General features: G+C 29.9%; 2 protein-coding genes across 2 annotated transcripts; both read left to right on the forward strand.

Moving 5' to 3' along the window:
• The first annotated feature begins 23,594 nt into the window (after positions 1–23,594).
• Positions 23,595–28,395, forward strand: LOC112749036 (phosphatidylinositol:ceramide inositolphosphotransferase 1). The gene is made up of 12 exons (XM_025797304.2): positions 23,595–24,397; positions 24,497–24,586; positions 25,417–25,503; positions 25,754–25,822; positions 26,481–26,561; positions 26,877–26,948; positions 27,041–27,101; positions 27,184–27,286; positions 27,446–27,541; positions 27,626–27,672; positions 27,770–27,894; positions 27,997–28,395. The coding sequence occupies exons 1-12, from the start codon at positions 24,365–24,367 to the stop codon at positions 28,078–28,080; spliced, it is 948 nt and encodes a 315-aa protein (XP_025653089.1). The 5' UTR covers positions 23,595–24,364; the 3' UTR covers positions 28,081–28,395.
• Positions 28,396–60,107: 31,712 nt separating this feature from the next.
• LOC112749041 (serine/threonine-protein kinase BSK6) lies at positions 60,108–67,737 on the forward strand. Its single transcript, XM_025797314.3, has 9 exons — positions 60,108–60,374; positions 60,444–60,652; positions 60,727–60,862; positions 60,942–61,181; positions 61,270–61,355; positions 61,442–61,630; positions 65,053–65,220; positions 66,203–66,316; positions 67,390–67,737. Exons 1-9 carry the CDS (start codon positions 60,293–60,295, stop codon positions 67,630–67,632), a joined length of 1,467 nt encoding a protein of 488 aa, XP_025653099.1. The 5' UTR covers positions 60,108–60,292; the 3' UTR covers positions 67,633–67,737.
• Positions 67,738–72,089: the final 4,352 nt, after the last annotated feature.

Raw genomic sequence — 72,089 nt, forward strand, 5'->3', positions numbered from 1 at the left:
GTATTATTATTATTATTATTATTATTTTGATTTGCCACTAATTATTATATGCTTTAATTAAATCAGAAAAATAATAACCCTATTCTCACATGATTCATTGCTTAAAAACTAAAATTTTGATTTTTTTTTCTTTTCGACCCGAAATTTTTGATATTTAAAAAGGGTGTTATGCTACGAGCAAATGGAATTTATAGCCCATGTAAATATTTTTTGCCAAAAAATATGCAATTTAAATGGGCTAACGAATTGGTGTAGATTTAAATGGCCTAAATTGTGATTTAAGCTAAGCAAACTCCAATCCAAAAAAAAAAATTTAAGCAAAATTGCCTCACAGATCGCCAACGGTATACGCAGTTATGTAGTCAAGTTGATGAGCTTGAAAGGCAGCACGCAATTATCGCCAGGGCACATGTTCGTTTGAGTCAATCCTCACAAAATGAAATAAAAAATAAATAAATGAAAGAGTAATGGTTCAAAAATGATAAGCAATTCTTTTATAGCTATCCGTCTCGTAAACTATTAGGGTTAGTTAGGTTAGATAGTTTAGTGATTTAGTCTTTTTCCTCCTCATACGTCTTAACTCTCACGTACTCAAATTTTATAAAACAGGAATACTTCGCTGAATTGTCTTTGCATATTTTTAAATACGACTGTTTGTCGATATTTATTTCACATGCGTGTTTATGGTATCTAATTTTGTTTTAATAAAAAATAAAAATTTATTTTTTAAATATATTTAAATATATTTAAATATTATTATATGTTAGTGTATCAAATTTTATTTTTAATATATATTTTTAAAATAAATTTAAAAATAATGTATATTATTATTTATTAAAAAAATAATTTATATTTTAATATTAATCAAATATCAAAATATCATTATAATTTATCTAAAAAATATTTTATATTTTATATATATGTATGTCTTCGTATCTTATAAAATTTTAAAATTCGTGTGTCGACATATTTCGTATCGTGTTGTGTCTCATATCCATGTTAGTATTGTCTGCGCATCATAGCTCAAGCCCATTGTAAATTATTCAAAAATATTACGGAACTAATAAATATTATTATTTTAAGTTAATATTTTATTAATAATAATTTACAATTATATTTATAATGATTTACATATATAAAATATATAATTTATACTTATATTTATTAAAATTTACACACATAAATTAAAATATTTTATATATATTTATCAAAATTTACACACATAAATTAATAAAATTTAGTTATTAAAAATAATTTAATATTTAAATTGAGTCACTATTAGTAAAAATTGTTAAAATTTACTTGGCCCGAAGATTTTCTGTTAATTATTGGTAAAACTAAATATCTTTTAAACATTTGTTAAATTTATTCTGTGATGTTAATGGGTTGATTAATGATGAATTCATCTAATAAACTTTAGACTTAGGAAAAAAGAATTCACCATCTATTAAATGAGATTAATGACTACTTAAGGAAAGTGCCCTTTCATACATGATTACATGAATAAATATGAGTAGATTAAACTTGTAAATTACATAAGACTACTTTATTGTTGTAGATCTTGCAAGTAAGTCATAGCGTAGGTTAGGGAAAGAATGGGACCTTTATAGCGTGGTGTGTGTAGTAGTTTGCTGGCAGTACATTGAAATAACAGGTTGGATGAGGTCGTGGCTTACGACATTATTTATTTATTTACGTAGTTAATGAGACAGACATGCCCCTCCCCTCTTCTTTCCTCCTGCAACGTCCTAAGTCCTAACATTCCTAAGATTATCTTCACTGACGAAGATGCTAGAGGAATCATCCCGGGCCAAGATGGCCCAGTTGTTATTACCATGGTATTGGTAAATACCAACTTGCATTAGACCTTCATAGATCAAGGAAGTTTGGTGAACATCCTTTTCAAGCGGCTTTCGAGAAGCTCGGTCTTGAGTCCAAGGATGTAAAAGCCTATCCGAACACCTTATTCGAGTTAACACATCCAATCCAACTGCTGGGGAATATCAACCTCTACATCACCTTCAGAAAAGGACTGACGAGCACAATTTTGAAGGTGAATTATGTGTTTGTAAACACACCAACAACATACAATGTGTTGACAAGCTGGAGCACTCTAAATCGACTTTTCGATGTGGTTTCGACCCCAATCTATGCATGACATTTTTAACCAAGAATGGGCTGGCCACAATGAAAAGAGATCAAGTGTTAGGAAGAAGATGCTACAACGAAAGCTTGAACCTTAGGGGATAGAAAGCCGGGGGATAGATTTTCGTCCTTGAGCTTGGAAAACCCAAGGAGAAAGAACAACTCCAACTACAATCCGAGGGAAAGCTCGAAGAAGTTCAAATCGGAGATCATCTAGGCAAGACCACCAGTATCGGGACAAAATTACAGGAATACTGTAAAAAAGAGCTCGTTCAGTTGCTATGGGACAATGCTATTCTCTTTGCATGGAAAGCTTTTGGCATGCTAGGTATCAAACCCGAACTCATGACTCAGTTGACAGTATTTCTAGGATCTAGACTGATCCAATAAAGAAGAACAAAGCTAAATAAAGAACGAGCCAAGGTCATGAAAAAATAAGTACAAGCCTTACTAGAAGTAAGGTTCATCAGGGATGTCAAATACTTACTATGGTTGACAAACATTATTCTAGTAAAAAAGAAAAAAACGGCAAATGGAAGATATGCATAGACTACACGAAGAATATAAGCAAATCCAGAAAAGTACTTGGCGATCATCAATATGAAAAGTCTGACTTCCTTCAAGGAAGTTCAATAGCTAAACGGAAGACTCGTCATACTATCTAAGTGCCTCGCAAGATCAGCACTAAAATCACTATCCCTCTTCTCCATCTTAAGAAACAAGTCTGATTTACATGGATAGAAGAATGTGAAAAGGCCTTCCAACAATTGAAGAAATACCTAGCATAACCTTTGATCCTCTCGAAGCCTAAGGAAAGAGAAGAACTCATTCTCTACTTAGTTGTGGCAGAGAAGGCAGTAGCCTCATCCCTAATTAGGGAAGATGTAAAAGAGCAACATCCCGTGTACATTAAGAGCAAAGTGCTCTAGGAATCCAAGCTCAACTATTAGAAGATAGAGAAGTTTGCATACGCCTGAGTTCTATCCTCCAAGAGACTACGACTTTATTTCCAACCTCACACGATACAAGTTTGTAACAACCAACCAACGAAGAGCATCATGCAAAAAACTAACATCACAGAAAGAATGCTACAATGAACCATAAAGCTGCCTGAGTTTGATCTAAGGTACGAATATGCAGGTGAGCTTAATAAGGATAACCTAACCACTTGACACATTTATGTTGACAAGTCTTCAAATAAGGTTGGAAGTAAAGCGATAGAGGAACAAGGCTAGGGTTGTCCCTCAAATTCAATTCCAAAGCTTCCAACATTCATAATGACTCGCAAGTTATTACCTCATAGATCAATGACAGATATCAGGCTAAATATCTTTGCATGAAAAGGTATATGGAGGTAACTTCAAAGCTTCTATCCAAGTTTCAGCAAGTCAAAGTCCGACATATATCCCTAGTGGAGAATAATAGAGTGGATGCCTTATCAATACTGGCAAATACCAAGCCTGGAAGCCATAATAGGAGCCTGATACAGGAGATATTACAGGAACCTTCCATATTAGAAAGAAAAGCTTACTCAAAAATTCTTTCCATATCAAGGTAAGACTTGGGATGGATGACACTATACATCAACTTTTTCAAATTTCACATAGTCCCTATGACCAAAGGAGGTCAGGAGACTTGTCTGAGAAGCACAACACTACACAATGGTCAAACAAACTCTTTACTGACGAGGTATATCCACTTCCTTACTTAAATATGTCCCGACTTACTAAACAGGTGAAAGTCCTAGAAGAAGTTCATAGTAGAATATGCGAAAATCACCTAGGTGCCCATTCTTTAACAAAGAAGATTCTAAGAACGGGATTTTACAGGCCAAATATGGGAAAAGATGCTACTATTTACATACAAAAATGTTTAACATGCCAGAAGCATACAAACTTCCACGTGGCACTCGTAGAAGAGATGATCAACATCACCTCCCCGTGGTCATTCTCAAAGGTGAGGATAGACCTATTCAGACCTTTCCCACAAGTGCTCGGGCAAGTAAAGTAACTGATAGTTGGGATCGATTACTTCACAAAGTGGATAGAAGCCGAACTACTAGGATCTATTACAGTTAGAAAAAGTCGAAGATTCTTATGGCTGAGCATTGTAACATTCCTTGAAGTTCTTCATTTGATCACCATGGATAAAGGAACCCAATTCATTGACTCATATTTTCAAAATCTAGTCTCCGAGTTAAAGATCAAGCAATGGTTTACCTCGATCGAGAACCTATAGGCAAATGTACAGCCCAAGGTAACCAACAAGGTTATCTTTAATAGGCCTATGCGACGATTCGACTTGGTAAATAAGGCATGGGCAGAACAGCTCCCGCATGCACTTTGGACATATCGGACAACATTCCAGTCTACCATAGGGGAGTTACCTTACCGACTTTCATATGAAGAAGAGGCCATGATCCCAGTCGAAGTTGGTGAAGAAAGTCCAAAGGTAGTTTTCTACAATGAAGTAGGAAACACAAAGAACCTCTAAGAAGAACTGGACTTATTCCCCGAAGTTAGAAAAAAGACTCGGATCTAAGAATAGGTGCTCAAGAGGCGAATGGCAGTCAGATACAAGGAAGGCAAACTCGCCGCTAACTAGAAGAGTCCTTATAGAGTTACTCAAGTCTTGTGAAAAGGCTACTATAAGATTGCGACCTTAGAAGGTCACGATTTATCAATCTCTTCACATGGAAGTAATATTCTATAACTAAACAGTAAACCTCACTCTCTGATGCACTCTTTTTTCCGACTTCGAGATTTTTTCCCATTGGATTTTATTGAAGGGAGTTTTAACAAGACATCAATGTGAGGGCTAGGAGTTATGACTTGTAAGAATCTTAGTAGCTACTAGTCTACTCATTGTAACTATTCAAAGTGTCAATAAAATACTATTTTTACAAATTTATTGTCATATGATTTTATTGATATTTGCAAAAGTTACTCTGTAAGAAAAGCAAAAGAACGCCCCCCAATCGGCTCAAGCTCGAAAAAATGCAAAAACAAAAAATTTGACCTAGATGGTCAGATGATACAAAATGGCAAAGATACATGATTGCATGAATGACTTGAACAAAATGAGGATTATTAAAGCAGTCTATAATAAAAACTTGACAAGATTTCGAATTGGCAAGTACAAAATTAGTTAGAAACAAGTAGCTAGAAAATTTTTTTTCGAAAAAGTCAAGAAAGTAAACCAAATGAATGCATACAAATTAATAAACTTAAGAAAATAAACAAAGTAATTAAAATTCCATAATGAGGACAACAATTTAAAAGCCCAAAAACTAGGCATCTACAAAATTATTACAAAATAAAATTATTCAGAATAGTCAAAGGTAGAAAACTATAATCTATTACAAATCTATAAATAAAAGACAGAAATTTTAAAAGCCAACAGGAAAACTTCGGAGGTCGACTGGGCAGCAGGATCTGGGGTTGCTTAAGGAGTAGGTTTACGAGTTTACTCGGAGGTCAGATCAGAAGTACCCTCAGCATCCCGCATCTAGACCTCAATCAAATGTTGAATGAGAAGACCAATCTCTTCCACATCAAAAGAAGTTGAAGGATTAACAATTTGACCATCCATGACCACCTTCCCCGAATATAGAAGGTTAATGTTGAATTCAAAAAGCAGAACTTGAATTTGAGCCTTGAGGTTAACAACCACCTCGCCCACAGCCTCAAGGGTGTCCAAGTTAATGTGGCTCTCCCCGCCTGAGTCTTGCAGGCATCTACCTTCCTTACCTCTTTGACCTTGTGGAGACACAGTACTACTTTTTTTTAACCGCCACAGCTTCGTCTTTTGACTCACTACAACATTCTGCTCCTTCTTTGCCGTGTCTTGCTCATCCTAGGCCTTATTAGTCAAACCTCTCATCTTCTCTTTGTATTTATTGACAAACTCTACAACGACCTCCATTTGAGCCACCTTTGTGGTGAGCTCGTTATTGGCGGTCTCATAGAAGGCCATCTTAACCTGCTGCAACTCTAGCTTTTTGTTGCTCGAGCTTTTTTTTAGAATAGCTAGACGCTTACTTACTAGGCAGCATATGGCTACCGAATCAACTCTATTTAGGTGGAACAAAATACATTCTTCAACAAAGCGTCCCTTTCCAAGGTCACCACACTACTATAAAAAAAAAGAGGCATTCATCAATAAACTCATCCACATGACAGTAACCTTGATATATGTCGTCACACCCAGAAGGAGGGTCAAAATGTTGTCTTTTCCGTCTAGAAGACATTCCACCAATAGTGGAAGAGGCGGATTAGGAGGACGACGGGTAGTAATTCAGGAGGCTTGGGGTTGGATGATCTCCCTTCCAAAACTCTCGAAAGTTGGACTTGGTTCTGACGAGGCCCAAAAGGGGAGGATCCAGCAGCAGCAGCAGTAGTGGCAAAGGAAGAAATCATTTTTTCTGCAAAAACAAAATAACAAGTTATTTTCAACAATTATGCAAATTGGAAGAAAAAACTTTTCTACAAAATGTACAAACTCACGACTTACCGAGTTCAGTCCGCATACTAAAGAGCTTAGTTAAGTGAAAAAGATAATAGAAAAGGAAAATGGAGGCATAAACTCTCAAGAACCCAAAAACTATCACGTAAGCTTTGATGAATGCCCACGAGTTTGGATGAAATTGAGAGGGATAACTTTACAGTCTATTAGGATTTGGGACTCAAGAGCAAAGAAATGAAGTTGCATTCTTACTTTACAAAAAAACACTCATATAAATACAAAAAATGAAGAGATCGGGGAGAAGAAACATGTTAATAGCAAACCCTCTCCTCTTTATACGGAGATATAACCTCATAAATTGGTCGCATCGTTTGGCCTTTTAAGAAGAGGGTCGTTCTCTAAAAGCCTATTCAGTGAAGCCTCATTGGATATTGGTATAACATCAAGGACTTGAGGGTCCACTCACTCAAGATCAGAAAACTCCTCGGCAGGGAATACATGGACACCTATCCTTGTCAATTATCCCAGGAACTTATAAAATGAAAAAGAAGGGATAACTCATATTTACAAAACTATGAACGGATACTATTCTCTACATCTATGATCTATAACTAAATTGGAGTAACTCTAGGAACCTAACCGCCTCAACAATATTGACGCTCAGAAAAAAGTGGTGTTATCCCTGGAAGGGCCAGTAGCATCAACAATAGTGACGCTCAGAAACAGTAACAACACTAAAGAGGGATACAACATTTTCAGAGTTAACATTCTCATATAACATTTTTAAAATTAAACTACAAATATAAAAAGGACGACATGACAGCAAATAAGTTACCAACAATGATGGTTCCACTATCGCCGCCACATTATCCCAGATACCACATACAAAATATCATAGGCAATATTCATTTTCTCATCAAGATGATAACTACAATGGCAGTAAAAGCATATGTTCCAGTGAGGATGAAAACTAACCTCGAATGTACGAGAGATTGAAAGAGAAAACCACAAACGACAATGAAGTCCTGAAAGAACAAAGGCCACAGCAACAGAGCGGAGGTTCTAGCTGCAGAGTAAAATATGTAGAGAAAGATAAAAAATTTCGAAGAAGAAGAAAAATAAAGTGAGAAGAAGCATATTTATAGGCTAGTAATGAACAAGGACATAAAGGTAAATTAACGTCTTTTTTTAAATTACTTTTAATGCAGGCACGATAATCGATAGAAATTGAAAAAACGTGGGAACCAATAAAGTGATATGCATCCTTTCTAACTGCCTACATGCTACTAATTGATCGACTATTTATCGGAGCTCTGACTTGAGGACCAAAACTCGGGTAGGAACACTGTTTATACCTGAGCCTACAAAATATAAGTCTAGTCCATACTTCTCCTAGCAGATAAGCTACATTTAAAATTCAGCCACGCAAAGTCAGCCCAATAGTGACAAATCCAATTCATGTGGTCTAATTCGCATGGGTCAGATCGATTTTAAACACAAGTATCTATCTGATTCAACGTGGGAAGCAAGTTAGACATTCTCCCGTTACTTTGGTTATCACCTCTAAGTGATAATCACTCTAAACATGCGGATAACTTCCTACTCTATAAAAGAGTAACCATCTATGATCTTTAGAAGTTATCTCTAAAAAATAATTAAATCCTACACTGTTACTCTATAAATACTCTAACACACAAATATTTTTTTTTTCAATATAATCTCACTAAAACCTACTAAAACTTTTGCTAACATAGACATTAAAATCCCTTGCAGGATAGACGAATACGTCAAAATATCTTCTATCTGACAAGTAAGTTGAAATTTCACCTAAAAGTATTTAGACCTCACATTTAAACTTAAACTTATCCAAAATTTCACGTCATACCTTAAAACAACAACTATATTATGTTTAACATAAAATCTATTACAACTGTATAAAATATATATTAAAATATAAAATACACATTAAAAATAAATTAAATATATATTATCATATATAAATACATAATAATTAATTTAATAACTTTAACATGTACTAATGGTTTTTGTTTACAATCAAATTATATTTGTCATTCTATAAACTTATGCTTTTCTTTATTTTCTCTTCTATTCATTTTCTTTCTCTCCATCTTCTCTATGCAACCAAACCAAACAAACTAACAAAGCCGAACTGATAGAAAATATCTCTGCATTAAGTTACTCACCGATTAAACGATTTTGAAAGAATTTAAATCCGTAGCGAATAAAAAACCACAAATTTAACTCCCAAAACTTTTAAATTGCTAAGAGTATAAGAAACCCTATCATTAGTATTTCTCTGTTTTATTCTACGTTCTCGCGTCTTCTTCCACGTTTTCCCTCTTCTCTTCATTTTTCACCTTCATGCGCGACCGTTTAATATTGCGGTTATTAAGCCCTGCAGCCCTGTGCACGTTCTTCACTCTGCCACTTTTTCGAAATTTAAGAAGTACAAGGAAACAAAAAAAAAAAAAAAGTGTGACTGATTTAAGTTTATTCTATTTCTCATGTTTTGGTCATTATGCGCACCTAACTCCCTAATTCTATTTTCCTAATTTTCAGGTAAGATTCCTTTTTCAACTTGCTCAGTTTAGTTGGACTCAATCTTGTGCCTCCATTTGTCCAGGTCCTTAGGCAAATTCCCAACATCCAAAATATTTGGTTCTTTTTGTGTAATCCCAAGTGTTTGTTATTTTATCATCAAAGCCTCATAGATGAATAGATGATGAGAGATATTTACACATTTAACGCATTTAATTAATGTTTTTAAATTATATATGAAATTTAATTTTAATATATTAACAATATAAAATATTATCACAGTAGTATAATTAATTAATTATATCCATTTTTTAATAATAATTCATGTGAATATAAAATTAATTATTTTTTCTGATATAATGTTATATAATTAGATATATAATTTATACTGATAATGTATAAAAATTAAATTTATATATAATTATTTATTTTCATTTATAATATGTAAATTATATATAAAATACATAATAAATAATTATTGGTACTCTCCAGAAACCAATATTTACTAGTTTATTAAAAAAGTTAGTTGTTCATTTAAACACTTGGTTAAATTTATCTTCTTGTATTGAATATAATGGTAAATAATGATTTTTTCCATTTAAATTAAAAAAGGGTTTCTCTAAATAGAAAATTTGAAGACATTAATAAACTTATGAACATGGATTTTAATATAATATTATTTATATTTCAATTATGTGATAGTAATAAATTTAAGATTTTCTTCTCAATAATTAAAGATAGTGTGATTATAAATAAATACTTAGACACGAAACTCCTTTTTTTATATAAGGAAAAAGTTAGATACAAACCACCTAGCAATGGAAATTGAAAAGTAATGAACTATGAAGTACAGATAAGATTAGAAAATTGGGGGTAGTTAAAAGATCCTAACGTATGCTTACTCATAAATGTTGTTAATTCTTTATTATTTTTTATTTATAGTAGTATTTCACAATCATAATCCGACATATCAAAGAGGGATTCATGGCAGATCAAAATTTACATTAAAAATTTTGTTATTGGTTAATAAATTATTATATATATTAAATAAGCTTTAAATTTCTAATATTTAGCAGATTAAATAAATTTATGTCGATTAATTTATTTTTTTTCGATTTTTACAGTATTTTTCAACTTGACAGATTAATGACTAATCTGTTGTAGTACTGAATTTTATTTAAAGATTTATTGTTGACCAATAAATTACTGTATATACAAAATAAAATTCAAACTCCTAATTTAAACGGACTAATAAATTAATTATTAGACCAACTCAATTTGATTAATTTTTTATTATTTTAATGACATCATTCGGCAGCAAACAAAAAGAAAAAAGTGGCAGGCCCAAGTTGGATGATTTAGAGCCACCTATGTTGGCTCTTGTGCTTTGGCTAACTCACAAGTCTCCCTAAATCATATCATCATCACATAATTTCAAAAACAATGAAAATTAGATCGTAGAATTTGGGGTATTTTTTAAAATTGTTAATTGGAATTTCCGCAAGCTAGAAGATTCTATTTGTATTGACTATTGAGGATTTGGTCTCATTCTTTCGTTTTCGTACTATTAACAGCCTCCGCAGGGTAGCAACCGCCAAGCGGCGATCTTTCCCTTTTTCACTATTATTTCCCCTTTTTTTTAATAAAAAAAACAAAATTGTATAGCAAATAAGCAACGCTAACAAGGAAAAGACAATAATAGAAAAGATAATGTGAACTTATATGTAAGACACTTAATAATTAAGTCGTTTATTTGGTCAAATAATTAGAATTCTTGACTTTTATCAAACTACAATATATATTTTCTATTAATGATTTTAATACATTTACAATATTGACCAATCTTACCAATTTTTTATTTCTTTTGAGGATAAATAATCCCCCCTTTGGTAGGTGACTGATGTTTGTTTAAATAAATAACATAATAATGTAATATTTTATGGTTTAAATTTATTTAGCATTCTAATGCAATAAAGAATAAAAATATAATTATTTTGATATAAATTGAAAACAAAATGATTTCAAAATGAAAATTTTTCTATTTTAAAATTAGACAAAATAAATTTTGTTATTCATGCCAATATTTTTGGAATTTAATTTTAATATAATGATTTAAATCGAGAATTCACATAATAAGACTTATCTGATTTTTTAAATTTTTTAAATGTTCTAATCTTTAGTTGTGAATAAATTCTATTTTTTAAGATATTTATTCCAATTCACTATTTTATTGAAAATGTACAAGAATTTGTCAAAGAAAAGCTAAAAATAAAAAGCGTAAAGATATTATTGACATAATATCTACAATTGGATTAAAAAAATATAGGCTTCAAGTAATTTTACTAACAGAAAACTACTTAAATAAAGAACAGAATGAATATGAATACAAATCAAACTAAAAATATTAAGTATAACAAACATTTTGTTCTTTAAAATTTGTATAATCTTTTTCTATTGGAAATATATTTATTGTATATTTTTATATATATAAAATATATATTCTAATATATTAATAAAATATATAATATTAGAATTATTAAAATAAAAATATTACTTTTTATGAATATAATATTTTATATATTAAATTATGAAAATAGTGAATAAAATAAATAAATATATTAAATAGGATACTATATTATATATTAATTAAAATTAAAAAATAAAAAATATCAAATACAATTTCCAAAATTTTTATTTTATTTGAGCTTATCTAATTCAAAATCATTCTAGTATGAAAAAATAAAGAAGAAATAAGACTTTCATACAATATCTTAATTAAATTCTATATAATGATAAAAAAAAAATTAATTTTATTTTTTTATATATCTATATAGATATTAAACTTCCAGCAACAATAATTATTTTAAAATTAGAGGCAATCTACCTAATTAAATAAATTCTGTAAATTATTTACCTGAATACACAAAAAAAAATCTCTTACGTACATGTGCAATTTTAATTTTATGTAAACTGTGGGAGCTAACCACGGTTTTTAGTTTGTATGTAAACCGTTGGAGGCTACAAATGTTTTATGGTTGGAAAAGGTTGGACATAATCCGTGGCTACCTACCACGGATTATGAAAGAAAAAGCTAAGGCATAAACCGTGGTTGCTTCCCACGGTTTATGAAGAGGAGGACTTAAACGAAAACCCCCACAGGTTCCCATGGTTTACATGCAAAGTATAAATTATATGATCAAATTTTTTAAAAACCAAAATTTTTTATTTTTTATTTAAATTAAAAAAATAAAATAAAGTCCATCAATATCTAGTAAACAATAGATCTGTAAATTTATTATTTTTTAATTTTTAAACTAAAAAAAGTAATTTTTTTCTAATACTAAAAAAATAAAAAATTCTAACAATATACAAAAAATAAAAAATTTGAAAAATTTAAAATTTTTAAATTAATTTATTCTTAATTTATGAACAAGTGCAGCTAAAAAAATCAATTGTCCGGGTGTAGCATTATCCGGTAAATAAAAAAAATTTAAAAAAATATTATTAAAAAAATTAAAAATTTTAAAAAACTAAATTTCTTATTTTTGAATTTTTAAATTATATGATTAAATTTTTTTATTTAAATTAGAAAAATAAAATAAAGTCCACCAATATCTAGTAAACAACAGATTTATAAATTTATTATTTTTTTAATTTTTAAACTAAAAAATAATAATTTTTTTCTAATATTAAAAAAATAAAAAATTCTAACAATATCCAAAAAAATAAAAAAAATTGAAAAATTTTAAATTTTTAAATTTTTTAAATCAATTTATTCTTAATTTTGAACAGGTGCAGCTAAAAAAAAGTCAACAGTTTGGGTGTAGCATACTAGCATTATCTGGTGAATAATAAAATAAAAAATATTATTAAAAAAATTAAAAATGTTAAAAAACTAAATTTTTTATTTTTAAATTTTTAATTATATGTTTAAATTTTTTTATTTAAATTAAAAATATAAAATCTAGTCTATCAATATCTAGTAAATAATAGATCTACACCCGGATAATTAATTTTTTTAGCTGCACTTGTTCACAAATTAAGAATAAATTAATTTAAAAATTTTAAATTTTAAATTTTTTTAATTTTTTGTATATTGTTAGAATTTTTTATTTTTTTAATATTAGAAAAAAATATTTTTTTAGTTTAAAAAGTAAAAAAATAATAAATTTATAGATCTATTCTCTACTAGATATAGCTGGACTTTATTTTATTTTTTTAATTTAAATAAAAAATTTGATCATATAATTTAAGAATAAAAAATAAAAAATTTTGGTTTTTAAAAAATTTGGTCATATAATTTATACTTTGCATGTAAACCGTGGTAATCTATGAAAGTTTTCGTTCAAGTCTTCTTCTTCATAAACCGTGGGAAGCGACCACGGTTTATGCCTTAGCTTTTTCCTTCATAATCCGTGGTAGGTAGCTACGGATTATGCCCAACCTTTTCCAACCATAAAACTTTGTAGCCTCCAACGGTTTACATACAAACTAGAAACTGTGGTTAGCTCCCACGGTTTATATAAAATTAAAATTGCATATGTACGTAAGATGTTTCTCTTTTGTGTATTTAGGTAAATAATTTACAGAATTTATTTAATTAGGTAAATTACCCTAAAATTAGACTCAGTTGAACATCTAATTGGTTTAATTTGAATTATCTATAAAATATTTTATATATATTCTATAAAAAAGATAGACAATCAAATTTATTTCTTGATTCAATAGAAACCCAACGAAATAAATAGGTCCAAAATAATAAGAGATATGTAAAAAACAGGTTCGATTGTGTTTATTCCTAATTTTAAATGGGATGGAATAACACATAGATCTATTATATGTAAATATATTATCTATTTAAATATGTTCAAATGACCTCTTAATCAAAATGTGCTAGTATATTCTCACTTCTCATCATGAGAATATAAATTATCCTATTTTAGTCTGTTTTGATATGAAATAAACTTAAAATCATTAAATTGGCTCAATCATCATATCCTTAATTCTAAGTTCATAATCCTTGTCCATTCTAATTTTAGACAGAACATATCTATTAATTTTTTTTATTTCAGTTAGTAAGATAAAAAGAGTTGAATCTTGAGCTTCACATATTATTGTACAGTACAATTTTTTTCGATAGTACGAACTAGAGTATTAATTTCAATTTATTTTTTATTTTTATTTTATATTTAGTTGATTGATCAACTTACTTTATTTTGTTATTAAATATTTTTAATTTAATTTCAAAAATCTTTTAATCTAACTAAAACTAAGAAAAAGATATATTAAAATATGAGAACAAATTCTACCACTTCTGATTTTGAGATTTCAGTCCTCGAAAAAAATCTAAATTTATTGACCAAATAATAGATCTAGTATTGGATGTAACTTTTTCTCTAGAAAAAATGCAAAATATTTACAGCGCTCTGTTAGTAAAGAGTAGTCGAACATTGATAGTCAAAAAAATAAGAGAAAAAACACTAAACGGTCTCTGATAATTATCTCAAAAGACAACGAGATCCTCAACAAAAAAAATACCCTTTACGTACGGCCCTTGAAATTTACTTTTATGAGACTAATTAGCCTCTCTATCAATATTTTTTAGGGGGTAAGCAGTCTCATAAAAATAAGAATCAAAGGCCGAAAATAATTTTTTTTTGGAACCCTGTAGTCCTTCGAAAAAATTATCAAAGATTGATTGGGTATTCACTCAAAAATTAACGTGACTTGGGAAGTACATCAATTATTAGGCAATAATCGAGTTAAAGCTTAATTTACCTATTATGGTACCAACGCAAATATGACTTTCACTAGATAAACGTAACGCTTTAGCTAGTACACAAAAGTATATATTATGATTCTTTTGTTATTGATAATTACGTGCATCAAAAGATGAATATGAAGAAGTAATCCATTATCCCGATAATAATGACCGAAATTAGCATTTGCAGTTATCTGTAGTAGTAATTAAGTAATTCCCTTTGATTTTACCAGCTTTAATCTACGATTTAAAAATTGCTGGACCAGATTGCAATAATTATTTTATCTAAAAAATCATCTTTTTTTTTAACAATGTCTTTGTCATTTGATTCAATAGTGTTCTATTAGATAGGAATATATTTGATAAATTTTGATAAGTCTGGGATAGAGTATTAGAACAAAAAAATCCATTAAATAATGAACTATTAGCTCTAAGTCATCTCTGACGATGAATCGACAATTCAAAATGCTTTTCTTGCGTATTTTGATAAACCAGCGTTTATATATAAATGTCAGAAGATTTGTTTGAAAAGTAAGAAACCACTTTAACATCTTTTTATCTGCGAAGAATTCTCAATGTAAAAACATAAAACTTGGTACTCAACTAATATTAAGAACTTTTTATATAGATGGAGTATTTATAGGAGGTACTGCAAAACACGTGCGAGTTCTGTTTAATGAAAAAATAATATTCAATCAAGTTTTGGTTTATTCCACGCATAGACGTTATGGTTATCTTTTTTTTTAATATCTTATATAAACTTTTATGTAACTATTAAAAGTAATGACATTTTACGTAATGTTAAAATTTCACCAAAATTTTTTTATTAGTTCAAAATAATCAATACATAAAATTAGAGCAAGTGATTGTCGATATTTGCAGAGATACACTTTAAATTTAAAAAAAAAACATTGAAAACATATTTATTCTAACTCACAAGGACAAGTGCATTATAGTACTGATGTACATCATGCATATGAATTTAATGGGTTTAACATATATCCTATCAAAGACAAATTATTTATGGATATTATCAGAAAAATTGTGTAAGTGGAGTGACTTATTTTCAGTGTAATACATTTTATACTGTCATTTAATCACATGCATTTTTTTTGGATGATCATTTATACGTTAAATATAGAAAGTAGTTATTTTTACTAATATGACATTATGTAAAATGTATATTTTACATTGATTCTACATTAAAATTAAATTCACACTTTTAATCTTAAAGATCTAAGTAAAAATGTTCACTCTTTATTATTTCTCTCTTTCTTAATTATGTTGTAGGTGTCTATACTCAAATATAGTTCAAATTTAAGTTCAAATTAGCTCAAACCTAATGAAAATTATCCACGCATTGTGCAGAATTTTCATAATTTTTTTATTTTTGAAACTAAAATTTTTTAACCCTAATACAAATTTTTGCTAAAAGACTGAAATAAGAATTATGAGAAGAAGAAGAAGAATAAGAGGAGGAGGAGGAGGATGATGATGATGATGATGATGATGATGATGGGGAGGAGGAGGAGGAGGAGGAGGAAAATAGCACCTAAAATTTTATTCATGACACAGAAAGTTTATTAATTTTGATATAGAAATTTTTTAACTGTGACACATGAATTTCTTAACCGTGTTATTTTTAACTAAATGATGTACTTTTCTTATTATTGAACTAGTTGAGTGGTATTGAACTCATATATAAGAGGTATAGTTGTACCTATGTCACTTGCAACAGATTGATATATCTTTTAGTTCTAAAACGCATTTAAATATATTTTGTTGGCCAAGTGAGTTTAGATTTTAAACTTGTGATTCTTTAAAGATTTTTTATGTCATTTACTAAAAATTTCTGTGTTATTTTTAATTAAATAATGTATTTTTATTATCACTAAATTGATTGTGGGGTATTGAAGTAATATATAAAAAATTTAACTATTCATGTGTCATTTGTAGTAGTTTGATGTCTTTTGAATTTAAAAAATATTTAAATATATTTTGTTGGTTGAATGAGTTGATTTTAGATTTGTAGTCATTTAAAGATTTCTTGTGTTTACACTAAAAATTCATGTATCATTCATAAATTTTGTTTTTGTGTCATTTACAATAAAATAATGTGTTTTTGTTATTATTAAATTAATTATGTCATAATTAATTAAAAAGAAAATGAAAAAAAATGATGGTAATGACTATACTAATGAAAGAAGAGGAGGAAAAAAAATTAAATAAAAAAAAAGAGGTGGAAGAAAAAATAGTGATAATAGTATGCTTTTTATTTTTATTATGGAGAATGGATTGGGGTAGGATGGTGATATGGAGAGCTGTGAGCTTTACCACGTTGTGAGATCAGGTAAGGATAAATCGGATGGTCCGAATTGCTTATGCCAAATCGGACGGTCCGCATTGTGCGAACAGATCGGAGGGTTCGAGTTGTAACTCCCCCCGCCACGTGTCGCGTCGACGTTCCTTCCCACAACGGTGCCCCTAACCCTAGCTTCCCTTTACTGCATGTATTCTCACCATTCGAAATGAGCTTCATTTCCATCCTACCAGCAACCATTCTCCCATACTCTCTTTCATCCAGATCTTTTTCTTCTTCCTAAAGTTGCTGAAAAAAATTATAATATCAAAAAAATAAAAATTTAAAGATGTTGATCATCCTGAACTTCATATTATAAGATATCTCAGCCATTCTGATTATATAAGTGTTTTTATTAATTTTTTTAGCATTTTAAAAAATATAATTAATATTATCAAAAATTTAATTATAGTTGTTGGTGTTGTTAGTAGCCCAAGTTAAGAACATATTAGTGATATTATTATTATTATTATTATTATTATTATTATTATTATTATTATTATTTAAAAATTATAATAGTTGTTGTTGCTGGTACTAATTACTAGCTCAACGTTCCGATGAGAATGTTATTACTATTATTATTATGATGATTATTAATATTATTGTTATTATTATTAATTCAGAAATAAAATTGTTGTTGTTAATTTAGTTATATTATAATTGTTCTTGTTAGGTCAATTTAGGAAACATATCTCAGTGATGATATTATTATTATTATTATTATTATTATTATTATTATTAATTTAGAATTATAATTATTATTATTAAACATTTAATTATAGGTTGTTAGTAGTTAAAATTTAGGGTCAGTGGCGGTATTATTATTATTATTATTATTATTATTATTATTATTATTATAACTGATATTATGATTGTTTGAAATATAAGAATATATAATTAAATAATAGTTAGAAAAAATATATATAATATAGTTAGAGAAAATTTAATTCAATGGTAATGTTTGAATTAGACTAATATGATAGATTAATGAAAGGAATATGTTTATAATTTTTTGTAATAACTTTTAGTAAAAAATATATGTTTAAAAAATACATTTTTGGATTAATATGGTTGATTTTGATCAATAATTAAGTTTTATAAAATATAATAATATAATGTATTTGGTTTTTGATAATAATTATTTGTTTATTGTTACGTTTTTAATTGACTTAAGTATGCTAATGTATTTAGTAGTAATTATTTGTTAATAATATTGGTTATTCTAGTTTTTCTTATTATATGCCAGTAGTAAATTAGTAATTGTTGGTAGTTTGATTAATAATTTTTATTTTTGTAGAGTTTATGGATGTTGATGTGTGATCACCCTGTCCCTCCAGATCGGTACAATGATAAGGTGGAGGAGCATTTACGTTTTATTAGTTTTTATCATGCATCTCAGATTGGAATAGTACAGTGTCAGAAAGCACTAGTAAATGCTTTAGTCGAAAGGTGGCATCTAGACACACATTGGTGAATGTGCTGTGACATTGGAAGATGTGGCCATGATTCTTGTTCTTTCGACGGACGGTCTTCCAGTCACAGGGATGACTATCAGCAGTTTTGAAGTCTTAGAGGCGGAGTGTTTGCACTAATTTGGAGTTGCACCGAGAAAGTCAGAATGTAAAGGAAGCGGTATAAAGCTTACGTGGCTACGAAATCTAAAAGAACGATTACAGTTGACTGATGAAGAAAGTATATAGAGGTACGTGAAGTGCCACATTATGTTGTTGATAGCTACGATATTGTTGGGAGACAAGTCTGGGGCATCTGTGCATTGGAAGTTTCTGCCTTTACTTCGTGATTTTGGCAGTATCGTACAGTTCAGTTGGGGTTCGGCTTGCCTCGCACATCTGTACAGGACGTTATGCAGGGCATCTCATTTTGACTGTAAAGAGATCGATGGTTCACTAACACTGTTGCTCGTTTGGGCTTGGATCCGTCTTCTATTTCTAGCGCCGGTTCCTAGGGAACCTCGTAGTTTTCTGCTTGCAAACAGGTAACATTATCTTACATTTATTCCGTATCTTCATATTTAGAATCCAGTCCTGTTAATGAATTAAGCGATATTAGGTGGCATAACTGGGAGCGTGGAGACCGACGCTTTAGGTATATGAAACTTGCTCACTTTAGAAAGGCCTTGGATGATCTTCAGGAAGGCCAGATATATTTTCATTAAAGAATTATTTGGTTTGGGGGTTGCAGTGTTATTGTTATTCCGATTGTAATCACTAGTGTGGTTTATTTTTCACAGTTTGTGTGGGTTGCTTATTCTGTGGATCGTGTGGATCCGGACATAATTCCTGCAAACATCTACATGCACTCGGTTGTGTGGAATGCTACGGTGTCGTTGGTCTCTTTTGAATGCATTGAGTGGCATGCAACCGATCGGTATAGGCGACAGTTTGGTTTTGTGCAAGGAGTTTCTCATCAGGAACGAAATCTAGACAAGGCACATGGAGAAGTCCTGACTGGTTCTAAGAATCTTAATTGGGCCACCACCACGAGTCCTTCATTTTGGGTGATGCAGTGGACAAACAGGTATAACCATGTTCTGACTGAGCTTGATGGTCCACAGCATCTTTTAGATATTTACATGCACTGGTACCGTACAAAATATGGCAACCATTTGAAATTGTCCGATCTTGTGATTCAAGAGAATGACAAGTGCAGTAATGGGGAGATTGCATGAACCCTTCAAGACTGAGTTGATGCATTCTACTAAATTCGTCGTCATGTGACCCCATCGGTGGCCACCATCAAATGCTAACGCATACTGTTCGTGGGGGATTCGATTTAACCAGTTAGTGTAAGCCTCGCCCCGTTCTTGTAACCGCTGGAAACGCACTTCGTACTCGCGCACCGTCCTCGAATATCTTGCATAATAACAAACAACAAAAAAAATGGGTTAACAAACACTTATTGAAGGTATCTCTGTTGATAACAAACTTTGAATTACTCAATGTTACCTATATTGATGACAAGTTTTTGCAGGTACGGTGCCTTGAATTTTCTCAAGAAATTCGACTCTATATGCCTGATGCAAAATGTATGGAAAGCTCTAGGAGGTGACCATGCTCCGTTACTGCGAGCCACAGCTGCATTGATGGATTCGTGTCGGTCGGATATGAGCCCCACACCATCCTGAGTCGCAACTTGTTGTCGCAGGTTACTAAGAAAAAAGTGTCACGCATCAGAAGTCTCTCCCTCCACAATAACAAATGCAATTGGGACGATATTGTTGTTACCATCCTGTGACACTGCCACTAACAAACAACCCTTATACTTTCCGTACAAGTGAGTCCCATCCACCTGGACAACTGGCTTACAATGTCTGAATGCTCTAATGCAGCGGTAATAACTCCAAAAGACCCGATGCAATACCCGGATATCATTTACCAAGTCATCGCCTTGATATGCAAGCATAGTCTCAAAATGGACGATAGCTGATGGCTCCTTATGACACATGGCCTCAAACCATATCGGCAATGCTTCTTACGATGCTTCCCAACCTCCAAATATTTTTTCTACTGACTTTTGCTTAGCCAACCATGCTTTTCGATAACTTACGTTGTAATTGAACCTCGATTGCACTTCTGCAATAACTGATTTTACCTTTAACGAGGGGTCAGCCTCAACCAACGGTTTTATTGCTTCTGCAATTGTGTTAGAATTCAGCTTCGAATGATCCTGAGAAATGGGGGCTCTGGTACAGGTGTGACTACCATTATACCTCCTAATAACCCAACAGTACTTTCTGCTGATCATGCTAACCTGATAAGCCAATCACACCCCTCCCATACTGTGTACACTTGGCATAAAATGTCAATGGCTCCGACTCATACACTCGATAGTCTACACTTCTTTGTATGGCATACTCTTTCATCGCCCTAATAACAGCTTCCCTTGAACTGAATTCCATCCCAACAGCAAATTCACCATCTGCAATAAGAGAGACTTTTATCACGACGGCAGCCATACGAAAATTTAATAACCGAATTAAAGGTAAATCAACACTCAATACATCTATGGTGATATTATTAAACTCTACATCAGGTTATTATCTCAATCTTAACAAAAAAAGAAAAACATAAATACATAAATAAATATTGATTAACAAACAGTAATTAATATTTAACTAAATCAATGACTAACCAAAAATTTTTATTATCCTACACTTAATTACATAAACACCTTCCCAAGTGCTAATTGAATATATTTTCACATGTCACTTAACTATTTGCTCCATCAATAACTAACAAAAAATATTATTATCCTACACTTAACTACATCAACACATAAACAAATGCTAATTAAATATACTTTCACATGCCACTTAACTATTTGCTCTATCATTCAATATAATTTATTACAGAATTCTAATCCGTCTTATAAAAATAGGCAATTACGTACCGGCGCTCATATAATCTGGAAACTTCGGAGCATGCATGGCTTCCAAATCCAACACTCGCATGAAAGATGGCTCCTCGAACGGCACTTCATTTGCCAGTATATTTGCAACGTCTGTCACATTTGGGGCCATAGTGTCGTCACATTGATCTTCATCTCCATTTGGATCCACAACTTCATAATTGATTTCGAACTCTTCCTCACTGTCACTATTGTAATCTTTCCGTACAATATTTTCGGTCGGCCTCAGATTGTTCGAATTCAATGTACAGCTCGATGAACGACATTTGGGCACGACTTTCAATATACATTAAAAATATCTCTTGCATACTCGTTTTATCGGTTATATATTTGGTTTGAAATTGAACGAATCCACCAAATACTGGGATCGGATATTTGTATAAAATACATGATATCTTCATTGACGTCGCAGAATCTATCTTCTCATATATCACACATTTGAGCTCTTCAAATGAGATTGTGAAGGGAATAACAACATCCAATGAATTTTCACAAATAAATTTTACTCCTTCAGATGTTTCTAACAAAATCTAACCAAAATAATACACTTTTAAAATAACTCTATCATCCATTTTCCTCAACAATCTAAACAGAAACAGAACCCTCACAATCAATTTTTTTTAACCTCGTAACAAAGAAAAAAGAACCAGGAGAAGTAGAAAAACGCAGAAGAACACGGTGAGGAAGAAGACGCTATCTACCTTGTTTATGAGTTACACATTTTTATATACATATAGCTCCATAAATCGGACTCTACGAGTTGTTCAAACTCGTTCAAAAAATCTTATAATAATCAAATCGGATCCTACGAATTGCTTTTTCTATTGCTAAAAAAAAGAACCAACATGAACGGTCCGATTTATACCATCAATAATTTAAAATTTTCCTCCTTACAAATCGGACCGTCCGATTTGCCCTTTATATTTTCTTCAACATACAATCCGCATGATCCGAATTGCTAACGTCAAAAATCACAAAAAACTGTCCCACATTATAGTGTAACACTCCCATATCCCATAACAGAGCACTACACACTCATATGTTCTATAACAAAAAAAATCAGCCGATAATAATGACCATGACGATAACATAACAAAGGAAAAAAAAGCATTAGCAGGAACAATGCACATTCAAATAATAAAAGAGTACACACAATGATCTAGTTAAATTTGATTAAAAATTTGCTTAATTATTTAGTTTTTTTATTTTATTTTTAATATGATATTACGAAATTAAATGTATATTTTATACTAAATTATATATTAAAATTAAATTTATATTTTTAATCTTAAAAATTTCAATAAAACTTTTGAATCTTTAAATTTTTTTAATTATGTTGTGAGTGTTTATTCTCGAATAGAGTTCAAATTCAATTTTTTTTAAATTTTTTAAATTTGATTTTTTAATGTAAAGGCTATACTATTTTCGGATGAATAAAATAAAATAAAACAAATTTTATATTGCTACTCCTAATTATTGATTTAAAGATACAACTCACTTTAATTGAAATGTTAAAATAGTATTAAAAAGTTTATCCAAAAATTAAGAACTATAAATAAATTTTTTAAAAATTTAAAAATAAGATAAAAATAATACAAAATTTAAATATCATTTTAAAATTCATGTTTTCTTTTTAGTTTTTAATGTTAGTGAATATATACAAATTGAACTCATTTTTCACTTTCCTATGTCAAACTTTTCAAGAGAGATACTTTCTCATTTACTTATAGTGAATATAGAATTTATTCAATTTTTTTTTCTGATAAAAACATTTTTAAATATCGAGTAGTCAGTTACCATTTTGTCCCGATATTTATGGTAAAGGAAGAAACTAGGAGATTCCTCTTAAAACAATGAAACAAGGCGAAATGTAAAACTGGGAATATTTATTTATTTATTTATTTATTTTAAATTAAATAATTACTTTTGAGTTTTGAAAAAGAAGAGGGCGATGAGCCGATGACGCACTTGTTTATAATTTTATACTCTCTTCTCAACTGTCTCGCCGTGTTCATCTCGCGTGCATAGCATAGCAGTCAGAAAAGAAAAAAAAAATAAAAAAATAAAAAAATAAAACACAGAAAAAATTTAAAAAAGAAAGAGAAGACCAAACCAAACCCATCCCCCCCCCACACTCACACACAGCATTAGAGAAGAAGAAATTTCCAAAACCCCTTTTCAGTTTTATTGACCCCTTCATCTTCCCTCATTCAAGAACCTAACCCCTCTTTTCAATTTTTCCTTTTCTCTCTTTCTTTCCATATCATTATTATTCTGCCAACCAAACACACCCTTATTATTATTATTTTTTTATTATAATTATTATTATTCTGCGATCGTTTCACCCTTTCTCCTATTTCGATCTCGAAACAACTCAGATCTTCCCGATTCCGATTCCCCTTTCCAAAACGCAAAAACGCACTGCCGTTTTGTATTCTCTTTATTCTTCACCTGCTTTGGGTTCGTCGTTTCGTCCACCGCAGTGTCGGTTTTGCGTGGTCGGAGGGAAGTGAGAGAGGATTGATTCTGTGTGTGCCCGTGTATAATAAGAGCCATGCTGTTTGCTTTAAGAGTGTGGTTATGAGGTAATATGGAAGTTGTCGTTTCACTCTTAAGACTAAAACTACACCACAAACTGCAGCAAGAACATGTCGTTTTACATTGGTCGCGAGGCTTCAAAGGTTAGTTTCTTTTCTCTCTCTTTTTTTTAAAAAAAAATCTCTCTCTCTCTGTATTTTTTTGCTGGTCAATGCTTGATTACTTTGGGTTTTTGAGTGTAGCTATGGAAGAGAATTTGTGCAGAAACGATTACAGAAATCAACCTTCTTCTCGAGAATTGGAAGTACCTACTCGCTGGTCTTGTTTGTCAGGTTCGATTCTTCTTTCTCTTTTTCTTTTTTCTTTTTCTTTTTTTTTTCTTTAAATTTGTATTGAAGTTTTTTTTTTTGAACTATACTTGAGCTCTAGTACAAATTCTTTGTCTTCTTCTTGCTGATGTTGTTAACTGTCTAAAACTTTTTTTTTTTTGGTCAACGATTTTGTGTCACGTATCCAAGAGTTTGAAACTTTGAATAGCTTGATGTATAGAGTGAATATAGAAGTTGAGTTCTTGGTTAATACTATATTTGACGACTTGTGTGTAAATTTGTTTTTCACAATATCATATAGTATTGTTGAATTAAAGTTGTGATTTGAATGGTACGGATATGTTACCACATATAGAGTTTTATTATGAACTTGAGTTTATATATATGTAAACATAATGTCGGTGTTTTAACTTTTAATGTGGGATTCATGGAACCACTAGCTTTTTTGCAGCATCTTTTGGCAAACTTTGCAATGCTGGAAATTTGGCATTTGATGATGTATCCTTTGGATTTGGATCAATTAATTCTCAGCTGCAACTGACTGGTTCCAATTAGTTATTCCTTCTGAATCTGAATTACAAATATACTCCCAATTTTATGTGGAACCAAGATGATAAAATATTTCATTTCCTTTGCAGCATGTTGTTAATGACAAATGTTTTATTAAGAACTTTTTCTCTGTGATGAACAAATTTTGTGATGTATATATTTGTGTGTTTTCTATGTATGCATAAGGTGTAATGGTACACAGTACATTTGATTTACTTGCTTATTTGGCATATTTAATTTTTCATGCAATGTTTTATGTTTAAATTTAAACTGTATCCCTACAGTACATACATGGCTTGGCTGCTCGCGGAGTTCATTATTTACATAGGCCTGGCCCTACTCTACAAGATATTGGATTCATGATTCTTCCTGTGCGTAATTTTCATTCCCTTCCTTTTCTTTTTAACCCCGAAATATCTATCTTACACAAGGTTATTAAACTCTCGAGTTATCTCAGTTAGGTCCCCGAGGAAGTTTATGATTTTATGACTTGAGCTTATTCAAGTTTACTTGAGCTTGTGAAAGTTCCACGAGTTCAGGCGAAGGCTCGAGTTTGATTACCATGATATTTACATAGTATTTGAGGAACTTCTAATTTATATAATCTTGGTGCTTTAACAGGAGCTTGGACAAGACAAAGCTTATATCAGTGAAACTCTGTTTACCTTTATCTTTGTATCCTTCGTCTTGGTAAGAATTCCCACCATCTCTACATCAAACTCATTGCTTCAGCTTTCCTACATGATTATTATCTTCTGACTGTATTTAACTTTTCAACACCCAAATTTTTTTAGTGATTGGAAGGTGTCTCTTTTGAAAGAGATTACGTTTTACATAACTTTGGCTTCACATTACTGAAGACAGAATTCTATACATTAATTGAGCTTCCCATTTTAGTTTTTGCTGTGGCAATCAATGAAATAAGGCTTAGTGTCTGTGCCATCCTATTGGTGAGGCTGCCATTTATCGTATATTTTTTTCATTGTGACTTTGTGATGTCCGAAAACATTAACAGGAACTCGTTAAGGGACTTCCTTTCAGTAAAATTGGGAATTGGGATACTTATTAGTACTAACTATTGAGAATGATATCTATGAAAACACAAGAAATCAAATAAACCTCTTATGGTGGTTGAAATTTTAAACCTCTCATTTAGAGGCCGAGTTTTGAATTTTCTGAAGCATTATGTGTTCTTGCAATTGGCTTAGCTTGAAGTTTCAGTTAGTCATATAGTACATCATCCTTCCTAATTTAGTGGCTCATGTTCTTTTTTAATTTCTTACCTTTTGATAAGGCCCTTTTATGTGGAGTACTTTGATGATATATTCTTTGTTATATGCTTTTGCAGTGGACATTTCATCCTTTCATATTGAAGAGCAGAAAGATCTACACAGTCCTAATATGGTGCAGAGTTCTAGCATTCTTAGTTGTAAGTATCGACCCTTCTTGTCATGCTAGTTAAATTATTGTTAATCTTTTTAGTATCCTTATAGAATAGATGGGTTCTTAGGGGGTGATAGATCATTGGACAAGAGTTAGTTGACAACACATAATGCTAGGTCTAATCAACATGTTTGATGTTGATTATTAACTTATGTTATTAAGTAGCCTTGCTTTCTTCCCCCTCATATATGGTCAGCCAGAGTATATTTGCTGCCATTTAAATGTTTTAGAGCGAGTCAAGAATAGATGAGCATTCCAGTTTCCCGCTTACATTCTGCTCATGTTTATTTGTTTAATGCAGGCTTCTCAACTTCTTCGCATAGTCACATTTTATTCTACGCAGCTTCCTGGTCCAAACTACCATTGCCGTGAGGTATAATTGTTTAAGAATATGTCCATGTAAAAATTTCATATATCTGAGGTAGTCTTCATGCATGCTAATAATTTGCACAATGTATCATGCAGGGTTCGAAACTTGCCACATTGCCTCGTCCAGATAGTGTTCTTGAAGTCCTCTTGATTAATTGTTAGTATGCGTGATTGTATTGGAGTTGTTGAGCTTTGTTGGCTTCTTTATAGTTTTGTACTAAATTGAATTTAACGTGCAGTTCCGCGTGGTGTGTTATATGGATGTGGGGATTTGATATTTTCATCACACATGATCTTCACTCTTGTATTCGTTCGTACGTATCAGAAATATGGCATTCGAAGGTAAAAATGGCTGTCTTTTCTGAAGAACTAAATTTGTCTAGATTTCATTGCAGTAACTTTTCCTTGGATGCCTTGTTGATTTCATAAAATGCCATAACTGTGACATATTCTTGTCATGCTTACCGTTCTTATTTCTTGTGGTTATTGATGAAACACTAGGTCCATAAAGCAGGTAGCATGGTTACTTGCTATTGTTCAGAGTCTTTTGATAGTAGCATCTCGCAAACATTACACAGTCGACGTAGTCGTTGCATGGTAGGGAAGCATTTTCTGCTTTTGTGATTGGAAAACCATGTTATACGTCACCTTCAATTTAATCTTTATGGTCTCTGACTGCAGGTACACTGTTAATTTGGTGGTATTTTTCGTTGACAAGAAACTGGCAGGTTAGCACATTTGTAGTTTGTACAATTACAATAATACACACTGCTTTCGTCCACTCAACCCGCCTTTTGCCGTTGTACTGACTTAGTTTTTCCGCAGAATTGCCAGACCGGTCTATCGTGGCTGCAACCTTACTACCATTGAGCACGAAAGACAAAGATGGCAGGACCAAAGAGGAGAATCACAAGCTTTTGAATGGGAATTCTGGAGATCCTGCAGATAGGGTATGATGAAAATCTGTGTCCTTTCTCTTGTTCCTCTGGTGTGTAATGTCATTTTCATTGATCTTGACATAACAATAACATGTTTATTTTGCACTTGTTCAGAGGCAAAGAACTCAAGTAAATGGCAAGATCATGGAAGATGTCAACACAATACACCATCCTGACTCTGCAATGAATGGTGCATAGATAGATTAAATATAGAGGGGCCACTACTGTGTACAAATTGAAATAGGGTCCACTGCAAGAATTGCTGTTGGAAAGCTACTACTACAACAATCCTTCAATTTGAAGATTTAGTTGCCTGAACTGAAACATTCACCTCTTAATTCAAATCAGTATAATCCGATTTGTATTAAGTCAAAAATATTTGAATATGGGGTTCTGCTTTTCAACATTCTGCACCCCTGATCTGGTTGTCATGGTTAAATTATCTATAGCATCAGCATGTGCCATAGGAAAAAAAAAAATTATTTCCAATCCTCACCACCATCATTGATACCATGTGCATATATTTTTCTTCCCTAGTCTATTTTATTTTATTTGAATCTTAATCCCTTGAATTCACGTGGTGTCCTAATAATAAAAATAAAAAGGGTAAAGCATATATTTTTTTTAAGTTTTGTAATTTTTTTAAAAAAATGTTTTTAACGTTTAATTTTATTCAATTTTGTCTCTAATATTTTTTATTCATTTAATTTTGTTTTTAACGTTTTTGATTTATTTCAAAATCATCTTTAAACATTTTTAATTTTGTCTTCAACATTGCAGATGAAGTTAAATTTAGAGATAATTTTGATACAGACTAAAAATGTTAGAGACAATTAAATATGCTTTAAAGTTTAAACATTAGGAATATTTAAAAAAAAATATAAATATTAAAGATAAAAAATATATTTTAACCAAATAAAAAAGATTATATACCAACGATAAAGGCCTATAATGTAAACGAGTAATTTCAATCCATAGATCAATCGTGCCTAGTTAAAGGCAAATATAACCCTTTTGATTGTGCATGTGAAAAAGGGAAAAAGATTTCACTGAGCCCTAATATGATTAGGTTGGTGGTTAACAAAAACAAAAGAGAGCATGATGACTTTATTATTGTATTATTACTTGAAAATTTGGCTACATGTGTTATGAGAGAGTGCGCATGTGCTTGACCTTGCATGTGTTTTTCTTTTTTTATTAAGAAAAATTAGAAATTACGAATTGCAGTAGTTTTTTGTGTGGGTTGTCCCATTCGTTGTCCGTGGATTACAATCCCAATATGGATGTTCAAGTACCCTCTCCTATTGAAATAGGTTTGCCGTTTATTATACTAATTTACTTAGTCATAAGTCATTGGTGAGGCAGAACATCACATGCATTATGCCTATATTATCCTCATTCTCACATGGGCCCCCTGCCCCCACACTACAAATCTCCACGCGTTTTGTGGCCCTTTTATGCGTTGCTATACGCATTTTAGATCCCCAAGAATAAAGTGTACACCCTGGTTCCTCACGAAACATTAAAAATAAAAACAAGAAAATAATTAAGTTAGATTGGTCTAATAATTAATTTATTAGTCTGATTAAATAAGTGATGGGAGTGAATAATTTATTGTCCAATAATAAATCTTTAAATAAATCTTCCATCCGCAACGAATTGAATTAGGAGATACAATGAAAAATCTAAAAAAAAAGAAAAAATAAAAAAAGAATAAAAATAAAAGAATAAAAGGAAATCACATGATAACTCAACTTGCACAATTAGTAGCATGTACTTGGGTTGTTTAAGTGTTGGAATTTTTTTAGAACAAAATAAAAAAAATTATTTTTACAAAATAATTATTCTAGAATTATATCTTAAAATCTTTTTTTTTTTTTTTTTTTTGTGGAGGCAAGTTTGCCCTGCCTTTTAGCAAACTCAGTATATTAACCAATGTTTGTCGAATTCGTCAGCAAATTTATAAAAGAAGGTACTAAGAACATATGCTATAACTCTTAATTCTGAAAAAATCTAGTTTAATTAAGGTGAGAAGAAAAGTTGGGAGTTGAATATTAGACAGACAATAAGTATGACTTTCTTTAATACTGCCGGCGGTAATAACAACAACATTATCATTGTCTTCGTCTGAAGAATATACAGACACAAGCTGTATTTAAAAATGTCATTACATTTTTGTATTTTCACATTAATATTTTTTAAAATACGTATTCTTAAAACTCATAGAAAGAAATGAGATGAAATTATATGTTTAAATTATTATGTGTTCAATTATGTGTGGCACATGCATGTAGGGAGCAATGAAAATAATTTTTTTTTTAAGAAAAAAAAAAACCTTAAGTGTTATGTCTTTAGTTCGATTTTAAGATGATGTCTCTGCAACTTAGGACATCGTGTATGCAATTCAGGATGGCAACATAAGTTGACAAGATTAATTTTTACAGTTCTATCTTAATATATTTTTTGTAAAACTCACCTGTTAATATTCACGAGTAGTAAAAAATTTTGTACCATAACCTGATCTTGCAGATATCTGTCTTTCCCTTATATATATATATATATATATATATATATATATATATATATTAAATACTATTCCAGGATAGAAACATCTATATTAGTTTTTAGAATAAGACAAGATAACATACTAAAAACAAGACACAAAAGACAGAAACACAAAAAATAATATCCTTATATTTTGTTTGGTAATAAACTAGTAAAATTATAAAAATTCAATTTAGTCTCATTTTTTTTATTAAAAAAAATTTAGAAAGAAAAATATAATAATAAAAAATATAATTATAAAAAATTAATAAAAATAATGAAAGAAAAAAAAGTTGTATCTCTTATTAGTGTCTTTGTGTCATTCTTAAATTTGTGTCTTTCCTATCAAGATGAATACAAAATACACTAATTTAGTGTCTTTGAACACAATATTTCTGTTAATGTCTCATTTGCTAAATATGATTTTATATTTCTATATTTCTCTTTAAGTGTATCATGCCTACAAATAAATACAACCCAAAAGAACTAGTGATTTATCATTTTTTTAAAATATAAGAATGCTTGAGGTCATATTTAAATTTGAAAAGTCCTATTTGCATATAGCCTTCTACACCATATTTAGACTCCCATTTTGTATTTCTTTTATTTTTTTCTTTTTGTTGAAAACTTAAAAGTTGGGAATTTTTATTTAAAAAAATATATAAAAAAATATTTTTTAGCATCAAATTTGAGCATTCATATATGAATTATCTTTAAATTTTAAGGAAGACCGATGTATTTTTTAAAATAATAAAAGAGAACTAAGATGAATGTTATCAAACATTGCATGAGATTAATACTATTATAGACAATATTTTTTTTAGTTATTTCTCATGCCTCAATTGAGTGAAAGTGATATATTTTTATAAAATACATGGATATCATATGCCACACATACCTTAAATTTTGAGAGATCTTAACATATTTTTTACAAATAGAATAAGTATGGTTCTAAAAATTATATCGAATTGGTCAGTTCAATCAAATTAATCAGAAATAATGAAGATGTGAAAAAATGAAAGCATCTAAGTTGGAAGGTTCGACTGAATATTATCAAAGGAATTGCATGAGGACTTCTATAGCTTTTGATGTCATGAGGGATAGAGAGAGAGTGAAGGGGATAAACACATGGTGGGGTAGAACTAAGGAACTACGTCAACCGGCTAGGGATTATAAAATTTGGAATCAAGAAGAGTATCATTAGTTGGAAGGCGAATTTTTTCTATTTTTTAGGCAATTTACCTAATGATATATCGAAGAGGGAACTTTTTCGCATGTTCAGATGGACGGGAAGAATCAATAACATATATCTTTCCCGGAAGTAAGAAAGTGGCAACGTTTATCCATTCGCTTTTGTACGATACACGACGGAAGGGGGACCTTGAAAGCTATCTCGGAGATGAACCAGATGATCCTGAGAGGTAACTAATATCGGTAGGTGAGGCTAAGTACAAAAGGATAACAGGGGATAAAGATCAAAGATGGCATGAAGAAGTAAGTGCCAAGAAGGAAGTAATGAAAAGACAACCTCCATGTGGTGAAACCGTGGCTAATTTTAAAAATGTTAAAGCTTTGAAGATGAATACGATAGTTAAGGATCTACACGGGAATAGTTGGACAAAGACGGTAGAAGTGTAAGTAGCAAAAGAGAATATGGCTTGGCTGCAGAGGAGTCTAGTTGGAGGTACGACAAAGCCTATCGATTTTAAATGGTTACAGATAGTAGTTACCAAGAACCTACCACAGATTGTTCAAGTGCGAGAACTAGGGGCATACAAAGCATTATTGACTTTTGATACGGTCATTAATGCAGAATATGTCTTTACTTTCAAAATGAATAGTCTCCTATAATTCTTTCATAGTGTATAGAAATGGGAAGAGATGGAACAAACTAAAACTAGAAGAACTTGGTTAGAGTGTTATGAAATTTCGGTGCATACTTGGTCAGTAGATACGTTCTAAACTATAGGAGGACAATGGGGATAAGTTGTCAGATGTGATGAATTGACGGAATCATGCTTATCGTTCAGTGTGGGACGTATTCTTATTGATACCTGTGTTTTAGATGTTATTAACGAATGCATACATATCACTATTGGCACTAGTGGCTTTGATGTCTTCGTGAAAGAGGTTAGGTGGGAGATATATGGGACATAGAGTTTGTCGTATGAAGCACAATCACATGATGCAGTTAAGGTTATTGTGCCAGAAGAAAGGTGCATGAAGACGTTAGAATTGGCTTAAAACCTGGCGGCTGAACTGATGTTGACAAAGGGAGGGTTGGTTGTTGAAGAAAAAGGTAGAATGGTAAGTTCTTACATGTTTTAGAATGATTGGAATTTTGAGCAATCAAAATGGTAACAACTAATAATGAATTCAAGGGGTTTAATGGCAAGGCTGATTTTGAGAAAAGTGGTTGTAGTAATGATGTTGAATCAGAGAGGACGGTTACTGATGATTTTAATCATAGGGGATGTGAGCTTGAAGAGTTACTAAGTGGGGCCCTATTAAAACTAATGTGCTAGGCAATAACAAGGCTAATGAAAAGGGATTGTTGGGCCAATGCTCATATGGGCCACGGATAGAAAAATATGTAGCTGGGCCAATTCTACAAGCACGGGCGGGTAGAGCACATTGCAATGTGGTGACAGGAAGCCTTCTGGGTCGGGGTCCTTCTTCACAAGGAATAAACGTGCCTCTTGGAGAAGGAAACAGAGAAGAGCTTCCATCGTTAAAGGGACGATGACGTGCCCCATGTGAAGACGATGACGACGGCTTTGACGGAGACAGTGAGAGTATCGAGGTCGAATGCGCTTAGGTGGCGAATGTGGATCCCTAAGTCACTTGCGGTGCTCCTTGCGGTGATGATGGCCAGAGTTTGATTGGTGGTAGAGAGGCTATGATTGTGGACACCGCGGTTGAGAATGAAAACTGTGTGGTAGAGAAAATGCCACAAATCATGCTTGAAGGGAAAGGAAACTATGGAGTGAAGGTACTTCAATATGTCTGATGTGATAGGAACAATAGTGAAGTGGTGGGAGTTGAAGGAAAAAAGATGTGGTTGACCCGTTGAAAGTGTCAGAGCATGATGAGCAAATTGGTAATGATACCATAAGTGATTCGGAGGATGTAGGCTCCGGTATTGAAGCAGAGAACATGCGAGGGATTGATGATCGGAGTGTGGACAGGGAAGATAAGATACAGGAAAATAAGAAAATGTGGAATTTGGCAGTAGAGTCTGGTGCAGTTTTGTACGATGAAGATGACGATATTATGGCAATCTTATAAGTTCAGAATGAAGAAATTGTGCAAAAAGTAAGATGGCCAAACAAAAAGAAAAAGCGAGGAGATGTAAACCTAAGAATCGCAATAAGATGTGTAAAAATAATTTTAAATGATTGTCAGTTGTTAGTATATTAGGAGATTATGAGGTGATGAAAAATTGACTATAATGAAAGAACTATAGAAATATTTAAATTAAATATGCTTGGTTGAGTAAATGTCCAAAATGGTCATTGAATTTCAAATCGCTATTCAATTTAGTCCTCGACTTTTTAAAATGACCAATTAAATTCCTGAAATTTGAAAAAGTGTATCTCCGTTAGTCCCTTGTAGAAGTGCCGTCTAAACGTTGATGATGTGGCATTTCAGTTGTATGCTGATGTATACCAAACTTGAATTTGAATCAATTGGTACCTGAAATTGCTTAATAATATCCAAATTAGTCCATTTTCAATTATAAAATCCTAATCCCCAAATTATTGTCTTCTCTTCTTCGATCTCCTGCTGTCTTCTTCTCTTCTTCGACCTCTCCGCTGTCTTCTTCTCTTCTTCGACCTCTCTACTATCTTCCAGTTCATCTTGTTTTCTCGTCCGCATGAGTGATGATGGGTGGTGGCGAGAGAAGGCAAAGTAGCTCAAGTAGGAACAACTCTGTAGGGAGACCTTATGGCAACAAAAGAATGTGCAACAGGAGAGGTAAGAACGCTATTTTATGTAATTGCAGACTTCGGATGGTGATGAAGTACTCAACGACGACAAAAAATCCTGGTAGACTATTTTATGTTTGTCCAAATTATGAGGTAAGGTTATGCCTCTAAAGAAAATATTAAGATAGTTTCACTTTGAGTTTGGATTCACCTGCGTTTTTTACTTTGCAGTATGAAATCCATTGTAATTTTTTCTGTTGGGTTAATGGAGGTGGAGAACCAGTTTGCGCAACACCCATTTCACAAAAAGTTTTGCATGAGTTTAATTGGAAGATGACAAACTTAGAAAGTGATGTTAAGACCTTGAAGATGATGACAATGGTTACCTTCTTAAAAGTGAAAAATATATTTTAGCTTAATGGACGAACTTGCAAGGATACATATAATTTAAATCTGTGTTGAACTTAAAATTAATCCAACCACATTAACTTACAATTAAAATAGTTTTTAGGTAAGTGTACTGATGTTGTAGTTCAGGATGAATATGAACTAGAAGATAGTGGAGAGGACGAAAAAGAGAAGAAGACAGTAGACAGATCGAAGAAAAGAAGACAATAATTTAGGAATTAGGATTTTATAATTGAAAATGGACTAATTTGGACATTATTAAGCAATTTTAGGTACTAATTTGAATCAAATTCAAGTTTGGTACACATCAGCATACAGCTGGAATGCCACATCATCAATGCTTAGATGACACTTCTGCAAGGGACTAACAGAGATGCACTTTTTCGAATTTCAGGGATTTAATTAGTCATTTTAAAAAGTCAAAGATTAAATTGAATAGAGATTTGAAATTCAGAGACCATTTTGGGCATTTACTCATGTTATGTTTGATTGAAACTAAAAAAAGAAGTGGTGTCAAAAATAGATATACCACGTATTGGGAAAAATGCTATGGTGGGATGGGAGTATATATAATTTATAGGTGTTTTTCAGGGTTTACTGTTAATGTAGGATTAGATGGTCTTCAAAATCAGTATTTGCTACAAAGACGAGAGATGATTGTATATTGATGGAGTGTTGCTGAAGCCTTTTTAAGTGTATATTTTGCTTGGTATATGATGTGTATGTTTGGGGAGAGAAGTTGATAATGTGAGTGTAGTTGAGTTATATTGTTGGGCTGTATCAAGTTTCATGTTGTTTTACTATAGACTTCAATGAAATAGGGCAAGTGGAGAAAATAAAAGGTTCGAACAATTTACCTGCGTCTATGACAAATTTAAAAAATTGTTGTTGGGGTTCTTTGTGGTAACTTGAAATTTTTGGCAAGAAAGAAATGAGAGGTTCCTTAAGAATAAAGAGTTACGTGTTGATGAACTTATTAACAAATCCTTTTTGAGCTACAAGGAGTGATATGGTGTCGACTCACTTGGTTGTCAGGCAATACCGAATATGACAATGAGTTGTTGGGAGCTGATGTTATTATGTTCTTTTTTTTCTGTAGCATCTATGTCTTTGTCTGTTTATTGCTCCACCTTATTGTGTTGAACTTTTTTTTAATAAAAAAAATTAATGACTATCAAACTAATTTGATTTATAGCAAAAATCAATTGTGAACAAACTAATAAAAAAATTATAAAAATCAGTCAGTTGATTTAATTTTTTAGTAATTATCAGTTTAAAATAATTTATTATCTATTATATATTACTAATTTTACAATAAAAATATACCACATATTACTCCCTCGTTGTAATTAAAATCAAATCTTTCTCTTTAAAATTAAAGAGTTCTTTCCTCGCCCCCCTCTTTCTCCCTTTTTCTATCTCCCTTATTTCTTTACTCACTTTATCTCTCTTATATATCATTATTAATGACTAACTACAAATTTAACAATCAAAATATACAACATGGCATTCTCTAATTATATTTAAACTAAATTAAAATTAAAATTAAAATATAGCTATATTATATATTATATTTATATATTACTAACTAATTTAATAACTAAAATGTGTTACACGATACTCTCTTATTAAAATTTAGAAAAAATATTTCCCTCCAAAATTAGTAAACCTCTTTCTTACATTCTCTTATCTACCTCTCTCTTTTTTTTCTATTTCTCTCTATCCTTCCTACTCTATATATAATTTATAATTTATATTTTTAGTAATTTGACAAATCAAAATGTGTCACCAGATATTTTTTTATTATAATTAAAATAAATTTTTTTCTTAACTTCCATAATTATCAAACTCCGTCTCTTATTTTTCTTCTTTATCTTTCTCTTTCTTTTCTCTCATTGTCTATTTTTCTCTATCTTTCTATTCTATGAAAAATAAAATTAACAATATAATATAATTTAAATAAAAAATATTATTATATACATATTTTTATTTAGTTTTAAATTTTTATCACTTATATTTTTAATATATATATTTTTACTTTTTTTCTTTCAAATATTTATTACATATAATTTAAAAAAATACTAATGTTATGATTAAAAGTTAGAATCAAGATTCAATTATTTAAAAAAAATTGAGTTAATTTTATAACTATCAATATAAATTTTTTTATACTAATATCTAATTATATTTTTATATATATAGAGAAAAAAATATCATTTTTTAAATAAGAAGCATAACAATTAATTATTTTTATTTGTACAACAAACTTAACACCTAATCAAATATAAAAGTATACACGTTAAATTCTATCAAACTTTAGATAATGAATGTTAAAATTAATTATTAGTAAAATATTAAAATCTTTCATATGAAAATAATAACTAAAAAATTTATTATTTATTTTTTTTATCTACAGAGATCATGATAGATCTTTTTAGCCGACGGAGACTTTTGTCTCTTACGACTTTTTTATAAAAATAGTTTAATGGTATAAATTTTTTATGTCATAATCTATAATCTCAGCACCGACGTAATTTTAAAAGATTTATATTTCCATAATATTATTACGGGTAAAAATATTAGTAAAATATTAAAATTTATTTTTTTAAAAAAATTATTTTATATTTAAATATATGATTTTATTATATTAAATTTATTTTAGTTAGATTAAACTTTTAAACCTCTAATTTTATTGATTTATCTAGTAGTTTTCATAACCCTAAAAATAAAGACTATATTGTGTTAGCAAAATTTACCAAAAAAAGAATATAGCATTGGCAAACACTTGGTCTAATCAAGTGAAGTATCATGTTTCTCAACGATGTTGTCAAATCCAGCAAGGTCCAATCAAATGGGGTATCATGTTTCATGTGTAGCCCTTCATTGATGACACTAGCTTCTCCTTCTCTTTAGATATAGCTAGCGGTATTTGTCGCATAATTAAAGCTGACAATAAAGAGCCTCCAATAGTGGCATGATTATTGGTTGATATATGTATCTTTATGTTACATACACTGTTTAATTGCCATCTTAGTTGGTCAATGGTCTATGATCTAGTCGGCTACTCTAACATTTTGGAACATAAATATTTTAAATAAAGAAAACACATTCTATTTGGAAAGTTGTTCGGGTATAAGTTGCATAACATTTAGACATTCATATCATGGAGCTTTTTTAAATGGGACAAAGTATATTTTTGGTTTTTGATTATCCGATATTTCTCATAGATTATAGCCATTAAAAATCTGAATAAATTAAATGACAGATTTAAAATTTTATTAATTATATTATAACCATATTTATATTTAGGTATTTTTAAAAATAATTTTATTTTGAAATTTTATTTTTGTGGTTTTAGTCTCTTTTTCAAAAACATTATATTATATATAATAACAATATAATAATCATATTTATATTTAAATATTTAAGTATTTAATTTGAAACCATATTTTTGTCTTTTTATTCTCTCATAAAAGATAAATGTGATATTGGGATCATTTATTTGTATTTAGAGTAAAAGTATTTTAAAATTTATCTTTTGAATTATTAATTTATTTTTGATTTGTCAAATTAAAAATAAAGTAAAAAAAATTGTGTATTTGTACTTTTTAAAATTAAGATAAAAACAAAAAAATTTATCAAAATAAATATTTGCAGATTATTCGCTGTGAGAACAAAAGCAAAGACCGCAATCTCCCTTAAGAATTAAGATCCACCACCATAAATAAATGGGAATGGGATTGGGAGGAGAGCTCTTCATCTCACTCACGAAACGTGCTAAATCTCTCAAATTATAATATAAGATTGATTTCTTTTATATATATAATTATAGTTATTATTGGTTTTGTTAATATGAGATCTAGCTAATATTATTACAATATTGTAATTGACAATATATGAATATTCGGGTAAATCATCTCTATAAACCAAAGGAAGTTTAAAATTATTTAAATCTTCTAAATGTAAAAACGTTATTTGGATGTCTTGATCAATAAATTTATATAACTCGGATTTAATGCATTTGAATTAGGCTTGTTAGTAGTAAATCGAATCTAATGAATTTGAATTATTTTAGTTCGGTTTCAAACGTAGATTGAATTCAGTAAATTTAAATTAGAGCAAACACTAATAAATCGAATCAATGAGTATCGATTTACATGCACACTACTAAATCGAATAAAAAAGTTTCGATTTAGCCTCCTTATTGAATTTGATTTATACATGCTTCTGGCTAATGATAAATCGACTCCATTAGCTTCGATTTACTATGAATTCTCATATACATATAAAATTGAGTTATTTCGATTTAGTATATGCCTAACGTATATAAATAGAAGATGAACATGAAATTTTTACCATAGTGAGAATCACAATGGCTAGTGATGAGATTTTTTTTAGTTCTGGTACACTATAGAGGGTTGATTATAAAGAAAACACGATCAGGAATTAAATTTACTGATAAGGACCCGCTAACTGTTTTTCTCAAACCTTCGACGAGTTTCACTAAGTTTCAGAATACTATACTCTAGAGACTGGGCTGCATGGTGGGAAACGAGTGGATAAGTTATTCTATAGAATCCCGATTTTCGTGTTGCGCAATGATGTGAAGTACGATGCATTTGTCATAAGCAGACACAAAGATTTGCAAGTTCTGTTTCATTGTTGTCGGCAGTTTTTCGAGGTGAGGACCCCAGAGTTGTTGGCGAAACTTGTGGATGTGGTATGTAGTTCTGGAGGTTCGAACCAAAATCTTCAATCTTCAGGACATCCAGCGTGCTCTAGTTCCATGTCTGTTGGTGCCTCGTCAGTTGTGCCGGTGATTGTACGGCCTGAGACAGTTTTAGTTGCATCTCCATCTTTTGCAGCTAATTTGAACCGCAGTGGTGATTCAGGAATTGGCAAGACTGGACCCTTGGGGGAGGTTGCCATGGCCACGCCCGGTACTCCTATTATGGTCCCAGTTTTTGGAGAGGGTGGAGTACCAAATAGGGTTGAGGATACATTGCATGATGATGATGTTGATGATGTAGAGCCCACTACGATAGCTGGATAGTGACGATGACATAGTAAGGACGACTCCATGCCCTCTAGCTTGGCGACATAGTGTAGCCAACGAATGTGGAGCCGTGTACTAGACTTATCCCCGAACAACTGCGTTGATAAGAGCATCATGATATACGTCCGGGCATACCTCCTAATCGTCTCATCGTCTGTCCTTTGTGGAATCTCACTAAATGTCTTCTAAATCCAACTACACTTCACCGTGAACTTGTCGATTCAATTCGCAGGAGGCAAAACACCCAACAGCTCCTCAAACCATGCCCACGTTGGGTGGCCACCCTCGATATGTCGCTCAAAGTCCGTGAGACATCCGCTGATATATTGACTGTCGATTAGGAGTCCTAGTTGGTACGCTACATCTTGCAGCGTGATCGTGCACTCACTGAATTGCATGTGAAAAGTATGCGTCTCTGGAAACCATCTCTACATGAATGCACTCACCAATGGCTCGTCCAATCAAAATCAAGTCTTGTTCAGTCTTGCAAGATGGTATAAATCGGCCATCTGCAAGTACAAAACGATCCTGTCAATGGCATACCTCGTTGCCTTCTCATGCTGGTGATACATCGATGGGCTGGACAACGATAGAAAATTTTTTATTACAACCATAATAAAACAGTGTTCGATCTATACAATTCTAAAATCATTAAACATTGCATGCCCAAATTTTTAAAATATCAATTACAATAACACTCGACAAATTGTTCATAGGATCCAATACAAAACACTAAATAATTCATGACCTAATTCCAAAAAAAAAACTCCCCCAAAACATATAATCTCACACGTTCAAATAAAATAGAAATGCTAAAACTAAATGGACTTAACTGCGTGACTACTCAATCACTCATCATATTTTATAAAATAATTACTTCAAAAAATATCGCAATACTCAATCAGCATCATGCTTGCAATAGTTAGGTTATTTTGCACCAGAATCCTAAACTAAATCTCGCTGAATATAAATTTAATAACTTAAAAAATCTAACATATTCTACAACCCTAACTAACCTTTCTAGAAACCATTTCAAGTTCTCAAAATCTAACCAGCTAATAGCTTATTACTTCTAACTAGCACTTATATTAAAAAAAATAAGGTTTTAATTCCTAACTAATTAACTACTATAAACAACTACTACAAGAACCATGTTCACATTACTAGGAGGACTAATCTATGTGTAAAACAAAAATGAGTAAAGTATCGTTTTTGTCTTCAACATTTGGGGTAAGTCTCAAAGTTGTCCCTAACATTTCAACCGTCCTATTTAAGTCCCTAACTTTTCAAAATTAACTCAATGTTGTCTTGCCGTCAGGGATCCGTTAATAGAATTAGCGGCGGGACAAAATTGAGACAATTTTGAAACGTTATGAACTTAAATAGGACAAAAACGTTAGAGACAAAAATAATATATAAAAATAATTTTTAATTTTATCCTTCAATAATATCAATTTTTTACTATACATAGTATTCAATTATTTTTTAATCACTTCTAAATAAATTACAATTAATCACATTACTTTCATTCTAAATAAATTAATTTTTTTATAATCTTACTCTTAAAGTAATGTAATTTTTTTATAAATAAATAAATTTTACACTTTCATTCTAAATAATGTAATTTTACTTTCATTACTTAATCACATTACTTATACTTTTTTTATTTATAATTTTACACTTTCATTCTAAATAAATTAATTTTTTTATAATCTTATACTTAAAGTAATGTAATTTTTTTAAAAATAAATAACTTTTACACTTTCATTCTAAATAATGTAATTTTACTTTCATTACTTAATCACATTACTTAAATTTTTTTTTTATAATTTTACACTTTCATTCTAAATAAATTAATTTTTTTTTATAATTTTACACTTAAAGTAATGGATTTCTTTTATAAATAAATAACTTTTACACTTTCATTCTAAATAATGTAATTTTACTTTCATTACTTAATCATATTACTTATATTTTTTTTTATAATTTTACACTTTCATTCTAAATAAATTAATTTTTTATTATTTTATACTTAAAGTAATGTAATTTTTTTATAAATAAATAAATTTTATACTTTCATTCTAAATATTGTAATTTTACTTTCATTACTTAATCACATTACTTATAATTTTTTTTATAATTTTACAGTTTCATTCTAATCACATTACATTATTTATTTAGAATGAAAGTGTAAAATATATTTATTTATAAAAAAATAAATTTATTTAGAATGAAAGTAATGTGATTAAGTGTAATTTACTTATATAGATATGATTAAAAAATAATTGAATATTATATACAATAAAAAATTGATATTATTAAAAGATAAAATTAAAATTTATTTCTATGTATCGTTTTTGTCCCCAACGTTTTCATCCTATTTAAGTCCCTAACGTTTCAAAATCGTCTCAATTATTTTGTCCCGCTATTAATTTTGTTAACAAATCTCTAACGGCTGGACAACATTGAGTCAATTTTGAAACGTTAAGAACTTAAATAGGACGATTGAAACGTTAGAGACAACATTGGGACTTACTCCAAACGTTAGGGATAAAAACGATACTTTACTAAACAAAAATTTTTGTTCATTAACCTCTATATGGACGGCACTAGCAATATGCGCAACTTTATCTAACCGACAGAGACAATTCGGATCGTCCTCTATGTGTACAGATTTAAATTTTTTGGGGTTTCTTTTCAAGATTTGGAAGTAGGTTGGTGGGGCGTTGGAGAGGGACATTTTTTGTGGCTTGTAATTCGAATGAACTGATTTCGAATTGTATATATAGGTACAATAACACTAAATTGATTCCATTTGATTTGATTTAGTATAGAACTTCAATGCTAGTAAATCAAACCTATAAGTTTCAATTTAGTATAAGACTTCAATGTTAGTAAATCAAATCTATAAGTTTCGATTTACCCTAAACCATCAAATCGAAATCATTTGTGTCGATCGATTTGTTATGGACGAAATTCAAATCTTTGCTGCCCATTGTAAATCGGCCTTGATCAATTTGAATTACTATGTGGTAGGTTAAATCGAATCTATCTAGTTTGATTTAGTAGTATATTACTTCGTCAAAGTAATTCGAATCCATTAGATTCGATTTACTACTAACAATCCCAATTCGAACTCATTAAATTCGATTTACATAAAAATATTGAACGAGACATCCAGATAACGTTTTTGCATTTAGAAGATTCAAGTAATTTTGAACTCTCTTTGGTTTATATGGGTGAATTACCCTGAATACTCTTATACGTATGACTGAAATAGTTCGGCATGGATGAATTTTTATATTATCTTTTAAGCTCACTAGTATTTTTACCCGTAATTACATTACGGGAGTATAAATCTTTTAAAATTAAGTCGGTTTTATTCTGACATTATAGATTATGCCACAAAAGATTTATAGAATATAAAAAATCAGATAATAATATTTTTAGTTATTATTTTCATGTGAAAGAGTTTAATTTATTACTAATAATTAATTTTAATATTTGTTATTTAAAAGTTGAAATGATTTAACTTATATAATTTTGTTTAGGTGTTAAGTCTGTTGTATCAATAGAAATAATTAATTTTTATGTTTGCTATTTAAAAATAATATTTTTTTCTCTATGTATATAAAAATATAATTAGATATTAGAATAAAAAAATTATATTGATAGTTATAAAATTAACTCAAAATTATTTTTTTTAAACAATTGAATCTTGATTTTAACTTTTAATCATAACATTAGTATTCTCTCCAAATTATATTTAATAAATATTTGAAAGAGAAATAAAAATATAGATTAAAAAGATAAGCAGTGAAAATTTAAGACTAAATAAAAAATAGGTATAATAATAATATTTTTTATTTGAATTATATTATTTTGTTAATTTATTTTTTGTAGAACAAAAAGATAAAAAAAATAGAGAATAAGAGAAAAGAGAGAGAAAAATAAAGATAAAGACTGAGAGATAGAATTTGTTAATTTTAAAAGAAAATATTTTATTTTAATTATAATAAAAAATACCGAGTTACACATTTTGATTTCTCAAATTACTAATATAAAATATAAATTATAAATTATATATCGAGTGAGAAGGGTACAGAGAAATCAAAAAAGGGAGAGAGATAGACGAGAGAATTTAGAAAGGAAGTTTATTAATTTTGGAGAAAAATATTTCCTCTCAATTTTAAAAAGAGAATGTCATGTGACATATTTGGTTATTAAATTAGATAATAATATATAAATATATAATAATTATATGTAGAGTGAGAAGGATAGAGAAAAATAAAAAAAAGAGAGAGGTAGATGAAAGAATTTAAAAAAAGAATTTATTAATTTTAAAAAAATATTTTTTTTAAATTTAATAAGAGTGTCATATGACACATTTTATTATTAAATTAAATAATAATATATAATATAATATATTATAATATAATATATTGCTCTATTTCAATTTCAATTTTAATATCATTAAAGAATGTAATGCTTATTCAAAATTTGAAGTATATAAATCAATCAATTCTAATTAATTAGAATTAAGTTAGCCGCGTAGCCGTTGCAAATTTGCAAGTGGATGCGCCTTTTTAGTGCAACATTGCAATGTGTCACTACATTATTAATAATATAAGCATATGATTTCATATGTCCCACATAATCAAAGTTTGTGATCGCGCAATTCAAGCTTGAAAAAAAAGTTAGTTAGTCAATGAATAAAAGGGAAAATACTCATCATTTTGAGATATAATTATACGATCAAGAGTATGTCTAAAATGAGCTCAATAATTATGTGTTTATTGAATGAGCCACACTTATATAAATTATTAGATTTTAGAGTATATATTCATTTTGGTCTTCAAAGAATTTTGAACCAAACATTTTAATCTCCAACTAAAATTAATTATTCGATTGGTCCCTAACAATTAATTCTGTCAGTCACTTAGGTCCTTGACTCCATCAACTCTAACGAAAGACAAAATGGTCCCTAACAATTCTAACAGAGGACAAAATGATCCTTGACAAACTCTAATAAGGGACAAAATGATCCCTAACATCTTTATTCGAAAATGATACTGTTCTTCCCCAATTTTTATCATATCTCGCTTAGTTCTAACATTCATATTCTCCTTCTTCACCTTCATAGTCTTCTTTTCCATCTTTTCCTTCCTCCTCTTTAGTTCCAAGATGAAGCCATAGTATAACTGCTACACGTGTCGCACCTACCTCAACATGTCATGAACCATACACTTCCTAAATCTATATGACTAGTACATCCACCTCCTTTGCACTTTACCTACCAGAAGCATTCACTTCCACATCCTCGATAACAACATCACCTCCAACCACGACAACGTCCATGACATCCTCAAGACTAAGTTCCACAACTATCCTAAGGGCACGCCTTTCTCCACTCTCTGGCATGTAATATAGATTGTTGAATATTAGGACATCATGAGAAAATTCTCCTTCGACATCATATGCAAATTATCATTTGAAGTAGACACCGAGTGCTTCATTCATTCTTTTCCAGAGTCCAAGTTAGCAGACAGCTTTGACCTCGCATCCAAGCTATCAGTACAACGAGCAATATCGCCATTGCCGCTCATATGAAAACTGAAATGATTACTGAATATTGGTTCAGAGAATAAAACTAAAGGAAGCAATCGGAGTGGTGGACAATGTGGTCATGGAGATGATAGGGTAGAGGAGGAGGGAGATGGCAACGACGACGATGGGTCTTAACAAATCAAACTTGATGTCTAGATTCATGGGTTCCATCGAAGACACGTAGTTGAGAGACATAGTCATTAGTTTCCTGAATATGAATTGGTTGTGAACAATTTGAGAATTTTTTTTCTTGTGAGCATTGAAGTTGCAGAGTATGCATTGTGTAGCTTGAAATTACGGTATTAGACTGTTAGTGTTATGCGAGATATGATGAAAATTAAGAGAGAACAACGTCGTTTCCGAAAAGAGGAGATAAGGGACCATTTTGTCTCCTGTTAGAGTTGTCAAGGATTATTTTGTCCTCCGTTAGAGTTGACGGAGTAAAGGACCTAAGTGACTGACGGAATTAATTGTTAGGGACCAATCGAGTAATTAATTTTAGTTGGGGACTAAAGTGTCTGGTTTGAAATTCTTTGAGAACTAAAATGGGTATATACTCTAGATTTTATTAGATAAAAATAAAAAACAAATGTAAAAGGAGAGCATTAATGGACTCTAATAAATATAGAATATTCTAGTACATAAATAAATGCTTTAAATAGTAATACTTTAATACACAATACTTTAAATGGCAACAGAATCTTTTATTCTTAAATAATTAAATATAAAATATATAAATACAAAATATGAGTATTTTTATTTATTAAAATTAATTATTATGCAAAATTTTTTTATAATATTTAAAAATTATATTATAATAATCTTTTAAACTGTAATATAAAAATATAAATAATTAAAATTTTATTTTATATCACTTGACAAATAATTAGATTATTATATTCAAAATTTATTAACTAATTACTTTAATTAAAGATATTATTATATAATATAATTTTTTATAAAAATATTTTAAAAATATAATTTATTTAAAATATCATATATAATACATAAAAATATTAACTTTTTTATTTTTTCAATTTTTTTAAAAAATAGAATAAATAATAAAATTTTAAATACATACATAAATAAAAAGTTGATATTTTCATGTATTATATATAATTTTTTAAATAAATTTTACTTTAACAAATATTTTGATAAAAAATTATATTATATAATAATATATTTAACAAAATAATTAGTTAATAAATTTTAAATATAATAAACTAATTACTTTTAAATAATATAAAATAAATTTTAATTATTTTATATTTTTATGTTGTAGTTTAAAATATCATTTTAATATAATTTTTTAATATTATAAATTTTTTTTACATAATAATTAATTTTAATGAATAAGAAAACTTATATTTTTTGTATTTATTTATTTTATATTATTTAGAACAAAAATTTTTTACCTTTATATAGTAAAATATGTGATAATCTTCTTAATATATACATATACTATCTATTAATTTTTTTAGATAGTAAATAATTATAATCGTATAATAACATTGAAATTAGAAAACATATTAAATCTGTTACAGTAAAATAATTTAAAATATCATTTTAATATAATTTTTTAATATTATAAAAAATTTAGCATAATAATTAATTTTAATAAATAAAAATACTCATATATTTTATATTTATATATTTTATATTTAATTATTTAAGAATAAAAGATTCTATTACTGTTTAATATATTGTGTATTAAAGTATTGTCATTTAAAATATTTATTTATGTACTAGGATATTCTATATTTATTAGAGTCCATCAATACTCTTCTTTTATATTAACCTTTAATTTTCAACTAATAAAATCTAATGGTCCATATAAATGTAGCTCATTCAATAAACACATAATTATTAAGCTTATTTTAGACATACTCATTTCTCCTCTCACACACAAAAAAGACACATTTTCATAATGAGACATATATGTGGTGCAATCATGAGAATTTCGATGTTTCTAGTGAATTGTGCTCATAGTTTTTTTTTTTCTTGAAGAAACTGTTGTAGATAAGTATTTAAGTTAGTAGTAGTTTGGAGTGAATCTTTTTAATTAAGAAATTAACTTGATCATTCTAAGTATATACCTTTTTGTGTTAGAACACGTTTATATATAATGATCAAATTAGATTTAGATAGCTAATCTTTTTCAACTAACACTACAGGAAATATACTTAATACTATCAAATTTACCATTGGATTTAGCGATTAATATTACTAGCAGATTTAGTGATGGATTTTTCAATAATTATGAGTAAAAATTCGTCCCTAAAATAATTTATCGTCAGATTCAAAATTTTATAGTTAAACCTGACAGTAAATAAAGATACGAAAATGAATTAATTATATTAGCGCTAAATTTAGTATCGAAAATTTTCGACAGTAACACGAATTTATGAAACACGACGTTTAGACAACGACTAACACCTTACATCAAATTTATCCCCCGGTACAGTTGCCATAAATTCAAAATCAGAAATCCTCCCTCTCACTTCTGTAACTTTTCTTCCTCTCCTGTCTCTTTGTCTCTTATTGGTTTTTCCCTCTCCGGTCTCTTTGTCTCTCGTTGTTTTCTTCGTCAGCCACCATTTCTGTCCTTGCAGTAGTGCCTTCGATTCTCTCCGCAGCAAACGAGTTCATCTCTTGCATTCCCTAGCCAAGCCATCAAAAGTTTAGACGTTGCTGCCAGGGTTTGTCGTTGTCGCCGCTACTTCGTGGTTCACCGTCGTTATTGTTGATCGTCATTTCTCTTCCAGATTAGTGTAAATCCTTCACATTTTTCAATTTTTTTATTTTTTGTTTAAAAAAAATCCTATCACTACTCATTAATGGTAAAGGTGAGAGAAGCTTGCACGTTGCCATCACACTTCCCCTACAACTCAACCATTAGGTTTAGTTTTCTTAATTTTTTAAATTTTTTGTATATTTTTATATGTATTTTATTAATTTGTATTTGTTTGTTAATTTTAAAATGTAAGTTTATTTGAAATTTTAATTTTTTAAAAATGTCTATTTTAAATTTTGTATTTAAATTTTGTTCATCTTTTTTAATTTACTAGTTAGGGTAATTTCGGTTTTAAAATTGAAATTTAAAATTTAAAAATGATAATTTTTTGAAAATTTGTGTTTAAAATTCGTTTTTTTATTTATATTTATTAAGATTAAATCAATTTGAAGATTTTCTATAGTTTAGAGAAGAAGGTTGAATTTATGTTCTCTTTTAAATTTGTATACTTTAACTTCAATTTGGGTTAATTTTACTATTGCTATTGAGTCTGTAATATTGATTATATAGAAGATAATTTTGTTTTGTCTCTTAACGATTAAACAAGAACAGACCAAACATGTTATTTTTGAGTAAACTGAGATACTGTGACTTCTGCTGGATTGATTATGCAGGAGACAATTTTATTTTGTTTTTTATCGAATAAAACTAAAAACAGAATAGAGAAGAGAAAATGATACACTCATATATCTTGATTCAACCACCATGTGCAATGTGGTCTACATTTAGTCTTCACCACAACTATGGTGGAATTTTTACTATCTTTCACCAAGATTACAATCACCAATTGCCTAGAATTCTACCCAATCCTATCCGGGACAAACCAAACTTATACCCAATCTTGATTTGGTTAGGTTCACTCCCTAGACTTTTGACCACTAAGTACTCACCCAACTTAGCAAGGGAATCCCCTTAAGATCATGAATACAAAACAGAAATATATGGAAAAGAGTTTGAAATAATTTTATGACTTTTCTCCAAGAATACTCTCTTTGTCTTTTTTCTCAATGATTTTTTCTATTACCTCACATAATGCCTTTTTTTATTGATAAAAAACAAAGAAAGATAAAAAACTGAAGAATAGAAATTTCAATGTAAAGACATAAAGGAGAAGAAGGAATAGCTTGAAAGGTTATGAAGACTCAAACAGTGTGCTCACTTTTCTTTCCTCAATTTTCGGTCATTTACCACTTTTTAAAGAAGAGTAAAACTTCGAAAACTTGAGTTTGGTTGAACACTTTTAACTTGTTCTTCTTCTCTAAAATTCAGATCGGAGATGCAGAGGAGAGATAGGATAGCAGCAGTGATTAGAGTGTTGGCATGCATCCTTATCTTATTGCTTCTCGTTCTTCCTTTTTTTTTTAGCTTCAAGGATCTGAGGCATTAATTCATTCTTTGGCTCCAAGCTTTGTTTTTTACCTTTAATTTATAGCAATGATACACAACCTCCATTTTCTTCATCTTACCTGAATGATGCATGTAGGAGGAAGGCAGCTTCAACGAGCTACAATGGAAGCACAAAGATAAAAATGTTATTTTGATTTTTTTTTTCTAATTCAATCTTTGATTTAATTTTTGCTTTTTGCACTAGCCTCTGATTTTTCTTCTTCTTTCCTCTTTGTTACTTGGATTTGGTAATTACTTTTTTTTATTGAACTCTGAGCTTATCAACCCTTTCTACTTGTGAAAGTTCTCTTTCTTCTTTAATCTAGGATTAGTCACGTGGGTCACAAATTAAAGAGAGATGAGAGTGTCTGATCATTTGTTTACGGGCTAAAGAAAGAAGAGTGCGCTGTTTAAGAGAGTTTTGGGCCTATTGCATAATAACCAAACAAATTATACCCAAGTTTTGGCTTGTTCGAATTATTGTTTTTGTTTTCTTAAACTCAACACAATCGATATAGGTTGTTAGGATTAACTTTGTTTTGTAATTAGATTATTTTAGGTGAATTAGGTTTTGTTTAAATTAATATATTTTTATCAGTTAGGTTCATTAGTTTAATTAAGTTAAATGACTTTTTGAATTAGTTTCACCTAATAAATTTAGTAAGTTGTCTTTTTTTTAAGGATTGTGCTATTTTTTCGAGATTCATTGGTGGTTGCTTTTTTCGTAGTTTCTGCAGTTATATTTCGTGGATTATTCGTGCATTGCTCAAGTTGCTTCTTTATTTCTGAATATAATGAATTTGTTTAAATTTTCTACCGAACTTACTTTTCTTAGGATAGAATTTTAGGACGGAAGTGCGAGAAGGTTGCCTTTTCAAAATCCTTATTTATTGAAAAATTGCAATAACAAGGAGGTGTGCACTAAAATAGTTAAGATTTAATATTTGTTTGAATTGTATTTATTTTAATTTATGTTCATTAAAATTATTTTAAAGACATGTTTAGTTTGTGAAAAAGATGAAAATTATATTTGGTGAAGATTTTTAATTATAGACAAAACTCTATCGAAATTTTTATAAAAAGTTATGTTGTTGGTTAAATTTTAGATATTGACACTAATAAAATACTTAAAGGTCAAAATACTTTTTCTTTCGCAATTAAGTCCTTTTAGTCTTTTTCTCTTTGCTTATTATTACTAGTATGATTGGTTCATATAGCATGAAACTCAACTCTAAATATAATTAAATTAAATTATAAAATAAAAAAATTTAGTACATTGGATGAATTAATTATAAATCTTAAAAAAAAATTATTAGGTAATATATCTAAAAAATTAATTATTAATTTATTTCATTTATAAATTCTTAAAATTTTTAAAATTATATTGTAGTAATAGTCATTAAATGAATAATAGCACATTGTTTCCCACTTTACATCCTCATTCTTTTCTTCTCCGTTCTTGCTGCTTCCGAATTCCAAACACCTCAAACTAACGTACGCTTTAATTTGCTTTCGATCTTTTCTTCTTCGTGATCACAAGGAGCCATGCTTCTCAATTGACTAGTGATCACGATGTTAATAAAATTGAGACTGTTAGACAGCAAGTTGTGAATGCTCATCCACATGATCCGAATGTTGTAATTATATCGTATCAAAGGCCTCACACAGGTATATATGCATTTATTTTGTGATTTCTAAATAGCTACAAAGAAAATAGAGTTTCTGATTTTTAAGGAATATATGGATCTAGAGTTTTCTAATTGTTATATATTTTCTTGTGAAAGTGAATTGCAAGGAGGCTTATTAAGAAGGCTCAAAAGAATGCAGCAAAGAGAGTAAATTTCACATATAACGGAGGAATTACAGTTCCTTAGCTTGTTGAATCTGTTGGTAATTATTAATTCAATAAAATAAAATAAAATTTTAGAAAATAAAATAAAATTTAAGTTTACTGTCAGATCGTCAGTTGAATCTGTTAGTAATTATTAATTTAATTATTAATAAATAATATATTACTGTCGAGTTACCGAAAAATAAATATTTCAGTAGTAAACGTACAAAAATTTAATTTATAGTGTCAAAGTTATTGTCGAAAAATTTTCGACAGTAACAATCTCCAGAGTTTCGCCAATTAAAAATTTATATCTATTATTGAATTTATCGATAATTAACAATGGACTAAAAAATCCGACAATAAATAATTGTTGGCGAGATTTTTATCATATAATTTAATCTTTCGCTAATAAATCTGATGGTAAACAATATACCAGCAAAATATTTTAGTAATTTTATCGATAAATCCAACGATATTTGACGACTTTTTTGTAGTGTAATATTAACTCATTTTTAAAATTATTTTTAATTTTTATTCAAAATTTTAGATTTTAAATTTTAAATTTAAAACAATAATTCTAATTCTATCTCTTAAATCCTCTAAAAAATTAAGGGTTATTTAAAAAATAATCTTACAATAAAAAAATAGTTAATGTAGGTTAATTAAAACTGGTTTAATTTCCTTTACTTTCTACACAAAAGCAATAAATTTTTCGATATAATCTAACCTAATTCGAGAAATTTCATAGAAAGGAGAGGGACAAACTTCTAGTTTTCTTTTTTAATTTTTTTATGACTACAAATTGAAACTTTTAACTGAGAGTGTGAGACACTAAGGCACCTGCTAGTTTGATTTGATTAACTCAACATTGTTACATGCTAATTAATAAATGGTGTTTGTTATGATGCTAAAAAATATTTGTTTAACTTATTAAAAAATATTAAAAATAAATATTTAATTTTAAAAATATAAAAATAAATTAAATAAAAATTAAACACTAAATTATAGACTATGAAGCACGGATTTTCTCATGGTGCCGGCGTATCTGTGTCGAACACGAATCCGACGCCGACATGCAGTGGATACTTCAAACGAGTGTATCAGCGACGTGTCTTCTTGAGGTGCAGAATTTTGGTGGAGTGGTCACGAATCCGAACGAGTCCGACCTAATTCAGATGTTCATGAGACGGATCTTTTTGCTGGACTGCAAATCTTCAATTGATTTTGTGATTTTATGGCCCGATTAACCGATTTTTTCTTTCTAATTTTAAATATTCTAAAATTAAAACAAATCAAAATTTAAATTTAAAAATAAAATAATTAATAAGTCAAAACCTAAATCTATTTACCGTTTGTCTTTGGTAGCTTACTTACTCACTAGTTTAGCCGTTTTTTGTTCTCTGCGTTATATTGAAGAAGAAGAATAGAAGATACCAAGGTTGAAGAGGAACTGAAGAACTATATTGTGTGGTGCGTGGTGTTTGCAGATGATGGAAGCTGTGGTGTTTGCATATGATGGACTTAGAGGAGAAGAAATTGATACATTTTTTATTAACGAGATGGCAATAATAGATTAAAATTTTTTATTTTTTAATAATTGTATAATTTTAAAATTTTTTATGTAATTATATTTACTCTTATATTTACAATATGATATTCTATTTATTTAATATATTATTTGAAATTTAATTCACAATGTATCCTAAATGTATCGTATTTAATTTTTTATAAAACAAACGTGTTGGCATATTCATATTGTGTCGTGTCCGTATATTGTGTCGTATCAGTGTTTCTTGGATTATAGAGACCATGAAATTTACCTTAATAAATAGTTGGAAAGAATCGTGAACATATATATATATCCATATGATGATTGTCTAGAGCTCCTCAAAAATCTGTGGCGCAATGATACGGGGTGTTAAGTGAGTGATGCAAAGACATCATCATTGTCTGAGAGGGAATATTAATATTAATCCACTCCAAAGATGTCACGACCACTTTTTCTTCCTTTACGTGCTATCAATAATAATCACACCTCACTCACTTTAAAGGGGATTCATTAATTCATTCCTTCCCCAATTCTGCTTTTGTTGTTTCTTTTTCAACCAAGAATTAAAGTTATTAATTACATGGCTATGTGGTCCTATGCGAATCTGTGATCATGCTAATGCTATACTATTAGGCATTTCCTTTATCTTGTATTCATTTAGTTTGTAAATTGTTCTGGCTCAATCTAATAAAAGCTGAAAGTTCATTTTGCAGATTACTAATTCGACAGATTTTCGATTTGTATGAACTAAAGTGACTTACGTGTTATATTACTTTTTGAAAAAGACTTGATCAGCTGACAGAAATTTTCAGGTGGATGAACTCAAATAAGAGTGTCTATCCGAGTACAAGGTATAAAAGAGGAGGGACTTATCCATCTCACAAGGTACGTCATCTTTATCCTAATTAACCGTCTTATTGTACGGACACTTACTTTAGTATTGGAGTGCTTTATAGGTGGTCCCACCTGCCGATCCACCGATGTTTGTGGCTGCACTTCTCCTCGCAAAGCTCATCCCCAGGTCCAGATACCTCCCTCTTTCTAGTTGCTCTCGGCCCAACGCCCAACCAACATCGAATCCTAACGAACAACCGCACATTGGCTTCGTCTGTGGAAACCTCACGTGAACATGGAGCTTATCCCTCGTACGGAAGAAGTACGAGAGAAGCGGTGGAGCCACCGAGCATCCAGGGGGATGCATTAGGAGCAGAGTCGGTTTGGAAACTTCCCAGGAACATCGAAGGTCCCCTTCTAACCAAGGCGACTCCCATGCCTAATCTTTGGAAAAGCGCCCGTTTGGTGGTACTGGCAGTGACATCTCTCGAATCATGCAGGAACTCAGACACGGGGTCCAGAATTTGGAGAGGGAACTGGCGGCAAGGGACGCTACCATCCCGAGCACAATCGGGACTCTCATCCACGTTCAGAGGCCCATCTGAGCCTTTCACGCATCCGATCTCCGTCAAAGAGATCAGAGGATCGCCAGCAAAGTGCCAGGAGGGATGATGGGCTCGATTGAACTGATGGTCACTCCTTCACCTATACCCACGGCAGGTCGGAAGCCCGTGCAGAGCGAAGGGGAGATCTGAAAAAGAAACGGCGAGATCCCATTATAATGGGGACCATTCCTTTCCACCCATCCATCCTCAAGGTCTGGCTGCCAAAGAACTTTGACAAACCAACGGACATGAGATATGATCGAACCAAGGATCCACAAGCCACTTAATGGCCTTTGAGGTCAAAATGAATTTGGAAGGCATGGAAGACGCCGTTAGAGGCTGTGTGTTCCCCGTAATCTTGGCGGGATTGGCGATTCATTGGTTCAACTCTCTTTCGCAAGGGTTCATCACGGCCTTCGCATATATCACGCAAAAGTTTCTAGCATAGATCACCACCCGAATTGCCAAAGCAAAACAGCCGATTAACTTAGGGGTGTCCGCGGATCGGATCGGATCGGATATGGCCAAAAATTCGATCCAATCCGCATTAAAATCATCAGATCGGATCGGATCCAATATCCGTAGCTTTTAAGGTTGGATCCGATCCGATCCGATCCGCACATTTGCGGATCGGATCGGATCGGATATCGGATATATCCGCAAAACACAAAAATATTTTAAAAGCTTATTTTTATTAAAAAATATCAATAAATTCATTTTTTCTATTTTTTTAAATATGTTTACTCTTAAAATAATATTAAACATACTTTTCTTAAATAATAAATTAAAATAATATAACATATATGATAATTATTAATTGAAATAAAACATAAAAAGAATATTTACTTATTTATTTCTTTAATTTTGCGGATACGCGGATATGCAGATACCAACACAAAATTCGCAATCCGATCCGATTAGTGTGCGGATCCGATCGGCTTTCGGATCGGATACGGATAAACACCACGGATATGCGGATCAGATCCGATCCATGGACACCCCTAGATTAACTTGTTGGTAGTGACCCAATGAGTTGGCGAGCCGATGAGGAAGTTCCTTGACTGATTCAATGATGAATGTCTAGAGATTGACGGCCTCATGGACTCGGTGGCGAGTCTGTGCCTGACTAATGGTCTGGTAAATGAGGACTTTAGAAACACCTCACCACCAAACCCGTCTGGACGATGCAGGAGATTCAGAATGTTGCAAGGGAATACATCAACGACGAGGAGGTTGATGCATGAGCATCTTTCTTGCACTTTTTTTAGTAATTTACGTGTAGATTTGCTATATTATTATGAGATTTAGGTATTTTAAGTCACTATGAATGCTACTTTGAGTTGTTTCACATTGATTTATTACAGGTAGCATTCGAGCGAGTTTGGCAGAGCTTAGGGGCGAAAAGATGAAGAAGCATAGCAGGAGGTGACGCCAAACGCCACGTCACGGCGTCTGGTGCCAGATCAACGCAAAGGCAACCCAAGAGTAACCTTGGTGGCGCCAAACGCCACATCACAGCATCTGGCGCCATGTTGAGCGTAATAATGTTCCAGTATGGCGCAAGGAATCCTAAGTTTTGCGCCATGCATGTGCTCTCAAGCCAAACTCAAGGAATTCTAAGTATGGTGCCATGCATGTGCTCTCAAGTCAAACTCCATGATTTCTAAGTATGGCGCCACCATATACTCTCAAGGCAAACGCCATTTCTTGAGTTCAAAGTGGTCCCCACGAAGCCAGCAATGTAATCCGTTATATTTAATTTATATTTTAATTTATTTTTAATTAGAAAAAGATATTAATTAGGTTTTAGAATTTAATTTTTAAATCAATTAGGTCAGATATAAAATGAAAAAATATTCAGCCCTTCGGGCTTTTCCTCGCTTCTCTTCTCTTCTTCCACACTTTCACATTTTTTTCTCTGCTAAGGGGTTTCCACACCATGAGCAACTAAACCTCCATTGTGAAGGTTAGAATCTCTGTTTATTTGGATAGAGTAATAACTATTATTTTCTACTTCTGATTTATGCACTGATTTATATTCAATAATCTGTTTCGTTCTTCATCCTATGAATTAGAGTATATTGGAAAATAATTGTTTTTTAAATTAAATTCTTGTTGAATCTTGAAAAAGTTATCTCACCTGAATAATAGCTTGAAACTGAATTTTCATGACTCTCTAAATATCTGGATTTAATGTGATACGTGACATATAATCATATCATCTTTAGATTCTTAGGGTTTTGTGTGGCTTATAAACTAGGATTTGAACTTAGACCTTCTAATTAGATTAAGTGACCAAGGAATTACCAAGGAATCGAATTTTAATCACTTAAAGTTTGCTATGAATTGAATCTTTGCATAATCAAAGTAGTTAATGAGAATTGTTAATCCTGAAATTTGAACATCTCCAAAACTTTAACTATTTTCTCATATTATTTCTCACAACCAATTTACTGTTTGCTTTCTTAACAGTTCTGAATTATTGTTTAATGCAATTTGAATTCAAAACACTCCTTTTTGCTTGTCTGACTAAATAAATCACTCAACTATTGTTGCTTGATCCATCAATTCTCGTGGGATTGACCCTCACTCACCTGAAGTATTACTTGGTACGACCCTGCACTTGCGAGTTAGTTTGTAATTTTTAAAATCTACACTAGAGGTCAGCTAAGTGGTAGCCACCAACAAGCGACAACCAACCAGCTAGCTAGCCCGTCAGACTGGCAATGTCGAATGGCCAAGAGAAGTGGCAAGAGAAAGGACATCCGAAAAACTGTTTAAACTGTTTCCCAGGTGGGTAAGTTTACCAACTACACTCCTTTAACCACTCCCATAGTTGAGTTATACCAGCAGATTGTAGAGAAGGGTATCCTGGCCAAACCAAGGCAGCTCAAAGATAGGACCGGAGGGAACAAAAACCTTTACTGTGATTATTACAAAGGTTTCGGGCATAAAATGCAGAATTATTTTGACTTAAAAGATGCATTAGAACAGGCCATCTGGGAAGGAAAGCTAAGTGAGTTCTCACAATTTATCCATGAACCAAGGAGGAGAGAGAGAGTGTGTGTGTGTGTGTGTTCTGAGGAAAATCGAAGCTGAACTGTAAAGCCAAGGCAAGGCACTCCCGAGAACCCGGACATAACTCTAATGGTGGTGGTAAATGTAGTGGTTGGAAGGAACACCCCACCTAAGTCGAGATCGGAAGCAAAGAAGGACGCTAAGGTGCTAGCCGTGTCTTCGGGAAACTATAAGTTCCATCCAAAAAAACTCCCTGAGATATTGTTTGGCCCTGGAAATCGTTGGTGTAACAACCTTTTCGAAGACCCGTCAATGGTAATCACGGCGAGAATTGGGACTAGTTTAGTCAAACGAATCTTGGTGGACACAGGAGCTTATTTAAACATCATGTTCTGAAATGTGTTTGATGTCCTGGGGCTAGAGAAGAACGATCTCAAGGACCACCGTCATGGGGTCTTGGGGTTGGGGGACAACTACATCAAGCCCGACGGTTCTGTCACCTTCCTGATCTACGTAGGCTCTGGGTAAGCGGGAATTCAGCAATGGCTAAGTTTGTGGTCCTGAAGAATTCTATGGCTTATAATCGAGTCTTCAGGCTGAAAAACGTGGGGGTGACATACCAAAGATTGATGAACAAAGTCTTCAGAGACCACATCGATAAGTCGGTTAAGGTTTAGGTGGATGACATACTAGTGAAGACGGCCGAACCGAGTAGCCTGGTAACCGACTTGAGCGTCATCTTTGACTCACTTCAAAAGCACTACATGAGGTTGAAAGCCTAAGTGATGACTGGATCTATTTTTGAGACATTTATCCGACTCTAGACTCAATGAAATCACACTACTTTTAGACCACACTAAAATCAGGTTTGGACCGGATAAAGTTCGGGTCTTGATAAATTTTAAGTCAAAAAATTATAATATACTCATTTATAAAGAAAAAAAATACTTGTTACAGAGAAGTTGATAACCATACTTAAATTTGAATTTGTCCATAAACTTTAATTTCATGCTTCTTTGATCTATTTTTTAATTCAACAAATATGATTAAAAATAAAACAATAAGTTTATAATTAATATAATATAATATTAGAATTAATTTAAAATATATATACTTTTTTTAGTCTCCTAGAATATACATGGGTCGTGTGAAGCCAAATTCGACTTGGCCCGTACCTAATCCTAAATCCTAAATAGTAATCGAGTCTATTTTAAGATTCTTATATGGTCTTAGACCCAATAAAATCACACTAAATTAACTCCAAAGTATTTGAGTTCAGACCGGATCTTTTAGGTCGGATCATGTACACTCCTAATTTAAAAAGAGATAAGAGTCAAATACCTCCTTATACTTGAATAAAACATATAAGAAAATCAAATACTAAATAATAAGTTCGAAAGTAAAGATATATATTTTTTTCCATTATCATTTTTTATTTGTTGAAATATAAATTTGAGTTTCTTTATAAATAATAAGTATTGAATCACTTGAATTAACTAAACACCAATATATAAGATCAAATACTTCTTTGGTTTAGTTGTCAGTCAGTAAATGAGAAATGATTATTCTCCAAACAAAAAGTATATTCCTTCTTGATTATATATATACATATATATATATATATATATATATATATATATATATATATATATATATATATATATATATATATATATATATATATAGACACACACAAATATTACTTTTTTAAAAAAAAAATTCGCTTTTAGTAAATTTTAAGCAAAATGATGAGAATGCAGTAAAAGCAAAAAGCTCAAACCGAAAAGTTAATAATGGCAGCAAAAGCCCTTTATCCCTTTACAATTTAACCATAAAAAAAGGTGTCCATTTCAAAGAGAAAGGCTAAATAAAAATAAACAAGAATATTATTTTGTTTTTTTATTTTTATTTTAATTTTTACATGTGAATGCTGGGTAGGAAGGAAACTATAAGAAGATCTGAATTGAAGATCTGTCCTCTTTAAGATATGGATATAATTTGTCTAAGATTCAATCTATATATTCCTGTTATTAAGACAACTTTTTATTTGCATATGACCATAACGATTAACGATCATTAAATCTTTTTATTGTCTATTATTTCAAAAATAAATTGATATTGGTAACTTGGTGTATATATATTTTGCAATGTATTTGACTATTCGTTAACATCATTTTGTGACTATACAAATTTTTACATTATTCAATTATGTGTAAGTTTTTTATTTTTAATTTTTTAATAATATTTTTTAATTTCACACATAACAAAAAATTGACATTAAACTATAAATTTTTAAAAAGAGAAAATTTAGGAGGCCAGTCATTTTATTAAAATTTAACTGGTACTTAACCAATAAAAAAAAAGTGAATAATCTTACATCATTAAATGTAATCTTACACTATTAAAAATACTAATAATAATTAATCGATGGTTACAAATCACAAAATCTGCTGGTTTCTAACATTCCTCTTTCTAATAATCATGTTACATTATTACACATACATTAAAATCAATTTCTAGTATAAATTATATATTGAAATATAAATACATATTAAAAATGAATTTAAAAATACATAATAACAAATTTTAGTGGTTAAATTTAATATATAAATAATATTTTTGAAATTTGAAATATATGAGTTCTTGAAACAACCTAAAAGTAGATAAGTAGCACTAGGTAGAAACCTTTTTGAATCGCCACATAAACTAGAAGAATCATAACACCAAAATGCATGCGTTCTCATCAACAATAATAAGCACTCCATGATCATTTAGCCATATTCATCACCATCACCCTCCTCCTCCTCCTCCTCCTCCTCCTCCTCCTCCTTAGCTTGCACATATACATGGGAGCTCGTTGCTCCAAATTCTCTTTTTGCTGGTTCCACTCGAACCTCAAACCATGTGTCCTTGAATCCCCCGACCAAGGTTAGTTTCTTATGATTGAGAAATGTATGGAAATGTTTGTGGGCCTTGAAAGATGTGATTTTGTTGCAGAAAATGGTGTAAAGAGTGAAAAGGAGTTGTGTGAGTTCAAGTTGGAGGAACTGAAGGGTGCAACAAACGGTTTCAGTTCGGAGAACATAGTGTCTGAGCATGGAGAGAAGGCTCCTAATGTGGTCTACAAAGGGAAGCTTCAAAATGGAAGTTCCATCGCCATTAAACGCTTCAACAAGTTTGCTTGGCCCGATTCTCGCCAATTCCTTGTTCGTTAGCAATAACAACTACTTCTCTCTTACTCATATCAATTATGTATATAAAAATGAATAATGTGTTGCAGGAAGAAGCAAGGCAAGTGGGGAGCCTTAGAAGTGAACGTTTGGCGAATTTGATTGGTTATTGCTATGAAGGGGAAGAGAGGCTTCTAGTGGCTGAGTTCATGCCCCATGAAACACTTGCCAAACATCTCTTTCATTGTACCTTATTCTTTTTCTTTAATATTTCTTATTTTTGTAGGAAAACCATTTTTTATTATTAGGTTGATTATGGATGCAGGGGAGAGAGAGCCAATGAAATGGGCAATGAGGTTGAGAGTGGCATTCTACTTAGCTCAAGGTCTAGAGTATTGCACAAGTAAAGGAAGGGGTTTGTATCATGATCTGAATGCCTATAGAATCTTGTTTGACCAGGATGGTAATCCTAGGTTGTCTTGCTTTGGCCTCATGAAGAACAGCAGAGATGGCAAGAGTTACAGCACTAATTTGGCTTTCACCCCTCCTGAGTATCTAAGGACTGGTATAATCTATTGATGGAACCACTCTTTATATGCTTGAAATCTTACAATAATTGTAATAACCAACCTTCTTGGTTTATATATATTCAGGGAGAGTGACCCCAGAGAGTGTGGTTTATAGTTTCGGAACATTGTTGCTTGATCTCTTGAGTGGTAAACATATTCCCCCAAGCCATGTAAGTTTGCTTTTAATTTCAAAAGAAAATCATTGAGCCATTCTTAATTAAGAGAGAAATTGATTTTGTAATCATCAAATTTGCAGGCACTTGACCTTATTCGGGGGAAGAATTTCTTGATGTTAATGGATTCAGCGTTGGAGGGTCATTTCTCAAAAGATGATGGAACAGAGTTGGTTCGTTTGGCTTCTCGTTGTTTGCAGTATGAACCTCGTGAGAGGCCAAATGCTAAGTCTCTTGTTGCTTCTCTCATCTCACTTCACAAACAATCAGAGGTACTACTTCAAAATGAATTAAATTACATCAATATTTACACACAAATATATAGTAATTAATTTGTGTGTATAAATATTATTTCTGTATATAGTATATTAGTGTTTTTACTCATAATAATATTTATAGAAATATAAATTTTTTAAAATTATGTGAATTTTTGTCTTAACATTATATATTATGTTAAAAAAAATTTATAAAAAGTGACACGTAACATATTTTAGTACTAAAATTAGTAATATATAATATATGTACCAACAATATTATATTCTTAAATCCTATTTGTTCTTATGGTTGATATATAGATGGGAAAAAGACAAATAGGTCCCTGACTTTTCAAATTTTTGACAAATACATTCCTGACAAAATTTAAATACAAAAAAGTCTCTGACTTTAACAAACGGAGGACAATTTAGTCCTTCCGTCTATTTGCCTCTCATACACCTAACGGGACTGGCTGACGTGGCTGAAACGGTGTCCAGGTGTCCGTTACGATGCCACGTTGGAAGGGGAAAAAAGTTCGAAGGATAAATAAGTCATTGACGTCATTTTACAAATAAAGCTCGAAGGACAAATAGGTCCTTGAGAATTTTTTTTTTCAAAATTAATAAACTCATTTCCTAAATTCTCTCATCTACCTCTCTCTATTTTTATTTCTCTTTACTATTTTTACTCTATATATAATTATATTTTATATTAGTAATTTGACAAATCAAAATATGTCATTTGATATTTTTTTACAATTAAAATATTTTAAATGTAAAATTATACACATTAAATTATTTTAAATTTTAGATAACGAATGTTAAAATTAATTACTAATAAAAAATTAGACTTTTTCATATAAAAATAATAACTAAAAACCTTATTATTTAATTTTTTATCTGCAGATATCTTGGTCTTCTTAGTCAAAAACTTTTGTCAACTTACGACTTTTTTGTAAAAGTAGTTTGATTTTATAAATCTTTTGTGTCATGCATAATTTATACTGTTAGAACAAAGTGAACTATAATTTAAAAAAATATATATTCTCGTAATGTTATTATGCATAAAAATACTAGTTCTAATATAATACACAAATGCACTAATGCTAACTTAATACATGAATGATGCACAAATGAACTAATGCTAACTTGATGCATAAATGAACTGATGCTAACTAATGCCACTGGTATGATGAAAACTGAACTAATGCAATTTAACAAATTCTAATATAATACACAAATGCACTAAAACTAAACTAATGCAATTTAAGAAAAAGAGTAGAAACATAACAAGCCCAATTTCTACAATTTTAATACAAATAATTTAAATTATAGAATAAAACAAGTTAACTAGATTTCAAAATACAAGCATAATTTTATCAGAAATTATTTTTAATATGGAAAGAAAATTGGTGTTTTGGTTGAATATTGACATTTGAAGTGTATTACAGTATTGTGGAAATTATTTAACACGCCCCCACGTGTTGGCTAAGATGCTGCCACGTGTTCAACACGCCCCACATGTTGGCAAGAATGATGCCACGTGTTCACCACGCCGCCCACGTGTTGCACCACGCCCCCCACGTGTTGACTTCCCACAAAAAAAATCCACCCATCTATAATTACACTACATTCTCCCATTTTCAACAAAAACACCAATATTTTTTCCATACAAAAAAAATTAGCCTAATTTTCTAAACTAAATTCTCATAATAGAAGCATAATAGAAGTATAATGAAAAAAAAATTCTCAAGAACCTATTTGTCCTTCGAACTTTATTTGTAAAATGACGTCAAGGACCTATTTGTTCTTCGAACTTTTTTTCCCTTCCAACGTGGCACCATAACGGACACCTGTACACCGTTTCAGCTACGTCAGCCAGTTCCGTTAGGTGTGTGAGAGGCAAATAGACGGAAGGACTAAATTGTCCTCCGTTTGTTAAAGTCAGGGACTTTTTTGTATTTAAATTTTGTCAGAGATGTATTTGTCAAAAGTTTGAAAAGTCAGGACCTATTGTCTTTTTCCCTGTATAGATATATTGTTTTATAAGATGTTGTCTTCTATTATGATAAGCCTATTTGTCTCGAAATATTTCACTTCTTTCATGGTTTCTGAACAGCATTAATTAATAACTTAGGCATTAAGTTACATTCAGATAAAATGATGTTATATATCACGCATCTTTATTTCATCATCTACTGTATATAACGAGAATGTGAGAAGTTTTAGTGGACAAATTTTTGTTCTTAAATATTCTTGATTATATATATATATATATATATATATATATATATATATATATATATATATATATATATTGATAAAAAATTTTTTATAATTTTTAAGATTTAAATTTAAGATTTCTTAGTTAAAGTACAAGATAGTGTTTATATATATTTGCTATTATATATGCAAATGTTCACTTTTTTATTTTTTATATTAGAATGACAATAATATTTTTTTAGATTATAAATTATTGGGGTATTATTTTTAAATGTGACACTATTTAATTTGGGGTATAGAAATTAGACTCTTCAATTTATAAGAGGTACAAAAATCAAATTTTTTTATTTGTGGGACATAAAAATTGGACTCTCCAATGTATGAAATTGGACATTCTGATATCTAATTCAAAAAAAAAATTTAAAGTATAAAAATCAAGTTCAATAATTTTTATGGTCTAATTTCTGTATTTTTCATAATTTAAAAAAATACTGAAAATTATCATGTTAAATATCACCCATCTCACATTTACCCAAAAAAATTAGCTGCAAATGTTTACATGCGCCTAATCTAATCACTAAATTCTTATTAGTATGATGTTAGGGATCGGATAGGTTTAATTTAAGTAAGGTAGTTTTGGATATTTTACACATTTTTTTATCGATTTGGTTTAGTGAGAGGTTTTTAATTTTAAAATCGAAAACCAAAACGAATCGGTAAAACAAGGCAAAAATTCAGTATTTCAATTGTTTCAGTTTGTTCCATTTTTGGTTTTTTATTTTTTTATTTTTTATTTTTTATTTTTTATTTTTTTTTTGTTTGGGTTCGATTGATCGATTATAAATTATTCTAGTATGATGATATTAACTTTTATGGTCGATGAATGTGAAAGAAAACAAAACAACTATTGTTAATAAAAAATATCAATATACATTAAAAATATATTTTTATATGTATTTAATTTGTGTGTATATATTACAACTAAATAATTAGCAAAAAATAATTAAATCTATCGTAGTAAAATAATTAAACTTGTAATAAATGAATAAATAAATTTGTATACAATAGTATAATAATTTTTTTTATAAAATATTAAATACATATTTTTATACATTGTGATTGATTAATAACTAATTTTTAATGTATAGTTAACACGATTAATATTAATTCCATATTGGGAAGACTATAATATCTGATTTTGGATAGTATATGAGCAGGTTCCCTCATATGTTCTGATGGGTCTGAAGCATGAAACTACATTATCCTCAACAAAGCAATTGGCATTGACACCTTTTGGGGAAGCTTGTTTAAGAGTGGACCTTACTGCCATACATGAAATATTAGAGAAGATTGGTTACAAAGATGATGAAGGAATTTCCAATGAGGTTTGAGTGTTTGACCCTCCATCTTCACTTCAACCCGGGTTTGGCTCAAATTAGGGTTAAACTAAAACTCAAATTTGACTCAAAAATAGTTTTTACTATCGGTTTAAATTAGATTATTTTTATTTTTAGAAGTTATAAACTTTTTATATCAAAAAACAACTCAAGATATAATAATCAATGTTTTGAAAATCAAACCAACAAAAAAAATTAAAAAATTTAAATATTTAAATGAGATTCAACTAGAGTTGAATTAGATATAATAAAATAATATATTATTATGTACATAATATATATCTTTTTAGAAAAAATAATTTTTTGTTAATTATTTTAAATTAATTAATCATTAAAAAGTTCAGGGTAAGTGGTTTAATTTTTTTTATCAGTTTATTGACAATTGATTTTACCCTAAATTAAACCAGTTTGATGATTGATTTTCAGTTAATTCGGTCAAATCAATTGATTAGGTTCTAATAATAATAATAATAAAGGAATTATTAATTTACTATGTATCCTATAAAATTACAGGATGCTAATATTCTTAACTAAAATTGTCACCTCTCGTTAACTAAATTAATTTTTAAAGTTTAAAAACTTAAAAATAAATCTTTAATCATTGATTCTAAAATGATAAAGTGATATTGTCTCTCCCTTTTTGCTAAAGTTTTTCAATTTACTCTTTATTCTCATTATTTTATTTTTTATGATGATAAAATAATTTTTTCTATTGAGAATAATTTAAAAATAATATATAATAAAAGAGTGAAAGTATTAATTAGGTAGTAACAATATCTAATTCCTATAAAATTTTATGGAATCACATGGTTTACAATATTATCATTATTTATTTCTTAAAATGAATTTTAAAGAATTGATCGAATTTTAGAATGAAATTTCAGAACCCAAACCCAATCAAGTAAAATTTGGGCTGGGCCGAATAATTGGGGTGGGCTGAAACCACTAAATTGTTATTGTGGAATTGCAGCTTTCATTTCAATTATGGACCAGTCAAATGCAGGAGACCTTGAATTTGAAGAAGCATGGAGATACTGCTTTTCGAGCAAAGGACTTTGCCACTGCCATTAACTGCTATACTCAAGTAAGTGCCCTTTGTGTTCATGCACAATGTTGTTTCTGCATCAATGACTAATAGGAGCTTGAATCCCTTTGGATATTATTCTCTACAAGAAATGAATTTGCTTCTTTAAAATTTTGTACTAATAAAAGGATTGAGACTCATTAATTATGGGTCATGTTATATAAAAGTAGTGATTTTTTAAAGCAACCACTTCCAAACTAATTAATGGATGTAATGATAATTGTGATAGGGTATTAAGTAATTTGTTAAATGAGTAATTTAGTAGTTTAAATAATAGTCTTACTTATCTAAGAAGTTATTTTTTTAGAACATTCAAACAATTCAATAAGATAATTTATCATCAGGCGATGTAATAGGCCAAATTCCAATAACATGTACTCCATGGACTCTGTGACCATTTGAATTGCTATTTGGTTTGTTCGCACACAAAGTCATGTGAAAAGCATGTGATTTTTACCGATGATTTTAGTCATTGAACCTAATTGTAAAAATAGTAAAATTAGTTATATTATAAGTTTCACATCTTTTAAATATATGATTTTTTAAAAGACTATATTAGATAACCAATGACTTTCTTGAACAACATGAACAATAGATTCTAAAATTAGCCCAATGCAAGTAAAATATACTATACTCGAAATTACTCACCTAAATCTTAATATTAGAATAACCATCCACAAACCTAGTAAATTGAACATCCGATATATCTATTGTTCACATTGTTTAATATTTTTATTGTCTACTTATACTTTTCCTTTTTTAAATTAGTTTTGAATAATGCTATACATCTAAGTCTTTTGTTAATCCAACTAAATTATTCTAATATAACAAAAATCGATTAACATTATTCCGAGTCTTATTGTTTAATTTGATTGGATTCGATTCGATTCGTAAAAAAACTTGGATGTGTAGCATTACTCATTAGTTTTTTAGGATGAATTAAGTTCATTCAATTTTGATATGGTATGAGAGTATATCTGATCTAATTTAATTGGCTACCTTGATGCTCCAAATATTCACTCTTATTTAATTTTGCTAACAAACTTATTATGTTTTAATTTTGAATGGATCAGTTCATAGATGGAGGCACAATGGTATCACCAACAGTGTATGCAAGGAGGTGCTTATCATATTTGATGAAAGAGAAAGGGGAAGAAGCATTAGAAGATGCAATGCAAGCCCAAACAGTGTCTCCTCAATGGCTCACTGCTTTGTATCTTCAAGCAGCTTGTCTCTTCACCCTTGGCATGGATAATGATGCTCAACAAACTCTCAACCATGCCACTAATATGGAACCCAAAACAAACAAAATTTGATACTTTTCTACACAATTATAATAATTTCTTTTCTTTTTTGTTAGCTTCGCACTCAATAAGTAGTAATGACTGGTTTGGAATTTTATTGGTGCACCCACTTTTTCATCTCCTTCTTCTCCAAAAAAAATATTATTTTCATCACTAAAAAAGAATAATATTTGTGTATTTTAAAATTCAAAAATAACACATTGAAAATTCATGATTTTTGAACCAATAATAGCAATCATTACTAAGAGGAAATTAGTAAGAATTATTAATATTGAAACGTGAAGAATTTTATACTGACTTAGTCCTAGTTACACAACTCTGTTCCATATATATACCCGACAGTTACAACAAGACTTCACAACTAACACACTTTAAAAAGTAACTAACCATCACAAAATACTCATCATTTGAAACCTTGAGCAACTAATCTAACTTTAAATGTCTATATTTCATCATTTGAAAGTTTCTTGACAGCAAAGACCCACTTACAACCTATGATTTTAGCATCTTTTGGTGGTTGGACCAAACTCCATATTTGATTCCTCATTAAAGCCTTATATTCCTCTTCCAATGAGGTATGTTAAGAGCAATAGATATTATTTTAGGTAATTTTACATCACTTTTGGTATCTGATATAGTGGTGACTAGACCTTTTGGCTTCACAATTATAGCCTTAGCTCTAATTATTATTGGAGTGGGAGACGGTATATTTGATGTAGCTTGAGACATTGTTTTAGTGTTGTATGCAGAATGTGAATCTAAATTAATATGAGAGACTTTATCATTTTTAATTATATTATGAGAACTATTAGTACCAGAATTTCTGTTGACATAAGACATAGACTGTTGAAGAACTTGAGAATTAGTATTAATACATAATCTTGGTATATGTTGATCACAAGTATTAATAGATAAATCAATATTAAAAGTAGTATTAGGTAAAAAAAATAAAATAGTAAATGAAAAAATATGTTCATCAAAAAGTATATTTTTAGATATATAAATTTTGTCAGAGGGAGAGAGACACTTATATCCTTTATGATTTTGAACATAGTCAATAAAAATACATTGTTGTGATCTATACTTAAACTTATTTTTGTTGTATGATTTTAAATGTGGATAACATGAACTACCAAAAACCTTTAAGTGATTATAATCTGAAATTTGGTTAAATAAGATCTCAAAAAGTGACTTGCCATCCAAAATAGTTGTAGGTAACCGATTAATAAGATATTTCTATATATATACCCAAGTCTGCTAAAGCAGTTACAACAGACTTCATAAGATATTTTAAAAAGTAACTAACCATAACAAAATAATCAAATAAGGCCAAGTTATAAACTTGTCCTTATTCTCATTTCTGTACTCAATAATTTTATTTTCTCTTTTCTTCTCTCAATACTAACGTAGCATATAAAAAAGTTCCGTTAAGTAAAGTTATAAGTTATTTTAAAAATTAATCCAAATTTGTCAAATACTTTATGATCTTGTTATAAATTTTTTCCTTTTTGTTTTGAAAAAAAAAAACGTGTTAGCATTTTTTCTACTATGAATAGTTAATTTCAAAGTAACATAAACTGAATTTTTATTAAATGAATGAAAAGATCATTCATACTTTCAAAAGGATTATCATTTAAATTTTATCAAAATATTTTGACTTTTAAGTATTATTTATTATTTATTTCTGTTTTATTAAAGGTAAGAACATGTTAAATATAACTGATATTTAAAGCTATGTCTATTAATGAAGTGTTATTTATATTCAAAGGAACCAACTAATTAATATATATAGCCATATGCATCTAGTTTTTTTTTTTATACCAAAGATAGGAGATTAAAACTTGCAACCTCTTAAATGAATATGAAGAGACTATATCATTTGAGTTATAACTCATTGACCATATACATCTAGTTTAGATGTTAGTAATCAGAGTGTTTTAATTTGGTGCAAGTAAATATTAATTAAATTAAAAATAAATAATATATGTAGCATAGTTAAAAAAAAAATTCGAATTTCTTATTTCATATTTATCTCTATTAATATGAAAGTGTGAAGGATAACAGTGAAAATTTATATATAATTATATTCATGTAAAATTATTAATTAAAAATCGTTAAATAATTTAATATATTAAATTAAATTATTATTTAATTATTCTTAACTAATAATTTTACATAAAAATAACTACATGTAAACTTTTATCCATATACACAATAATAAACTTTGTATTTCTTGGTGGAGTAATGCTGGCCGCATATAATTTCTACTCATATCTTTATAATTACTCAAATAATTTGGGATATATCCATCAAAACTTTTGGATACAATTAGATGTTTCCTCACGAAATTGTGAAGACATGCCAAGTGAATTGGGATAAGCAGCATTACTCCTTTTTTTTTTTTTTCCTTTTTTGATGGTTGAAAAGCAAATAACGAAAATGAACTATTCTGAGAAGAAATAAGATTGTATATTATGGAAAGAAATATAGAGAAAAATAACAGAGCACAACAAATTTTTTTTAGTTTGTCTCCTCCCTTCATTGTTTCTTTTGAAATTTCAATTATTTATGTAACTTATTTTCTCATTGCAAATTTTTTAAAGTAAAGGGAAAAGAAGAAACAAATAGGACATTTTAGACTGGAACTTTTAAAATAAGTGATGTTACTTATAACCTCACACAAATTTAAGCATCATTATTCATTCTCTTTTTTTTTTTTTCCCTAAAATAAAGTTTCTTTCTTTTCTTCCTTATCTGATTTCCTGTATACAATAATTCATAGAAATCTCAGCTGTCATGAATTGTGTATGTCATTTTCTTTTAGATATGGATATATGATGATATTATAATGGCTATTATTTAAACGTTTCTTATGAATTTAAGAGTATTGTACCGTACTTCTTATTATTATTTTTTTAGTTGACTACATTATTGGTAAATATGGGAAAGTTTTTTATTTGAATTTTTGATAAATAATTCAAGTCAGCAAGGAATAAGACTAGAAAGTATAAATATTAATTAATTAATTAAAAAAGTTATTTAAAAATTTAAATAATATAATATTTATAATAAAAATATAAATAATATCATATTAAAACTTAAAAATTTAAATATATAAAAATTTTACCTTAATATACAATAACTTTGAATTCAAATGTTAATTTAAAGTATAATTTTTTAATAATTATAATCTATAATTTATATATAATAAATATTAATATCATAATTATTATCAAATAAATATTATTGAAAGAATTTTAAGTATTTTTAAAATATTAATATTTTAATAATTTAAATCGTTGATTATATAATATATAAATTAAAATAAACGATTAAAATTACTAAAAATTCGATATTTCAGGAACACTTGAAAATTTTTTAATATTATTTTCCCATACCTTTTTCAAAGCGAACCAATTCGTTGTATGGGTGTATGTAATTGTAATGGTTGTCTTAACTCTTAACCAAGTTGTTACATACATGTTTGGTAGCACGTCATTTTCTATATTAAATAATTAATGTGAAAGCATCTAATTGAAGGAAATGAAAATGTAAGTTGTGAGAGAAACAAAAGAAATTGAAATTGTAACGTTCCATCAATCCATCATGAGTTCTTCACTTAGAAGACGCAATGTTCACGTGAGAATCTGCATCTTCACCTGAATTCCATGCTAAATACTATATATATAGTTAGTAGGTACCTCATAAGTTCTAAATTTCTAATTGTAGCAATATAACACTTTCCTTAATGAGATTGATTATTAAGCGTTGTTTACTATTAAATGAAGAACTATAACTATTAATCAAGGTGCAATTACTATTTGGTCATCAAACGTTGTAGTAAAATTTGAACAACTAAATATTTTTCTTGCTGGATTAAAGAAGGGTAATTCACAAAAAAAAAAATTAATTGTGGATCAATATTATATTAATGTCCTAAAATAAAATGACTTATATGCATGTCTGATTTTATCTTTATGTAAATCAAATAAATGAAATTCGATTTATATTTTTTGTAATGTAAATCGAATCAATTGAATTCAATTTACACTATGTTATGTATGAAGCACATGATAAATCAAATTTACTAGAAGAAAAATTCTAAGTACAACATAATAAATCAAATCTACTAGCTAGCTTCGATTTAGTATTGATACATATTATTGACATTTTCTTGTTTTGAAGTTAATCGATTAACTTTAAAAATAAATGTCAATAAAAAAAATATTCTCATTTGGATTCAAATAAAATATCAAAAAAATTAAAACAAATAAGAATAAAAATATAACTTTTGTGTTTTAGTTCAAATTTCAAAAAATCTACATTTTTACAAACTTATGAATTTGAAACAGAACAATAAACGATTTTTAAAAATTTATTAAAAATCGTTTTTTGACTCATTAACATCTAAATAATCTTAGAATCATGATCATAATTTTTTATGTTAAAAAATTATATAAAATATAGTC

Source organism: Arachis hypogaea, chromosome 2 (genome assembly GCF_003086295.3).
Source record: "Arachis hypogaea cultivar Tifrunner chromosome 2, arahy.Tifrunner.gnm2.J5K5, whole genome shotgun sequence".
NCBI classification, from domain to species: domain Eukaryota; kingdom Viridiplantae; phylum Streptophyta; class Magnoliopsida; order Fabales; family Fabaceae; genus Arachis; species Arachis hypogaea.

Bases quoted from the DNA above. Each gene is read 5' to 3' on its own strand.
- LOC112749036 (XM_025797304.2), top strand. From the start codon at position 24,365: ATGTCGTTTTACATTGGTCGCGAGGCTTCAAAG. The intron at 25,504-25,753 runs GTGCGTAATTTT...GTGCTTTAACAG, and splicing joins TTGGATTCATGATTCTTCCT to GAGCTTGGACAAGACAAAGC. The intron at 27,673-27,769 runs GTTAGCACATTT...GTTTTTCCGCAG, and splicing joins CGTTGACAAGAAACTGGCAG to AATTGCCAGACCGGTCTATC.
- LOC112749041 (XM_025797314.3), top strand. From the start codon at position 60,293: ATGGGAGCTCGTTGCTCCAAATTCTCTTTTTGCTGGTTCCACTCGAAC. The intron at 61,356-61,441 runs GTAAGTTTGCTT...TCAAATTTGCAG, and splicing joins AACATATTCCCCCAAGCCAT to GCACTTGACCTTATTCGGGG. The intron at 66,317-67,389 runs GTAAGTGCCCTT...TGAATGGATCAG, and splicing joins CCATTAACTGCTATACTCAA to TTCATAGATGGAGGCACAAT.